We start from the raw sequence: 72,089 nt of genomic DNA, 5'->3' as shown, positions 1-72,089 counted from the left end.
TATTTTGAAACCACGAATGACACTGAGTCTTCTGTGATACTGTAATAGGAAGTGTCTGAAATGACAAATTAGGAGAAGGAATGTTTGTGACAGTGATAAAGGGAAAGTTTAAGGCTTGTATTTAGATAAATTGGCTGGAAAATTTGATCCACACAGTCTTTCAAATACGATTATACAAACATAATTTGCATAAATATTATAATTAAAATTCTGCCTATGGCATAATAAAAAAAGGAAAATAGTATTAAATGATCAAGGCATTTGAATGTTTGAAATATCACTGTGTGATGTTTCATGCTATCCATTAAATAAGTAATTTATTGCAAAATCTATCAAAGCAAAAGGAAATTAAGTCAGATAAGGCTGGCTTTTTATTTTGCATGGGTTTTTTTCTAAGGATATCCTTCCTTTCAGAGCACATTTGATTTTTCCAAGGTACTAACTCAGAGTAATTATAACTCAGGATCTGCTGTAGAGCTGCGGCTTTCCGGGTGCTGTAACTGCAGCACACACCGATGAGCAGCTCATGGTAACAGGGGCCAGGACTTGCCATTTTTGGGTGGGAGCTCCATCCTGTATCCTGCTCTGTGCCACTGTGTACCTGGAAATGTTGCACAGTGCCTGGCGCAGCCTTGGGTGTCACGTGTGGGCAGCATGGGCACGGGCTTGCTGCTGAAGGGGTGTCCTGTCCCCAAGGGCTGGCCCAGCCAGGCTGCATGTGCAGACCTGGGGAACCCTTGCCAGGTGCCAGAACCCCTTCTCTCCAGGTGTGTCTCCACACTGAGCACTGTTATTTTCATGTGCCTTTTCCAGACAGACTCTCCTGCCTTGCCATACACTGTCACGTTTCATACAAACAACAGATTGCTGCACTGCTGAGCCTTGCTGGGTTTGGAACGCAGAGTCATGGGCTGCTGCAACTCTTCAGTCGGTGTTTTCTTCTGCCTACGCTGACTCCCACGGCCCCTGGCAACCTTCTTCTCTGTGGCCTCCTCACCTCCCTGGGCACAGCCCTCCCTTTGCCCTTGGTAATGTGCCACTACAGCACCACCTTTACTCTGCCATGCCTCTCATGGGGTTTGCAGCTTAACAAGGAATGGCAGGCAGTGTGACAGTGTGACAGACACGAGCAGGATGTGGGATCAGCAGCTACCGATCACACATGATAAGCATTAAACATGGTTCTCAGCACCCAGCCAAGTTGATGGACAGCAGCAGCTGATGGACACTGTCACTGGCTGGACAAATGACTACCCATCTACTCCTAGAACATGACAGACACTGGTGCCCTCTCTCTGTGGTGCAGGCACAGTGAGCAGGGTCCAGATCCCTCCTGCCTGGCTCAGTACACTGTGCCCACAGCCACCTTGTGGCTCCTGCCAGGAGGAAGGGGAACCTGCACTCATGGCATGAACTCCCTACTCGGAGAGTAGATCGGGTTATTTATTCTGTCTGCTGCCTCAGCCTGGTACAGACCAAAGGATGAAAGAGTAAGTAGGAAATGAGCTTCAAAATGCACAGGGAAACAGCCTTCCTTATCAGCCACTGCTTTTTCCCTGCCACTGCAAAGATCTCTTTAAATAAACCAGAAAGAAAAATAAGACAATAAAGGAAAGAAAACTTAAGAACAGTTTACTGAAGCGTTTAGACTGCTGCAAGGTACATCAACCCATTGATATAAATCCTTCGCTTTCTCCACCTCCAGGCCTGCAAACAAGGCAGTCTCGCTCCTAATGTCGCTTCCACTGCTGAAAATTTGTGACATCAATAAAATCCTGGTTTGTCAGTACAAATGGAATTTTAAATTGAATTCTTATCAAATTAGCCTTTCATCAAGGTCATGCAATATTGTGTGAATAACCTTTTCCGGGGCTGTGTACATGGCTGCTGCCAGAGGTGAGAACGACACAAATTCTAATGAGATTACTCAGCTGGAGCACTCAATAACAGGCGGTGGAAGAGATGGGGTGACATTAGGTTTAGCAATAATTTAAGTAAATGGCTACACCGATGCTTGAAGCACAATGCTTCAGCCCCCATCTCAACTGTGAACCCACGCATGCAGCTACTCTCTCATGGGTCTAAGCAGCCCCAGAGCAGTCATGGCTCCAGCATACCAGAGCCAAATAGCATTTCCTGGAGGAACCAGGATGAATTGTAAATGCATCCCCTCTGCTGGCTCCCTGGTGCAATAAAAATTCCCTTCATTTCAGGTGAATGGTGTTTTGCAACAGCAGCTGCAGGGATTTTTCCATCACCTTGCACCTCATCACCAAATTTGTGGGAAAAACCTGTTTTTCAGCATGAGGAGTTCAGGGGGTCTCAGATGTGTGCACGCACTGTGAGGCAAGGGTGCAGCCTCGCTGCCTCACTGGCTCCAAGCAGAGTCCATATTCATGTCAGATACTGCCCATGGCATCACCCAGTCAGGGACATCAAGCAGGGTGCCAGGAGGGGATAACACTGCCCCAGCCCTCAGCACCCACTGTGCCAGCCCCAGAAGCTGCAGGACCCATCTGAGAAATCTGTTCCTGTCATGATGGAATAATCCTAATAAACAAATAGGAGCTGCTGCTACCCTTTTGGATAACATCTTCTTGCAATCAAACATGTAGATCAAATTACACAATCAAGAAATAAACTATCCAGCTGCTAAAGCCTCCTTCCCAAATAACAAAATAGCTGTGTATTTGACAACTCCAAAAAATATTTCAGCAAACATAATAGAGAAGATAATGGTAATTAGGCTGGTATTTTATGCCATAACACTCTTGAATGCCTACAAAAATACAATATTTTCAGCAAAAGATAATTGAAAAGATTATTTGGCTTATCTAAAATAAGTTTTTCCAAGCCTCAGCACATCTGTTACAAGAATTCCTGCAGACACACAGTGCAACACTGTTGGCTCAATCCACTGTTCATCACTTTGAGAAAGAGGTGGATAAAGATGTGGAGGGTTTTGTTCCTGATGGCTCTCTTTGGCAGGAAATGGACATAGTGACTTTTTATTGGACCCGTGGAAAGTGGAAGTGACTGAACAAGTCCAGGAAAACAGCAGCCAGCAAAGCTGGATAATCAAATGCTCGAGTGCTGCTGGACAGCCCAGAGCAGCCTCTTATGTAGGGTGGGCAGGGGGGCACCACAGCAGATTGGGCGATCTGCTCACACAGGTACAAGTGGATGTAAACCCAGTGCTCTGACATTTCCCTGAAAACCTGCCCAATTTGCTCTTCGTTGCTAAGTTACGTGTTTATCCGGCTCCGCGCAGATCCCTCCAGCACCGCGCACAGGGCGGCTTTCGCAGATGCAGCTTCGGTATTCGCTTTCAATGACAACTCCAGCTGAGCATTTGTTTTTAGCACATGTTCTTGCTGTTAGGATCTGCAGGCTGAACCTTTGCAGCACAGACAGGTGTAATTGAAAGCCTCTTTCTGTCTGGAGGGGTTTTGGCAGAGGGGGAAATCCAGGCTCAGCTGCAACATCACTACTGATGCCGAGGGAGCCTGTGGTACCCAAGGGCTGTGGATGCAGTCAAGGGAAACACAACAGTTCTGAGACTATTTTGATATTTTAAAATTGAGTATATCAAATCTGACGGTCCACAAATTCCTTGTCTTTATTTTTCCCTGCTTGTCCCCCTCCCCAAATGCTCCAGCTCCAGACAGACTGAGCAACACCTTTTGCTTTCAACCGGCTCTGTGCAGTTCTATGGTGTTTGCACTGGGGGTCTCTCCAGCTGACAAGGGGGGAGGGAAATGTCTTCATGTCTTGTTTTGGGGCGTCTCAATGCTCTCTCTCATGTGGACGTGTCCTACCACCCCCCAGCTACCTCAGCTGCACTCACCTCACATGCTTCTGTGGCCACAAGCAAGTCTTCCTGGTGAGCAGCCTGGGGTGATTCCATGATGCAGGATTTTTATCAGTCTCAGAATTTCTATATATATTTACTCCTGTTCAAACAGTAATTGTGGCTGACTGAGCAGATTCTGGAAAACAAAATGGTTTTACATTGGCCCTGGTAGATTTAATCTTCAGTGCTGCTGTGAGACAGCCCCATAACACCAAAAGAACAGTTGGTCTCAGCTTTACAAGGCAGCTAAGCACAGGCCAAGAGAGAGGCAAAGGGGCCAGTGCTCAACTCTGTTCCTCATGCAAGTGAAGCAGCATCTCATTATTCCGGGGCAGAAGCCCAGAGCTGCTCCTCAGCAGCCTCTTAACCAGAAGTTGCTCTGCTGGTTCTAACTGGACTCCTGGCATGAATCAGGTTTACCCATGTGCTGAAGGGCCCATCGTCCGCATTCAATATTCAAAATACACTAAGCACAATGTTTGTGAAAAGTGTCACATGCAATAATAAATTCTTGTGTTTAACTTCAGGCTACCCCTTTAACAACCACACTGAAAAGTGTTAGAATTGGACAAGATTTCCCAGGAGTAAAAGAAATCCATGTTCATATGCTTATAAAGGCTGACAGGTGAACAAACTCTTCTACAGGGCAATTGCAGATGCTCTAAGTGACATTTTAAATTCTTAAGAATTTTCCATTTGCAAATAGAAGTTGCCTTGCACAATGATAAGCAAACCAAGCAGACTTCCCAGAAACTGGTCCTTTCTGTTGCCTTTTAATGGTTTTATTTTCCATAAGAGAAAAGAATGATCAGTGGTTGGGGGAGGAAAAAAGAGCGCTCAGAAATGGACTTTTGCATCTCTTCCTTTTAATCATTTATGGAAGAGTAATAGTCCAGATACAGCACTAATTTTTAATGTAAACAACTCTGGGAACATATTTTACTTGCAGCCCTTAGCACAGAAAACAGATTATCTGGAAAAGCTAATGGTATAGTGCAGTATAAATATTTACACAAGCATTTGACTAAATCCTTTATTAACAGGTCAAATTTCTTCTGAATTTTTCACCTTTTGTTATGAGATTTTTAATGGGTTTATACCTTTCCAGGGTTTAAAAACTCCTCAAGGGAAGGGGAGACAGCCCCCTAGAATCCCAGCTGTTACTGCCATTGGCCCTCATGAAATAGGATTATGCCTAAATTCCTGTGCCCCTACATGGGACATGATGTCCCAGAGAGTGAAGAGAAGCCAAAGGGACTTTCACAGCTGAAGCCCCATGGCTGCAATGCTGCCTTTGCAGGCCCTGGCCCCACAGTAGGTCCAGCTCCTACAGCCCCTACAGCCAGTGAAGCACTGGATGGGACAGCAGGTACCAGGAGCCTCTTCCCAGAACAATCAGACTTCTCATCCAGCAGTGTAAACATTCCCCATCTCTCCCTCCTCTTTTCTGTTACTCATTTTACCATACATAATTCCAAAGTTAATAATGATCACTAAACACACTGAAGATCAATACCTTCCAAGGATCTCTGAAAACATGTTTTAGTTCAAGGAACAGGAACTTGCTCTGGGGTCCTATATAGTTTTACAGCCTTGAATTTATTGGAGATGATTTCAAGTCAAATCAAATACTCAGACAGCAAAGAATGAAGGTCTGGGCAAACTCAATACATCAACTCTATGATCAAGTGGATTCAGCAGTCTGCTCAGGGTAAAAAAGTGTGGTTTGTACTCATCAACTTTCCATTTTGTCCATACAGTTAAAAAAAAAAAAGATAAGATTCTGGGAAATTGCCACATCAGGTCACCTAGGAATTTCCCATTTAACACAGCTGTGATGAACATCTCAGACTGTCCTGGTGTCACAACTCATCCAGCTCAACCTGCCAGTCCTGCCTGAGTCTGAATGAATCCTGTGAACACAAGGCACTGCTGGAGGCAGGGGAGAGCTAAGCCATCCTCCAGGCTACCTATCCCCTGCCACCAGCAGCTCTGCAGCAACCATCCACCCACCAGAGAGGGTCTGTTTGTTTTTGTAAGGATTTCTCCCTACAAAAAATTTGTCTTGAATGGGAGCAAGTGGAAGGCTGCACCTTGGACAGGAAGAGGTCTGTTGAGAACACATCCTTATCAGCATCACTAGTGATGTCTACCTGGCAGCTCACAGCCAAGGAAGAGATGAGATTGTTTCCCCCTGTCCTGCTGTTACAATCTGTCCCTGGTCAGTAGAAGGTGCTAGTTTTCCAAAGACCTAGAGCAGTGATGATTTACCCCAGTGACAGCTCCCACCCTGCAAACGCTCAAATAGCCTGTCTCATATCTCATGGTTCTCCAGTCAAGCAGATAATTCTGTTCTTAATTAAACAAATGCCACAATGACAGCTGGGAATTAGCAGCTGTAGTTTGACCAAGGAAGTATGATACCTCCTTTAATTAAAAGAAAAACCCTCCAAATTTCCCTAATGAAATCTCTGCTCTGATAAGATGGAGCAGCTATGAACTCAGAAAGCAAGACATAACAGAGAAGCACAGTGAATCACTCGATGCAATTTTCTTGCAGGAGAATACTTCAACTATCAGGAAAAGAAAAGAAGCTGTGGAAGTTGCAAGAAGTCAGCTTTCTGATTGATTTTCAGCTTGACTTTGTAGAGTGTCATCCCCAAGTAATGACTAGGAAAAAGTACAGCATTCCAATTACATCCAGCAGTACTACCCACTGGAGGTATTGAACTTAACTGTGACAGCTCAGAGTGTGTTACACAATATCTTTTATTTCCTAAAGGAGGCAGGGATCTGTAGCAGAGAATATGAGGCAGCCAGAGATTCAAATCTGGTTTGTTTTGGGGTGGGTTTTTTTGATATTGGCTTTTTTGCCCACCTCAAAGCTTCCCAACGTATTTACATATTCTGACACACCAGCTTGCTCCCTTGATGGATAAAATATGCAACTCTATTTAAAGATAGTGAATATCTCTCTGGATTTTTCTCTTAATAACATCAGATACATTAAGAGACTCCCACTGGTGTAAAATCTCCTCTTACTCATTCAACTTTTAACTCTGCCCCTCTGGACCCTGTCCTTAAAACACTTCTCACATTGGGCAAGACAGCACTGTGGGCTCTGTGCCACCCCTTCTAGACCAGGATCCCCTCTGTGGCCATGGGACTGGGACAAAGCTGGAGCATCACATACCTGCCACACATCACCACCATCACACCTGCCTTGCCCAATGTGAGAAGTGTTTTAAGGGCTGGGCTGGGCTTCTCCAGCACCTCCCTTGCATCCCAATACTAAAGCAAGTGGACATGCTGTGATTATTAGCCATGGGTTCAGAAAAACCACAGGAACAGAGACCACTGGGAGCTTATGCAGAGTGGCCAAAGACAGAGATTACTGCAGAGCTGAGGCTGCTGCCATCTGAAATGGGGCTTTTCTCAATCTTTCGCAGTCTTAGAAAATTATCGTTTGCCTCCAGACAGTCAAGTCATTTCACAACAAATTTGGAAGAAGATACATACTGTCTTTGATGTCTTGTGAACTCTGGGGTTTGCCATAGGGAGTAAATACACAACAAGTTGGAAACTGGGTCAGGTTACTAAGGACAAGTGTAACGATAAGACAAACATATAAGGACAAACCCAGGAGACCGGGGGGACAAAATAAACAGTAGAAATCCAGGATAACCAAATCTTTCCATTGTCCATGACCAAGAGAAAGCCTGGGTGGTGTGGTAAGGGGGCAAGTGCTCTGTTGGAAAAAGGGGCAGCAGAGACAGGATCCCGTGTGCCTGCAGGCAGCCCGGGCTTGCTGAGCCCCACTAAGCTGCTCGCCTGAGGCCACCCCTGAGCCACGCTGGCAGAGGTAGTGGGATGCCAGGGACAGAGGCATCAGCCAGGCCACGGTCGCATCTGAGACTACACCCAGGTGGGAGGAAATTATGGATTTTATTGAAATGGTTGTTTTGCAAAAATCAGTCTCTGCTAAAAATCATCTGTAGAAGATGATACTTAGCTAGTACAAACTGATTTAGACCCAGGAACTTTCCCTGCAAAAGCAACTCCCAGCCCCTTGGGGTAGCAGACAACCTTATGTGACCACCAGGCAGTGACACTCAATAATATATTGACTTCATAGGTGCTTCCAAGATCAGGGACTACTCAAGTTTCCAAAAACAGGGATATACGGTTCTCTCTGTTTACTGTATATAACTACATACTAACAGTACCCAGGTTGTGCCTGGAAGAACCACTCTGTTTTGTAAAGCACATTCCTGGCCATGCAAAAGGCATTTTCATGCATTTGCAGCACAGATACCCTCAGTGCCCATCCTGCCTCAGGTGACTTCCCACGCCAACCAACTCCCTGAGCCTCTGCTGTAAGCACAGCGCATGTTCCTGTCCTCTTTAAAAAGCACTTGGAGACCTGGTGTAGCAAAGAGCTGTTTGATAACTGAATTGCCTCTTGATCATCAAAGCACACGCTTAAAACCAGATCAGTAGGATTAGGGCATGGGCCAAACCAGAACTCCCCAGCACTCAGCACCCTGGCTCTGGCACAGAACTTTCCATCCTTGTGTGTTCTCACCAAAGGAAAGGGGAGGGAAAATGAACCTGCCAGCAAGGCTGCTGTATTGCAGCAAGGTCAGCCTTCCTCCTGCCGTGGGGGGGAGGTTCCAGCTGTACAACCAGCCCCATCATGGTACTCAAAGGAGGGCAGTCCGATTTATCAGGGATGTTTTTTTCCTAAAACAAACCATTCTGGCATCAGCCTTTTCCAACAAATGCCAAGGTTTGCACAGCAACAGAAACAACCAGGGTAGAGGATTGGGCTGCACTTGACTGACTGGGGTTTGTTGGCAAGTAATCACTCAGCTGAGTGCTCCCAGGGCTGCACAAGATCCAGCCATTAGCATTCCCTAGCTGGGCACACACAGTTGCTCGCTGGCGAGAGGGGGGCCAGTCCCTGTCCCAGCACAGGGTGTGGAGCCAACACACCACAGAGTACCCCCAGAACCAGTATCACTGTTCAGCTGGAACTTGATAAATCAGTCTTTATCCTAATCCTATCTTTTCTCTTTCTTTTGTTTATTCTTTTTATGTTTCTGCTGTTTGTTGCTTCAAAATGACCTACTTTGCCCAGCAGAGGAGTTGCAGATGCTCTCACCTCTAATGTTATTTCCCTTCTTCCCTCCTACTGGAGCTGACTGAACCAGGGCCCAGGGGCTCTCCCAGGGCTCAGCTTTTATCTTGCTTAGTCATGCCACGGTTGGTACAATGGGGCTGTGAGACCTGAGGAGCCTGTTTCCATTTTACCGAGGCAAAAAATTACTGACATTAATAACTCAAGTTGTTCAGAGAAGCAATAGTTGGCACTGTGCTTCCAGCCCTGGCACCTGGCACTCCCCATCCCCATGTGCCAGCAGGGCATGGCGCTGGTGAGACGCTGGGATGGCAGCACCCAGCTTGTGCCTGTGCAAGTGACAGCACTCCATCCCTGGCATCCCTGCAGCCTGGCACCAGGCACCTGCAGCCAACAGAGCAAGCCACTGCCATGCTCCCTCTTGGCTGTGTCTAGCTGGGGCAAAGGACAGAGTTTTTCCCCCTAAAGCAGGCAGCAGCAGTGCCCAAAAACCAGCAGGTTCCACTCAGATAGGTCCAAACCCAAAACTTGACAGGCAGAAACTCCAATCTGAGAGCAGGAGCAGACGTGCCCTGCCCCAAGCAGCTCCACAGGGATGGAGCAGCTTTACACCACACTCGTTACCCTTTGTGTATTCCTGCATTGTTTGCAATGGCACACACGGAATCACAGTGATGTATTATTTATGAGAAATAAATATTAATCAATATGAATAAATATTTATGCATGCATAAAGAGAGAATGGCAATGGATGATGGCCACTGAGTTGTGGTGAATGTCCTTGCACTGGGGACTTGGCAAATAGAACAAATACATCAGCCAGACATACAAACATACTCCCTCCCTCTCTGGGGCTCAAATACCAGGTGTAAACACTCAGCATTAATGCCAACTACACAACAATGTTTTTTTTTAAAACCACAGTACAATAAAGCCTTGTGATTCGGGGGGGCTGCAGAGGTAAGTGAGACTTGAAACTGCCCCAACACCCAACAGGGATGGGGCTCAGGGGATGCTGCTGAAGGGACACCAGTGAACCATCCCTGCTGCAGGACTGTCCATCAGTCCAGGCATGCTCACCCACGGCACAGGGCAGGACTTCCCTGCCACAGGAGATTTACCAAAGGAAGGCAAAAAACCAACCAAACCTGAGAATCCTTAGAAAAACTGAAAGCCAAAGAGAAATGAGGGCTCACAACCACAGTGGGAGTTGTTGGTAATCAGTATGTGCCACCATATGTTTTAATAATTTCAGATTTCTCACATGTCTCTAGGGAACCTCAGAGGGGTTTTCATGCTCTTCACTCAGTTTTCAAACTTATGGCTGTTCTCATCAATAAAAGATTCGGTTTACTCACTCTTGCAGCCACATAATGAAAACCAGGTGCAGCTATGTAATATTTCTCTTTAATTACTATTTGTGGCATGAAAAAGAAGAATTAATTATTCTGTGTTGTTAGAACAGGATGAACCACCTACTAATTACAAACTTGATTTTCATTCAGGTGATGCTGCACAACATTCTATTAGTCCAAGTAAATATCAACACCAGTTTTAATTATTTTTTGTCTTTCTCCCTGCATGAAACACCTACCTGATGGGAACAGACAGATAAGTTACAGAGTTACAGTTCCTCCCTTTCACACACCTGGTCCAGAGACATAAAACACTTTCCCTCCACACCCTTAAATGAGAGAATTTTCATTGTTTCCCCATTCCAGCTATTTTCTCTAGTCAAGTTTGTTTTTATGACTTATGGGTGAAAAACGTGAATTCAAGGAAAACATAGTCTTCCATTTTTTATTCATACCATTCTTCAAAGTTACCCCACTCAAGAATCCACAACCATTTCTTTAACTGTGTGCATGCATGAATGGATGTGTCTCTTAAGCGGTCTTCCTGATGGTCAATTTTTAATTCCTGGCAGGGGTCTGATGTCCAAATCTCACAGAAAAAGAAGAAATTCACAGAAAGCCCTATCCACAAAGGAGTTGTGTTAGCACTTACTGAATGCCAGTTTGTGATGAGATGTGCAGAAGGCTCCAGTGTTCCTAAATTATGCATGGCTGTGCATCCAGCAGATCCTTTGCTTTATTTGCTAGAGTCTCACTTGCCAGAGCACTCCAGGGAAGGAGGAGAGGCTCCTGTCAAAAAGAATACAGTCAACCAGAGAAAGAGGATTTCACCTATTAGCTGATCAAGTTTCTTTATATTCTGGTATTTTTCCTCTCTCCCTCTTCCCCAGCTCCATTTCTGCAGCCCTCTGGGACAGCAGGGACACAGAGCTCAGGCTACACTTGCAGCCTGTGATGGGAGTGATGACACTGGGACATGTGGGGCTGTGCCTGTGCTCCTCCCCTAACCTGGCAGCCGGCACCGACAATGTGTGAATCGATCACACCTACACGTGTGCATCCCCTGAGCACATCCTGGTGCCACCTCTGCCACACGCCTGCCATGGCATGGAGCCCACACAAGGGCCATGAGCCACCCAGCACCCCTCCTGCCTGTGCTGATTGAGACAAACCTGTTTAGGGAGGAAAAAATAACCTCAAAATACAGTACTTGGAACCTTTCAAATTGTTCTGTTTGTACTTTACTGGGGAGGACACTTGGAAGGGGCTGGCTTTGAAGCATTTCCTATTTTGGAGTTAACTTTGTTGTTAGTTACTGTTCAACCCATCAGAGAACATAAGATGGTACAAGCCAGACCTCCGTGCTGGGCAGATATCAATATTCATGTAAAACACAATTGACTGAAGCACTGATTTAGCTGAACAGAAATTATTTTACTGCAGCAATTATTTCACTACCACACTGGAACAAAACCTAGAGGCTGCTAAAAGTCACACAAAACCAACTCAGGGTAAGACGTTCGGTTCAACATTTTTTGAGACAATTGAATTCCCAGTCATATCCTGAAATTACTATCGATCAATCAATCAATCCAGTCACCCCAGTATAGTCATCAGCTATATGGTATACTAATCCAGGCTGTTTAGGGGAATAACTAGCTGTTGGAAATGTCTCCAGTCCTGCACCAATCTTCCTAATTATTAAAAACAGAGCTATAACCTGGCTGCGTCTTTCTGACATTGTTTGACTCAAAAGAGCAAACAAAGTCCATTTGATAAACTCACAAGTGCTGCAGAGGGCAGTTGGAAAACCAAGCTTGGTCTTCCTTTCCTTTCCAACACAGGGACACCCCTGGCCATGTCCACAGCCCAGGTCCTGGCAGTGCTGCCCACACTGGGTCCTGCAGCCTTGGTGCTGGGAACCAGCCTGGGCCGGGAACCGGCACAGGATTTTCTTATGTTCCTTTGAGGTTTCACTTCCCCATCTATTATCATTCCTGTTTCCCAGCTGCTCTGCCTCTCTCCTAGCTACAACCTCTCCAAAGCAGGGGCTGTCCATACAAACTGTGTGCTCCCCGGGATCAGCCAGGGACAAACCTGTTCCAGGTTTACATCTTGCAGCAGGATTTGGAGGTTCTCCCTCCCAGTCCCACATTCCAATTCCATCTCTTAGACGATCCTGCACAACTTGCTCTGCTCAGTCTTCTATCACTGCACAGGTATCAGGACTTCAGTTCCTCAGCAGCTGCCAACAGTTCCTAAAGCCCTGCTTCCTTGATTTGAACTTAATAAAGTTCAAATGGACATTTGTGGGGTCCCCTGCCCCCCACAAGGCTACTGGGGCTCCAAGTTCATTTCACACTGAGCACAGAAACCCACTCACCAGCCCTGAAGGTCCTTCCCCAAAGTCATACTCCTGCCCGTTAGCTGAATCTCCAACTCAGACCCTTCAGACCTCTCTGTCCCAGCCCACAGGGCAGGCAGTCAGAGCCAGCTGGATCTATTGTAGCTGCCTTCTCCTGCCTGGCAGACGTGGTTCATTATGGCTGACTAAGATGAATGCCCATATCCATGGCAGTCTCCTCACCACAGTGCCCACGGCAGCACTGACCAGGTAAGACGCTTGTACATGACGTGTTTCAGCATGTCTTGGTGGCTCTGCCAGCCCTGCACTGGCAATCAGGAGTCTGAGCTGAAAACAATTAAAAATGGAATGGCATGGCTCTCTTACCTGGGAACTGACCCAGAAAGGAGATTATAATAAGGTTGCTGGAAAAAGCATGAGGTAGTTTACAAGTCTAGTGTTCTCCGTCTGAGTCGTGTACAATGAATGATGATAAACCTCAGCTCAATGTTGCTCCTACTATCATAAACACTGTATTTTTCCTGTGGATTTGAGGGCGTTTGTTTTGTTTTTTCTTGTTTTTCTTTTAAAAACATACACACACATGCTCTGCATGCATGGAAGCAGCAAGTTCACAGAGTCCACCCTACCAGCCCTCCACACTCCACCATGGCTAAGCTTGAAACGAGTGACCCAACTTTGGACTCAAAGTAACTCCTCCTGTGCAACACAGCTGGGTGGAGATAGATGGAAGAAGGGAAAGCCATTGGTTATATCTTTGCCATTGCTTCTTTTCTTTGCCTCAATTCCTAATGAAGATTTTATGTACAAGGAACTCTAAGAAATGTCAGTAGAGCAGGAGAAACCTAAGCACTCATGCTGATAGTCTGAAGCACAGTATAGATTAATTGCAGCTCTCCAGTACTGGGAACTGTAACCCATGAATCCATAATCATCACAGACAACTGCTGAACACAACAGCTGTTCAGGCTCCCCATTAAACATATTTATAGTGGTGGCAATTCAGAAAACAGACACTGCTTTACAGAGAGAGTTAAAAAGTGATACCATTTGCAACACACACACACACACACGCATTAAACAACCATAAAGCTCCCCCCTGCACGGCACAGCATTGTAATAGATGTTGGCATTATGTCAGGAAAAGCAGTTTCCTGGATTCAGCCACATTAATGTTCACCCTAATGAACTCTCTGGAGGAACTGTCATAAATGACAGAATATCATAAAAGAGCTTTGCCGCCAATAGAGGCCGGCGAGAGCACAGACTCTGATTACATCCACGAGACGAGCTCAGAGCTGTGATGTTCTGAGGCAAGGCAGTGATATTTCTGGTTTATCAGTTATTCATTGGGTTAAGCTCACTGCTTTTATCTCTGCAGTAGCATTTGAAGTAGGATTCATGGAAAAGAACTTTAAAGATGTCCTCCAAAGTTATTAGAGATAATAATTGAAATAAGTTCTTTTGCCTTACAATAAAGCCAATGGCTAAAATTATTCAAGCTTTTAAAAATCAGATAATAAACTAAGTTTCTTCCCACCAGTAATCAGCTCATTTTGATGCAAAGATCTTCTTAATAAATTTATCTTGATTAACCCCAGTCTTAGTAAGAAGGTTATTCAGTGGTGTGTAGTTTATTTTTTAGGGGGGTTTTGTTTGTTTTATTTTCGAGGGTTTTTTAATTGGTTTAAGTTTTCAAAAATTGTATAGATGTTAGGGAATAGGGAGACAGATGGGACCACATGGGAATATTTCTTTTCGTTCAGTTGCTACTTTTAACCCACTCAGGATAGTTCACTCACATGAAAGCATTTACCCTAAAATGCACACATGTCTCAGGAGCTGGGACCATTCCTGAGCCAACGGTCTGCACAGCCAGTCCCTACCTGGTGATGAGAAGCTCCTCTCTTCCAGCACACCTTTCCTACGTAGAGAATGGCAATCATGCTTGGACATTCCAAATCCAATTACAGCTCTGTCTACCACCCTTTCTGTGGTGACATCCATCCAACAGAGAACTTAATACACTAAGGAACTAACAAATGTAACAAATCACAGCCTATTTTCCACTTCATTTTGGGAATGTAGGAACATGCCTTCCCACCCATAGGAATTGTTATCCAAGGACAGCTGCATTTCTGCATTGGTTGCACCTCAGATAGACGTTTTCCCTTCTCCTGTCTTGCTTCATTCCTTTTGCAGTCCCTTCCTGTATAATTTCAGCTTGTTTTGCTGTTTTCTGCATCCTTCCTTCTCCAACCCACAGCTGATCACAAACAGAGCACATGGAATTTCAAGTCACACTGTCAAATTAAGGGTAGTGGAAAAACTCTGTAATTAGTCCAAACCAGCTCCATCATTTCTTCTGGCAATGACTGATTTAATATAAATTGCAACTGCAGCCTTGTTTCCAGAGGAACAGATACTCAAGTTTTGTATCCAGACTCCAGCCCCCCTGCTGCAGACCTCTCCTCCCTTGGAGTAGGATGGAGCCCACACAGCAGAGTGCAGGGAAGAGCAGCCTGACACAGAATAATTTCCCCATCATTTCCAGGGCCAGCGAGGGACAAGACATCAGATGTGCTGTGCTTCACCCTCCCCAAAGCCAATAACAGCTCTCTGCACCCAGGATCTGCTGGGACCAATTAAATCAATCCTCTGTCTCCTCTGCCCAGCACGGTGCCAGCAGTGCAGTCAAAGCCTCGTGCAATTCCGACCCTCCTCACCAGGCTCTGCCACAGCTCTTCAGAAAAGCAAACACTACTGCAGTTTTGCAGTCCCAGTTCTTGCTTCCTCCTCTAACCCTTACAAAGGGAGACCAAGAGGAGCTAATAGAGCCTCCTGAGAGATTAAAGCAATTTCCTGAGTCAAAGGTGTCCTTATTTAATAGTCTCCACACTTCCATCACCCTGATAGTATGTCTTCAGTAAGCCATTACAGTCTGAAAAGCAGTGGGGACAGGAGATAGGGAGGCCTGTCACAGTCACTGGTGAGCCAGCTCCACAGTTTACCTGTCGGCTGCAATCAGGCGTCCAGAGATTCCTCTGCTGCAGATCTGAAATAAAAAAAAAGCAAGCAAGAAAGAAAAATCAATCACCATCATCCTGATGTAAGAAAATCCCCAGTGCTCCAAACATGCCAGGTAATTCATCACTTCCTCATAACATATATCAGTCCCTTGCTCCTCATCAAAAAGAAACCCACCAAGAATTGAAATACAGAAGGCAGCCCAGCCTCTGTAAAGGTTTTCCAACCCTTTCTCCCCTAAACTCCCTAACAATAACTATTACAAAGTGTCCACCCCAAGAAGTCAAGCTTGCTTCAGTCATGAAAAGAACATAAATGAGAGTGATGACATAGTCAAGATTCATCCCAGGGTTAGGAGCAGGAAAGCTCTGGAGATAGCTCAGAGCTGAGTCTTCTAGGAGTCTTCTGAAGAGCTTTAGATGTTGATATCAACCCATCTCTTTCTCCCCAACCAGAAGCCAGATTCCCAAATCTCTTGCCTAGGCTCAGCCAGCTACAGAACCCAAGAACAAGCTGGAAAAAGGTGGGGGGCAGTAGGGGACAGAAGGGTAGTAGACCTCAGCTCCATAGCAGGATACAGATTACATCTCATACCCATCAGTTCAGGTGTGATGCACTGCGTGTTAATTAAAGCACTGTTTTGGCGCCTGCAATTGAAGAGTAGAGCTGGGTGTGGGTCTCCAGTTCTGCAAAAGAACTTTCATTTCTTTAGGCTCTCTGAACAGCAGACATAAAAATGCAGGAAAAAACCCCCAAACACTGCCTTGCGTTCCTTGTGGCTTGTTCCTGAAAAACAAACCAATTCCTTTAGACATGGTCCAGAGTCCCTGTATTCCAGCTTTTCCTCACTGCTTGAACAAATACCATGCTCCCAGAATACCCTCCCATCTGCTAAGTGCTTGCAGGAATTTTGGGTTTCTTTTCATTTAACATCCTAATTAATTGCCCTGAAGCTTACCTTTCCCTTCTTACCTTTTGCTTATCAGCTCTTTCTTGCCATGTTTGCTAATTACTGAAGACATTTTTGTTTAAGGAGGATTTGCTCCTTTCCTGCCAATCTTCTCTTTCTACTTGACCCTGCAGTAACTTTGAGTATCAAAGTAAACACAAGCTGCCTGGTTTGCATATGGAAGAACAAGGACAATAAGTGGAAACAAATGGGCAACATTACGTGATGTTCATGGCTACAAGTTCCCCACCTCTATCCTAGATGAAGGGAGAGGTATTTACTTAGAGGAGAACAAGCAGTACAGTCCCTCCTCCATCCCCTGCCCCATCCAGCATGGTTGGGGACAGGGTTACATAAAGCAGCAGAGGTGGAAGCTGAGCACTGTTTATGTAAAGCAGCAGATGGTGGCATTACATAATCTGAAATGTTAGATATGTATATATATTTATATATCAATTTCACTGAGGCCATAGGACATTACATCTCAGGGACCATGCCTGTTGCTAGTTGTGGGGTGGTTCTACTAACGATGTGACAAGTTGAACTTATTTTTGGCTGCTACATCTCAAGAAAAATAATTCAGGTGCAGATTTTCATCTCAAGACTTCTCACAGAAGATAGAAAAAGGAAATAATTTGTGCTGAAAATCATCAGAGAAAAAGTAAAGAAATTATCATCACTTTGTTTCATCGTGTGTTTGCAGGATCAGTATCCTACAGCCAGAGCTGTGTTCAAACTTTGTGGCTGCATGTCCTGGGCTGTCTTGTGCTGGTATCCACAGGCTGAGCACTGGAGACCTGAGGCCATGTAGAGGGCTCTGCTGTGGACACTGCTCCAGGATCCTTTGTCACACACTGCCAGACTGAAGGACTGACAAAAGACTGTGTGGATGGATCCCAGGTGTGCTGAAATTACCATGGAGCACAGAGCACTCGGCTGGAGGTCACTGACCACACTTGTACAGAAGAAAAGAAATGTCTTCAGAAAAAATGACCCACTTAAATGCTGCTGTGTGATCTGTCCCCCAGAACAGAGCAAGCTAAGTGTTGCCACCAAATTCCCACCCATCACAACACTTGTAACAGCTGAAGACATTCTGAGAAGCTGGACTGCATCACTCATGGCCACAGTCCCAGGAGCTCCCTGGCCCTCAGGCTTATGGCTTTTGACCTTGTGATAAGATACATTTACTCAAGAACACCAGCGCTGCCAGGGGCTCCTCCCTTCTGCTCCAGCCCTGCTGGGACAGTGCCTGACTCCTCACTCTGTGCACCCACAGGGACACCGCAGTCACACACTGTTATCTGACTGATGAGCTCTTTGTGTCACCGGTGACTGGGCAGCTCCACAATGGGCTGTGTGTGTGTGTCCCCTCCATGGGTGCAGGTGTGTGGTACCAGCCTGCTCACTGCATGATGCAGAGAGCAGACCCCTGACAGCAGGAGCACAGATCAGCATCTTCCCTCACACCATCAGTGCCACCAAAAACCTCCCTCTCATCCTGTTTCAGCACACCAATAGTTACTGCCACACAGCCTGTGGTGGTGACTGGCCATTTTGACAGAGGAGAACATGGGCATCAACCCTGGAAGCTGTTGCTCAGCTTGAAATGGCTGTTGGCCTTTAAATGCAGAAAGAGCAGCAGGCTTTGAGTGCACATTAATTTAAAATGTAATTTTTATCCTCTGCCTGGGACTCACGTGGGATTTATGCTATTAAATATTAAATACCAATACCCTTATGCAATGAGGCAGCTTTACTGAATAAAATTACATTAAACAATGAAATCAAAAGCTTTGCAGATATTAACTATGTAACAGGTTTTTCAGGAAACAGTGAGAGGAACCAGAGAGGATGTGTCCTTAGGTCAGTGACCTGCAGTGAGCTCCTGGCCCAGGGGCGTGTGGACCTCAGCATGTGCCCAAATGGGGGATTCTTTCTTCCATCTGCACTTCTCTGGTGCCCATCATCCGTACAAAGAGAAGGTTTCCACATCAAAACAGGGGTTTGAAGGGCAGCTCATCTTCCAATTCATGTGAAGTCCAACAGGAAATTACAATTCTTTTTTTTTTCTTTTTGCTTTTTTCCTTACATTGCACTCCAGGGAATTATTTGAATATTCTACATGTGATGAGCTGTTGGAGTGACATGGAGCTGACTTCATTCCATATCTGGATAGGAATACAAGCACTTCTGGAGCAATTACTAAAACTGACTTCTAAATAACATTGGTACCACTGTGCCTCAATTCTCCAGGGCTTGCATATAAACAATCCCAACAGAGCCCCAATCCTGGGCAAGGTAAATGTCCTATACTGAATAAACATTCACTTATTTAATTGTGTTTCTTATCTTTGTGGGGAAGAGAAAATGCTTTTCAAGGTCAGTGGCTTGACTTCAAAGAATTCAGTTTTCCCTCTTCCTGGTCTTAGTCTTTTGCCCTCAGCTTTCCAAATCCTAAGTGCTTCCAAATTCAAATTGAATATGACTCTACAGCAGAACATCACCACAATTAAAAAACAGGGGCTGGGGAGAAGATGACCTTCTCTATCCATTTATGATACCTTTCTACATTTAAGTAAAACATATAAATTATTATTTTATAAATTTAAACTTACATGCTTTTCAAAGGAAACCATCTTATGTAATTCCTGCTTCAGTAAAAATTTCCAGTTTTGATAAATGTCAAAAACTGCTCTTGAAAGCACCCTGTTAAGTGAAATCCCTCTGCACTTCCATCCCAGAGAAGGAAGATGTTGCCTTGATGAAAGCGCTTGACAGTCATGAGCATTTTAGCTGCTTTGCCATAAAATTAATAGTATTGACATTTTGTTCCCTGCAAAGCAGCTCTCAATTCCTCTGCCAGCTGTGCCAGCCTGCCTGGATGGGATATTCAGCTCTGCTCCAGGAAACTCATCCAGCTCCACTTCTACACTTGATCCAGAGAAGGATTCAGTACTTCCCAGACAGACTCCCAATTTCCTCCTGGTGCTGTGGGAGCATCAGCAGCACCCAGGGATGCTCTGCTGTCCTGTTGCAACTCAGCATAAGTACAGATTATTAAGGACCTGCTCCACATGAGGCACTTCTCTGAAGTCCCTGTATTTAAATATTTTTGAGTCTCTCTCCCATGAGGCTGTTTGTCTGCAACTGTCCAGAGCACAAACTGGGAGGGGCAAAAGCACCTTGTTATTAGAGCAAAGAGGCTGGTCCTATTTTCAGTCAATTCACTGAGGTTTTTTAAGTGGAGAGAGAAGAGAGGTTTGGGAAAGGTCTTTGTTGAAACACTCATCTTACAAAAATAGAACTGAAAGAAAAAAAAAGTCTTTCCCAAGTTCTTGAAATGGACTCTATGTTCAGATTGAGATTTTTAGAACAGAAGACTAATGTGATGAAAAGTAATTGGAAACCTGTTTGAACTGCTTTAAAAAGATTGTCTTTGGGGAAAACATCCATTTAAGAGGAAATAAAGAAGAGTAAGAGCTTGGAGGCAAAGCAACCTTCAATAAAGCTCACGGCTTGCTTCTGCAGCCCAAGGAGCAAGTGTACCAGCCCAAGCAGCCCCAGCTCAGCTGTGTGTTCCCATGGCCAAAACACTCCATCCATGCCCACTACTGCAAAAAAGAATCCCACACAGAAGCCTTGGCAACAGGTACACAGATGGAACAATATAAACGTGGCCATTCCTATGATTTCTGTCAGAACAAGTGACTGAAGGAATTTCTGTTCTACCATTTGCAGTTCCAAGTTTAACCTATGCCATAAGAAGGAGATTTCCAAACATTAAACATGTTTCCCGTGTGCTGTAGAAGGACACTATGTACCTTTGAAATTAGCTGTCTCCATTCTGTTGCATCTGCTTACAGCCCAGCAACCTGCCAAGGACACAGCCAGCCAAAATAGCAACAAAAATAATTTCCAAGGTCATGGGAGTGCATCACACTTGGGACATTAAGAGTCTCAGCTTTGCTCTAAGCTGCGTTGATAATCAGCACCAGAGACAGCAGAAAGGACTTTCCACCAGGGCGTTACGCTGCTCGGTGTCCATATGGCTCACTGATATTCTGCTCAATTTTATTTCATGGTTGGAGAGATCAGAGTTTTCCTTGAAGAGCTGGCAGGCAGAGCAGACAAAATTCCCATGGTATTTTCCTGTCCTAGCAGCAAACTGCAAGGAGAGGAGTCCCTGCAGGGCTCTTGTGGATGAGAGGGCTCTGGAGCAGCAATGACATGCCAGGACACAGCATCGTGCAGGGGTTGAGGACAACTCCACAAAGAAGTGCTGGTGTGGCAGGAAGGGAATCTCAATGGAGAGCGAGTCACAAGAGAAGGCAGCAAAGTCAGTGTGGCCTGCAAAGCTTTAGGAAAAGAGATAAAGGTAAATATTGCCACATCAATAAAACCAGCCTCTGCTACAGCAACTATACTTCCACCAATATTTTGATGTTTTCACTTACAGTTATTACAATTGACTCATTCCTGTCCCCAGACACCAACCAGAGCCACCATTAGTAATATTCTGACCACAGGCAGGTGCAATAAAATTGATCAAGGTGTTGACACTTAAAGATACAAGCAAAGGAACATGATAAACTGCCAAGGACTGCAAGCAAGAAACACAATGTTCTTTCTTTGTGAAATAGCACCTGGCAGGGATGGGTATTTTGACTTTGTTTTGTGTAGACAACAGCTTTCAAATTACCCAGGTAATCCATTTGGCCTCCCACAGCAGAACGGGTCGGAAAAATGGCCCTTGTATACTTGAACACAGGGTGTCCCTGCTCAGGGCACTGGGAGATGTGGGGGGCACAAGGGGAATCCATCATCACTTGTCCCACCCTCTCACAAACTGGAAACAAATACACACGTGTGCAAATCCTAGCAAACACCTCTGCACATTTCCCTTCTGTCCCACTTATATTCCAGTTTTAACTGAACTTTGTGTTCTACGCCAACAAGATCATTGCATGTAGTGCCTAGTTTGTATGAAAAGATCCACCTCAGCCAAATAAAATATTTGTTGTTTTAACCTTCTGCTACTTAAAAATAGGTAGGTAGGTAGATTAGATAGATAGATAGATAGATAGATAGATAGATAGATAGATAGATAGATAGATAGATGGATAGATAGATAGATAGATTAACAGTAGGCTGAGAATATCACTGTGCAGGAACAAAGGTGGGAAGCACAACAGGTCCTGATGACAGGGAAGGGTGATTAGCAAACATGTTTTGGGAGGACAAGAGTTGCACTGCATTAAAATGACAGCCCAAGTGCATCAGCCACAGCAGGGACATGGCCTCAGGTGTCAGGATCACTGCTGGGCCTACCAGTGGCCACAGGGACAAAGGGTCACCTCCCCTCCCACCTCATCCCGCCTGCTTTGCCTATGGAGCCACCAGAGTGTGGGGAAGCAGCTTAGCTTACCCTGAATGTGAAGATCATGCCCCAGACTGCAGAGGCAATGCTGTCCTGGTCCTTTCACTGTTTTACAGAAAGCTGCCACTTCTCCCAGCAGCCTGAGGTCTGTGATATGTGCACGAAGGAAAATCAGGGGGATGCTGTTTCTGAGTAACATTTTTTCCTGATAAACCTCTGTGGCAAATTTCCTGGAAAAGTGAAGAATTCTAAAGGGCAGTGCAAAATAATGGATTGCTCCAAGAGAGTTGGTTTGACAGCAGCTGCTCAATTTGAATTCAGAGAGAACAAAAAACTGCTGGGCCTAAACAAGAGTGTTGACCATGAAGTAGACTTTGCTGGAACTGAAGTGAAAAGGCTAATTCATCAAGCTGTAATGAGAACCTCATTGTCATTCATCTTTTATGTGAACATTTGCAGGCAAGAGCCTGAATGTCAGGGGAAAGCCCTTTAATTAATTTATCTCTGTTGTGTAAAAGGTAACACATCTGAACAACTGATTCTGTCCCAGCACAGCTGCCTCAGATAAAAATCAAGCAGATTATTTAGGTCTGATTTCTACTTCCATCAAAGGGAAAATAAGTAGCAGCAAAAAAAGATGGAACCATGAAAAATACAGTGTTTGGCAGAAGGAAAGGTGTAGAAGACCACCTCCAGAATCATACTGACAAGAATGACCCAAACACTCAGAAGGGAGGGAGGGAAAAAGTCTAATTTGCTTGTAATGGGAGAATTTTGTCGTCTAGCCAAAGGTAGCAAGTTAGGATTAAGGCCAAATAATGGAGGCAGCAATCAAAATAATTTCCCATGGACAATTTGCCCTCAGTGTTCAAAAGACAATGCCAAGGCTCCCTACAATTACAAACCCCTAGCTTACTCTTGTGATTGCTTTAATCAAAGCCCTTTATTTTTTGGAAACCACAAGAGGCACTGGAGGACCTGACACCCATTGAAAGTCAGTAAATTTGTGTGCTTCATGGAGATTTCTGCCTTTGCCCTTGCTGCCTCCTACACCTTCAGCAGCTCAGGTCTGCAGGATGCTGGATCAGTTCTAAGTTCAGGTTGCACACTGAGGGCTGAAATACTGATACAGTGCCCAGGCAACAGAGGCAGACCCAGTTCTCTGCAGGACTCAGAGATCCACAGCACAGAGGACATGGGGGGGCTTGTGCTGCAGCTGCTTCCTCTTGAGGGGACCCTGGGATCCCCAAGGGCTTACAGGGGAGCAGTGTGAGGTTCTCTCTTCAGGTGGTGCAACAGGACCAAAGGAAACTCACTGTGGCTCACCTGGGGCTGGCCACTGGTAGAGCCTTGCACTCCCTCCATCATCATCCATCACCACACGACACCGCAGTGAGCAGAGGATTAACAACAGCCACGTTAAATCAGAGCAGAGCAGGGAAACCTCTGGAGAGCACAGAGGTAAGAATGGAGCCTAGGAGGGTTGCTCAAAAGGAGAACATCCCCAGGAACTGTCTGGGGGAATGGTCCCTGGACTCTCATTTGATGGCAGGTTTGCACATGCTGTGGGACCTGCTGTCTGACTCAAGGGAGGACATGGAGCAGATCTGCCAACAGCCATGCTGTGACTGCACAGTGTGAATAGGGCAAGAGCATGCAGATAAAAACCCTATAAGATCTCATGATGAATAGCACAAAAACATCCACATTGAATTGACAACCACTCATAATGCTCATCAACTGCATGGCAGCATGACAGAGAGGAAGAATTCCACAGCGTTTTGTCTGTTTGTAGTGGCAATAAATCTGGGTGAACATTGACCTCACATCCTGTCGAGGTCAAGGTTTCCAAGCAATGACTAACTGACGGTCGTTTAATGCAGTTCTGCAGGACTACCAGGAGACTCAAAAGAGCGATAAAGACTTGCCTGAACTGCCCTTTTTTACAAATAGGTGACAGAGACAGTTCTTGCCCTTTGGCAACTTTTGACCCAGAAATGGACTTGTACAGGTTGAGGTCCAGCTCAGTGTGTGTTTTGTGCTGAGTACAAGCTGACAGCCCTGCTGCCTCTGTCCGGCAGTTCCAAACCTCAGGGAGTGAGTGGAAAGACAAGGGAGCGGGACAGCTGGGGCTACATAAATCAGCAGTCACAGCAGATGATGTATTGATATGTAAAAAGAAGAAAGAGCAGCCTGGGTTGCTGTTTGCAGCCAATGTGTTAGGTGAGCTAATTAAAGAGACAAGAGGGAAATTACAGTCAGTGGAAAATAAGGTAGCTAATGTCTGGGAGTGGAAAAAAACACTCTGCTGACCATGCCAGACCTGCTAGGCATCCCTCTGTGGCCATGGCCAGGCTCAGTGCAGGGACTAAGCACAGCAAAGAAGCAGAAGTGTTTTTTAGAAGGAGGAAAGCACAGCAAGGCAGAGAGAAAAGGTTAAAAAGCACTGCTGAGCCCAAACCCACAAAATCAACAGCAATTTGGGTTTGTTCTTAGAGATGAGATCTTATTTTTTTTTCTATTTTACATCACCTTGCACTTCTTCAGATTAAAAGTCACCTGGCAGTATGCTGGTGACTCCACAAACATGTAGGCCTCCAGGGATTTTTAATTTCTTTTTTTTCTGTTTGCCGGTGTGGTTGGAAGTCAGCCTGTAAGGATGTTCTTGCCAGCTGGGATATCCCAGAGGACATGTTTCTTCTTCTGTTTTGCTGGCAACCATGAGGAAAAAATCATAATGAGTGACCTCTTTTCTCTTTTTCTTCTGCACCAGCTGGCTCTGATACCTTTTTCCAACCTCCACTTGCATCATCTACCAAAACAGAATCTCATTTCCAAGATAAACAGACTTCTTCAAGATAAAGCCTAAGGAAGAAAACAGCATAATGGAAATACCTTGCATGGGCTTCCCTTTTTTAAATGAACTTACTTCTTTATTTAAAGAGCTGTTGGAATAAGTCATTTCCCTCTATTCTGTTAATCCCAGCTCACTGCACATCAAGACACATCCTAAACTAGCCATACTGAAAGCCATTAGATAACCTTCACAGGGCAGAAACAGAGAGCTCTGGAACTGCTCTGCCTAAATACTTTGCCAGAAGGAAAACACTGAATGGGTCTTCAGAAGTGTGTGGGAAGGAAAAGGCAAGAGAATCAGTTTTTTTCTTTAACCATTTCATCTTAATTCTTTGTTTCCACAGAATCTGAACAGGGAGGATGTGGCCTGTCCCAAGCAGCACCCAGTTTTGAGTGGCTCTGGCACTGCCAGTCATGGGATGAGGGATCAGCTCAGAGCTCAGGGGTTGACGGGAGACCAGACAGAAAGGGAACATCCCAAAAAGGCAGATCTCAGCCTCCAGCTGAGCCCAGAGGATGGTTCTGCAAAATCAGGTACTTGACATCCCCCCCCGCAATGCCTTAATAATTTCTTATTCTCATTAAATTTTCCCCCTTTCCAGTTGTTCTGGTTCGAGTCCAGTTTGCTCTCTGGGCATGACAGGTTGCTTAGCAACTGACATTAAAGTTCGATTATTGTATTAATATTGATGCTATCATTGCATGAATCATGATTCCAGTAGGAGGAATAATTTCAGTTTCTTTAAAATATTGATTTTGGAAAGATACCAAAGTGCAGGCACAAGGGTCTGAATCCTGCTGGCACAGGAGCTCAAGGATGAGCATCACTGGCTGTGCTGGGTGGGATGGAGACCAGGAAAAGTAGAGGAAAATTCTGGGACAGTGTTTTAATGGAGCTGCCCTCCACTCAGGGAAGAAAGTCAGGACAGCATAGAAATGTTTCTGCATTTGAAGGAGCTGATCTTCTCATGTGTATGGGAATATCTTTTTCTTGGAGACAGGAAGATTTCCAAGGCCATAAACATGAGTGCTAGAAACCTTATCTGGAATCTTGAATATGGTCTGAAGTCACAAGAAGTCAGGAACACAGAGTTCTGTCAAGACTCTCAATATTTGCCACATAAAACACAAAAAATGGGTTATATAAATAACATTGTATGAAAATGTCCTTAACAGTTGTGCTTTGACACATCTTTAAGATCATAAACCTCGCTCTTTTTTATGTTTTTGGTAAGACTTGTAATGAAAAAAGACAATTCTGAAGTCCTGACACTAATAAGTCTATTGTAAAAAGGTCACCTTCCCCTAAGAATGTTTTATTATCAGTGGAGCAGAATAGCTGTGAATATGTAATGACTTTTATCTGATGATTGCCCTGTATTCTTTCTAAGGAAAGGAGGCTTCAGATGTTGATAATTTACATATGAGTGTTGAAGTGCTTGGCAGCAGAAAAACAAACTGGTTCAGAGAAATTAATTATGAAGCAGCTATAGAAGAGACATGAAAATTAGCGTCTGATCTTCATGTGTCTCTAAGAGGTTTTAAAAATCACCACAGGACTTCCCATCCCCTGAGACGCCTCTGTACGACTGGAGTCAAACGCACACCCTGGAGATTCACTTTCTGCATAAATCACTGTAAAGGCTGTTCATCGTTTGCATTTGGTTTCTCCACTGTGGTGTAGAAACTCCATTCTTTGCATGTAGCAGAACATAACAGATTGGGAGTTACACAGAGAGGATGTATGGATAGATATATATGAGTGTTAGTGACAGCAGGAGGCCAGATTAACAACTAAGACCAACAGCCACAGGCAAAACCAGAACTATATGAAGGTCACTGTCCCCAGGAGCTATGAAAAGGAAAGGCAAAAGGGAATCCATGCAGTTGGGATTAAACTGAACACCTCCAGAAGCTGCCAGCCTGGCATGGGTTTGCTCTGGGATACAGAACCTGTTCTGCAGTGACTGACACAACTCTACAGCTCAGAAATGCCCCCCTTGCCTTCTGTGACCCTGAACACATCACGTGCTCTGCACTCATGTCGGATTAGGTTTCCCCAAGGGAACTGGGTGTTCACAAACAACCATGCTAAAGCTTACTTGTTGTTTTGAGTCATTACATTTCACTTAATTACTCCCAATCTACTGCCAATGAAGGTTTTCCAACAAAAGCTGCCTCTGTTAAGAAACCATTTTTACATACTAATGATCTTATCTCAGGAATGCATTTCATAGAGCAGTTAAATAACATAACATTCCATTTTCTAGGGGGACACATAGTGGAAAGTAGGGATATTTTTACAATCATTGTTTCAAGAAAAAATTGTTTTCTAAGAGTGCTATCTGGGACAAAGGCTTTGTCTTACTGGGAAGGCCAATTATCTGGGGACCAATTAAGCTGCAGAACTTCATCAGTAAGACAATGCTGTGCCAACTCATCAGTATTTCAAAGGAAATACAACGGATATTCAAAGAGGACAGTTCTTTGCTGCAATTTGATGGCTCCTGACTCCTGGAAGCCATTCCATGGTTCTGCAGGGGGCCAGCACGCCACCTCTTATAACAGCATGAAATTCCCTTCATGTGCCAGAGCATCAGAGAAAACAGGAACAGTTCTGAAGGGTAAGTGAGAGATTGGGAAAGGGGACAGAGAAGAACCAGAGGAGTAAAGGCAGAGCAGGCAGCAATGGAGTTCATCCCTTTTGTCAAGGAGCTGGAGAGATCTGAATTGGAAATGGGACTTGACTGAACAGGAGAAGCGAGGACAAAGGCAATCCAGAATGCAGTGAGACCATGAGGATGTGCAACTGCAGCTCTCCAGGAGTCAGATGAGCTGAAGTTGAACTCTTGAGTCGCTTCCAAGCATGTCCTGAACCATTTGAACCAATTACAGGGCTGCTGTCCAGCCTGCCCACCAGTCTGGAGCCTAATATGAAACAGGAGGAGTCTTAATATCTCTGTATGAGGAAATGGGGATTTAACCTAATTTTTTCAAACCCTAATTGCATCCTTATTCTTCCTAATACTAAGCTAATAAGTGAGGAATTCCAGATTCCACCCTGGCATTTCATCACTACATAAAAAATACACAACAGATTAAGCAACCATTAGCTGTGTCATTCATTCTCAGCCAGTGCAGCTCCAATGCCACATTTCACAGATGGGTTTAGCAACTGATGTTCTGCACAGGCAGGAGCAGCAGGGTGGGCTGATTAAACCAGAGTAACAACATAATTTGGTGCTACTTCTCCTGTTTTATTGTAATAAGTTTGAGTTGGTTTATGCTTTCTACTTTCTGCCACCAGTACATCTTTTTCAATGGAAGAAGTCCAGTTGCAGTGTCAGCATCCCTGGAGCAGAGCTCACCACAAGAGAAGAAATGAGCACCATCATGTTTGTGTGTGACTATGTTCCCTCATGTCTCCATTATAGAATGAACCACTGACAGACAAAAATATTTATGGTTGCCAAAAAACTTGCTTCATTTTCCTCTTGTCATGGATGAAACACCTTCTTAATGTCTTTTACATCAAAGAAATAATTTCTTTATGTGGTAGCATCCATTTTCCATTCCCAATCTCCATTCCCTTGGAAAGCTGAACACTCATTGATATTCAATGAGTAAATTATCATTACTTTTATTAATTATATCCCATTGTTGAACACCCAAGATAAGGGAACTACTGTTCTCAATACCAAACAGTGATGGCATTCTTGACAGGAGAGAGGGGTGAGAGGAACAGGTGAAAACCCTGGAATTAACATTTCACTCATGAAACATGACTTTTATCAGTACTTCTGAGCCCCAGACTCTACTTGGAACTCTGGCAATAGAACAACACCCTTCTCCCAGGTGGAGCAGCCAGCTTCCCTGGCACCCCTCCTGTCCAACCCCTCCCTGCTGTGTGAGCACACACTTGTCACCGCACCATCAGCACTCTGCAGTGTGTGCAGTACTGCAATCTGGGCTCTGAAGTCAATACTGAGCTTTAAAAATCCACAGGCTGGAGTTCACAAAGCTCAGGTTAATCTATATCTTGGTGTCTGATTCAGGGAAGCAAGAATAGGCTGCTCCAGCTCCTACACAGACAGAATTTATTCAACACCATCTCAGAAGAGATAAAGGTCTTGTTCAGATCCTGCTAAAAAGATATGGGAAGGAATATATCTGAAAAAAGATTCAGTGTCCCACAGCAGGAAGGACCCACAGCACATCTGGAGGAGCCTTGAATTCCAGAGATTTTCATGTGACTGACACTTCCTTTTTTTTCTTTCAACCCAAACCAGTCTGTAATTCTGTGATTCAATTATTTCTTGCTCTAACGCATACAAAACTCAGTCTGTCTTGTCATACCTGTTGACCTCCAGAGCAGAACCATCTTACCAGTGGTTCTGCACTGCAGCAGTACAGCAAGGCTCCCACACAGCCCACCCTGCTGCAATCACCACATCATGTCAGCACAGCAAAGGCACCAAGACAGGGTGGCACTTGGCGGTGTAAGAACTGCAGCCCCAGAGCTGCTCCCTGCAAAGCTGCACCTCCAGCATTGAGCCCAGCGCCATCAGAGCAACACAACAACCATCAAATCATCCCTGTCCTCCTCCCCTCACAACTCGCCACATTTCCAAAGAACCAGTGAAAAACAGTTTGGTTCTCAGCTGGTCTGGCACCTTTTCCGCAGCTACAGGAAAGAAGTAGGACAGAGACACATGTCCCCTCACCTGGGGCTGGAGGTCGGCACGTGGCAGGCAGTGGATTTGCAAAGAATGGCTGGCAGCAACAGAGCAGAAGATCTGAGAACACTGAAGGGAAATGGGGAGGAGAACTTGTAGTGTTCCTTTTGTCTTTTTTTTTTTTTTAAGAGGAAAAGACTTGGAGAAGGACATATCTGCACAGCCCAATTCCCAATTGCACATTTCAGTTTTGAGTCCAGAGATGAACAGGCTGCAGTGGTGTGAATTGTTACAATAACATTAAAAATTCAGCAGAACTCATTATCCTAAATTTAATCTCTGCCTCTGAATTTCTGTCAGACTCATTATGTTGGTTCCCTTTTTGACATGGTTTAAGCTCCTCCAGAGAGCAGCTGTACAATAGCAATAATAATGATTAAATTGCTGTCTAAAGCTCCACTGGACATCAAAAATAAGTAGATTAAACTCACACTTACAGCTACTTCGTAAAGAAAATTATCAGTGTACCAAAATGGTGGAGCTTATGATATGTCGTTATGGAGTAACTAAACACCAGCTCACAGAGCAAATGTCATATAAGCCTTATGGACACAGGGCTCTGAGGGGTTGGGTCACAGCCCTCATGGGAGGCTGGGCTTTCAGGGAAGCAAGAAGTTGACATTTCATCCAAACATATCACAAACTCCACTTTGGAAACCTGCTGCTTCCTGCTATGGCAGGGCCACTCCCTGCACTCTGCCTACAATCCTCCATGGCCACCCAGCCCCAGGTCCCTTTCTGCAGCATGGGACACACACAGGGCTGATGAGGAGAGACCTGACACTGCCATCAGGCTGGGGCACACACAGGAGGCTTCCCAAGTCATTGCAGGTATTGGACTAGGGGTAGTGGGAAACATCCAGTTTTTGCAAGTGATATTTGACACAGACTCCAGACTCCTCAGAGGACTGTGCTGCCAGGGACACACAGGGGTTCTTCTGCATTTAAACAGCCTGCTCTGCAATACCCACCCAGGCAAGTGCCTGGAGTACCCCAAAACTGTCTGCTTTTTCCAGCTATATCAGTAGGCCTAAAAGAAAATTGTTTAACCCTTCAAAATCTCTTCAACTTCTGATCTTACACAGTTACATTGAAAGTATCACTATACAGGGACACTCACATTTAAGAACTCACAGCGTGTTTAAAGACACCACCACCTCTTCTCAATAAAGGTCCCCACTGAGATCACCGAGATTTAATCAGTACTCTAAATTAAAACTCACGTCAGAGTTTTCTTGAGGACAAGTAATGCAAGCACATGCTTACTTTTTGGAAGAGAGAGGTTTAAATAGAGCTATATATAGAAGAATATCATCAACCAAATATTGTAATTAATTCCAGCAACTCATTAACTGTAGGAGTGAAGTCACTGGAACTTCTCTAGTTTATGAGGCCGATGGATGGGTGTCCATTTACTTACTAAAGTATGTAAATCATGCCAGGGTTTTATTAGGTGGTGTAATGACTAATGTAGAGACTCTGTCTATCAGAGCTACAAAAATCAGAACAGCTTTTTAACTGAAATTTCACTTTAGTGTCCAGGAGTTAAGTGCCCAGGGACACAAACAACATATAAACTTTGTGCTAGTGTTTCCTTAAATTATCAATATTCCCACTGAGAATCAGTAAAACTGACCTTTAGCTGCCCTGGTAAGTCATGGTTAAAGGAATGGAGATCTTGAGCTGTGCTGGGTCTGTGCGCTCAGCCCTTTGAAGAGTGCTGGTTGTGTCCCAGTGTGCATCCCTAAATAAACAAAATCTGAACTGAAAAGCCACTGTGAATTATTATTAACAAGCACTGCACTGTTTTAATTGGCCCCCTGGTGAATACTGGCCTAAGCGCAGGGACAATAAATTGCCTTACTGTCTGAAGTTTCTGTTTTAAATCCAACAGTAAAAAAAGTCCCCAAAACCCAGAAAAAACACTGAAGTGCACAATATTGTCCCTGAGCACATGGTGAGAGCTGAGAGCACCAGGTCTGGCAAGGGCTCTCTGTGTGTCCAGCCAGCACTGGGAACTGCCACACAGTGATGGGCAGGCAGACTCCCCTGGCCACAGCCTCAAACCAGCAGTGGTGATTGAGGATTTGAGCTCAATACTCAAACAGCCCAGTTTCTGTTTAACAGGAGTGTTTGGAAACTATTACTTTAGCTTCTACAAAGGCTGTTTCTTTTCTGGAATCTGAGGAAATGCATCTTGCATAGCCCCACTGATGCTGGACCTTGGTTTTCCAGCATCACTCGGAAGTCAAAGCAGCACAAAAAAAGGAGACATCCTCCTACAGAAAGCCAGAACTGAGCCAAATCAACCTCCAAGTAAGCTTCATCAGTGCTGTTGCCACCCCCTATTCATCAGGAACAATGAGTGCAGGCATTGAAATTCCACACTGGTTTGATAAACAGAGTGTTGTTTTTTTAGTATGTCACATTTAGGCAAGAGAACAGATTCTGGCTGTAAAAAAAGTACCCTTGGAACCTGCTTTTATAGTTCTTACTTGAAATATTTCTCAACAGTGCTCTCATCACATGCATTTAAACAACTGCAGCCTCAGGAGTGTAATAACCAGTAGCAAATCTGCTGACTTTTCCAGGGCATAAATGCAAGTCCTACATGCAGGTCACAATTTGATGAGTTCACAGACAACAAAGCCCCCAAATGAGAGGGGAATCAATGCTAATTACGACAGGGAATTCCAGTGTCTCCATTGCATCTGTAGTGTCACTCACCTGCAACCACCAACTTTTCACATATTGATTTTAAGGTTAGCATCAGGCACAGCACCTTGATGTGGAGTGAGTCCCTCTGCCCTCAGATTTGCACTAACAGGGATCAGACAGACAGTAATTGGTAGGGGGAAAACATTCCATACTCCCCAGGCATAACTGGAACAAAAGAAAACCCAGATTCATGAATATTTAGCAGGTTTCCACACTCTTATGCATGACAGATGTATTTTGGTTTTAAAAGAATGTCAAAACCATTCAATGCAGTTCCCTTGTGTGACTGGAGTCCCCCTTTTCTAGGAGCAGTTCTTTTTGTGGCTTCATCCTGCATCTACTTCCTGGGATTGGTTTGGGGTTGGAGCTGTTCAGGAGGCAAATGGAATCCATATTGACACATTTTATTTGGAGGCTTTTCAATTACATTTATCTTTGGGCTTTCAGGTTATTTACATCTGCTATATATCTGCCAAGAGTTCAAGTATTTCCTAGTCACTGCTCCCATTAGTTCTTTGAGAAGATTGCCAAGCCAAGGAATCACACACAACCGCAAGAGTCACCTTAGGAGGAGTATGTGAGCTGCAGGTTACACCAGAGAACAAGTCCTGCTGGCATCCTGACCAGCCTGGCTGTCAGGGGCTGGCACAAAGCACTGCCCTGTGCCACTGCCGGAGCCACAGGCTGGGGGCACATAAGGTTCACTGTGCCAAGCTGGCTAAGAAGGGATCAGCAGCCACGGCCACCCTCCGTGGGCCAGAGCAGAGTTGGGAACCTCCTCACCTGCAGACAGGTGAGGTGAAGCAGGGGCAGGAGCAGGAGGGCTCCTGGGCTCCAACCTGTGCCACTGGCACCTCCAGTCCCCAGGCCTCCCCTGTGCCTGCCCACCCTGCTGCAGGGAGGAGGCTTGGCCAGCTGCACCCCCAACACCTCTTCCACTGGGGAGCCCGTCTTTACCCATCTCTTTGGAATGGGAATGCAGGGCTGGTGCTGCTGGAAGAGCTGTGCAAGGGGCAGAGGGGTACATAAAATGCTCTGTCGGTGACTTTAATGCCTGGTGATAAAACGCTTTATCCATTCTGAAGGACAATATTTAAACAGATGCTGTTAGTGGTAGTATTTCAAAAGTCAACGGGGCTAAATAAATCTAAAATTTACTTCTACTAAAAATGTTACAAGGCCAAGCTCTTTTTATTCTTTAGGTGTTCAATTAAGTAAAAATCCAGAGATCTGCTGGAGAATTTAAGACTGCCATGAACAGGAAAGCTTTTCAGTTAAGCTTTCATCTCTTTATGTAAAGAACTAAATTGATGATTTTTAAATAATTTACATCGCAGAAGTAGTGTTAAAAAATGTCCCAAATGGAGCTAAAAGCATCGTAAATATAATTTCCTGTCAGATTATATGAAATACCCTGATGAATGAACAGCTCTTAAAAGCACACTATCAGCAGACTTAGAAGGTCTGACTCCAGGTTTCTGAGAACACCAGCTCCAAGCAGCTGCTGTTTCACTTCAGTTCTGAATGCCTATAGCGAGCCCTGAGATATAAAAGTATGAGTGTGTACCTTTTTCCCCCCTTTCTCTGATTTATTACATAGATACTTGTGTTTTGAAGAGCTTTTTCCATCTGAGAAGCAAAGGGAAACTAGTCATCAAACCAGAATTTGTGGAAGGGGAGGGACTCACAACTGTTTACCAGCTCCATAAAGATCCTTTTGAATACATCACCAACTGTCAATGAACGTAAATGTCTTTTAATTTCCTTTCAGTGTTTGCACGTGGGAGGGGATGAAAGAGAGGAGGGGAGTCTGTGTTAACTCTGCTGTTACACTGCTGAATTAAGACAGCCACTTACCCATCATCTACTTCTAAATCCCTTTTGATTTTCAGAGAGAACTGACATTTCACAGCCTCTTGTTGTCCATCCCGCTAAAATATTAATACATCCAAAGGTTCAGATGGCTGCAGCCATCCAGAACAGAGAGTCAGAAATTAAAAGCAATCAGGGAGAACAAAGCCCAGTAACGAGTGCTTGGTTCTGAACTTGCTGGGAAAGATGAGATGAGCATACAGTCAGCTCGAGTTGTGAGTCATCCTTTCCTGTTATTAATGCAGTATTTATTAGCACTGACTCCTTTCCTCGTGATTTCTGTCAGCTCTGTTTTCACACCACGTTCACCATCACAGCTTTTCCATTTCTGTGCCCAGCCAGCACAGTGCCCAGCGTGCCCAGCTGGCCCAGCTCACGTTCTCACACGTTGTTTGTGTCCTGAACTCCCATTGTGTCAGCAGCCTGTTCCTCTGGATGCTGACTTCTTTTGCAACTCTGTGTGTTTCTAGGTGATGGGGCGGCAATGGTGAAATAAAAAGTGACAGCCTACATCAAGAGTTGTTATGATGCTGTCATTTCAATTTTCAGACAGACAGAGCCAGCACAAACTGAGTGTAGCTCTTTGGACACACTGTGAGGTTTCAGCATGATGGTAGAACTGACCTCTGAGCCCACGACATGGCACTGTTCAGAGCACACGGGATGATCTCACTTGTTCCACCATCTCCTCCAGCCGTCGTTCAGCGATCTGGGTACCACTGGAAAGGGGCTATGCATTCCTGCTCAGGAGTCCTCTCAGCACAGCATTGACACCAGAACCACTGCTCCCTGTACATCCTGGCAAGTTTCATGGTCCTGTACACAAGGAACAACCTCGGGCTATTCCACCAGCCTGCAGATCACCAGCCACCCAACACTGAGTCTCCATTAAGAACCTGGCCCATCCCCACATGAGCTCACCTGCTGATGTCTGAGAGCCTACAGCAACAGGAACCAAGAAAAAATTGTCCTGGTGTCCAGTACCTCATGATTGCATGGCTGACCCCTTCATCACAGAGTACTGCAGCAACCTGCAGGTCAGGGGGATGGGATGGCTACAACCCGCTCTGTCACTGTTTCAACTGGGCAAAGACTATTTGATGATATTCTGCCAGTGGCACAGAAAGACACCTCACCGCTTTCTTTTGCTGGTGATGTGACTGGCCTCCTCATCTGCTGCCTCCTCTCACGGCTGGACTGAAATTCAAAACAACAGCTACAGCCTTTGATGTTTTTAGAAGCAGGAGGAGTGCCATTTGGGCAGCGAAGAAACATTACAGATTGTGGCACTACCACTAAAATCTGAAAAACCTGCCTTGGTATCAAAGCAGCAAACACACCTTCTCACTGCTATGATGATAAAGGTTTATATTTCATTACACCAGTGAACTCTGATTATTTTGCAGAGCCACTTTCCAACCCCAATAATTTAAAGGCTGTGAGAATTTGTGAACTTTTGTGTACAATTTGGAATGTTTTAGTTTGCTCATCAAAGGATCAGGACAGAGTGATTATCTTCCTGGGATCTATTACAGGCATCGCAAGAGCCGTTACGTGGAAGATGTTCCAGTATTGATGCCACACAAAAACTTAAGATTGGATAGAAATCAGTTACTAAGGCCAGTTCCATACAGTGTCTTTGGGAATAGTTGCAATGTAAATGACAGTCAATGTCTGTTCAACTTTCCACTGGATCAGAGCCCTTGCACCACCCATGGCTGAGATACTCCAAGGGCAGGAACATGGAGATTAAAGCCAGGGCCCCTGCTCATACCTGCCTGCTTCCCTCAGTGGATGCTGCTGTGACTCCAAGCTGCATCCCACAGGGATGAGCTGTCTGTCCAGCAAGGTTAAAAGGAACAGATGGCTGCCATTAACTGAACAGCGGCAGTTGGGTCTCAGGGCAGTTAAGCTCTTTGGTTACCTGTGGTCTACCACAGATGGAACAATTCCAGGTGCAGTCTCAGCCAGACCTGACAGCCTCACCCCACATTGGTGATGGAAACACCATGGCTGAGTTGCCTGAGGCCTGGCTGTCTGTAGGACACAGGGCCCTGCATCAGGTCACCAGGCTGCTCTGTGGAAGGACAGCAAGGCCTGAGGAGCAAGTGGTGTGCCCAAGAGGGACATCCTGCAAACCACCATGAGATCTGAGAACAGACACCAAATATTTCTGTAATATCTCTCCCACCTTCCACATCAACCTATCCTTTGGGAGGCAGAGGGTTGAAAGGCAAAACTCTTAGAAGAGGAAAACCATGCTCAGCAGAGTAGACACCAAATGCAGATGTTATGAGAAATGCTCAGTGCTTCCCTTCGTTCAGCCTGAAATTCAGAAATGATAATGGCTGAACCCTAAGGAGAGGAGGATGAAAGGGGTTTGCTCCCAGGCATGTGACACTGCTCCCCTTTGTGAGACCAGATGCAAGGAAAGAGAGCAGAGAAGAAAAGCAAAGCTGGAGCTGAAAGGCTCTTTTTTTTTAGTTTTCACTTTTTTTTTTTTTTTTTAAGAAAGAGCAAAATGAAAACGATCCTGAAAGAACAACTCTTCTTTTCAAAGCCATTAGTTTGGGAAGCTGGCTGTAAACGGGTACATTTTTGAAATGTGGCTGCAGTTACCAAGCAACAGCTGAGCCCCTGCTCCGCTGCCAGCAGCGCCTCCGAATTCAGGGAAGGCAAACCCACAGCTCTGCCCCCAGGACAGCGAGTGCAGCCAGGCAGGCCAGAGATCTGGCACATGGGTGTGGAGCCAGGACCCTCCATGCAGAGTGGCCACAGCCCAGCCCTGCTCCAGAGCAAGCTGAGCCACTGGAAGTAGTGAGGATGGCAAACTGAGGGAGGCATTGCACTGACAGAGGGTGGAGGAATGGGGAGAAGAAGAAATCTGAAATCAGCCCAGGAACCGCAGCAGAAGAGCTCTGGATTTATATGGGCGTGACTATGAGCATAATTTGATATATATTACTAAAACTAAGGTCAACAGCAAACAAAATTCTAAGTTAAAGTTCACAATTCTCATATACTTTGGCCACTCTGTAGTACTTTGCATCATTTTCTACAGCTCAAGGATGAACTGTGGAAGGAAGAAAACAAATTTCTTGTTATCCAGCCTTTCCAGGCTGAAAACCCCACACCTCTGGCTGGGTCCAGAGACCCATCATGTTTCATCCCAGAAACTCCACACAAAGATGTCATTACATTTTTCTAATCACAAGCTGTTTTGCTACCTCTGTTACTATTCTAAATGAGAATTAGGCACAACATGTGCTTAATTTAGGCTATGAGTTGAGCTGGCAAAAATCTAAGCTTATATCCAAACTGTACAAAATGCTGAGGGGTTTTATTTCTACCCATTTAGTGAAGACAACTGGGCACAAAACTTCACAGCTTTACATTGCCCCAAATGTCTCCTGGCAGGCTCCAACCCCAAATGCCCTGAGCTGCCTGGGGCTGAGGTCTGGGTTGAAACCTCTTGGCTCAAAGCAGTAGCAGAAAGACCAGGATTAAATGTCGTTTGAGACTGCTGAGGATGCCAATAACAAAGATGCTCATCTACATCTGCTCTGTTCATCCAGTAAAAAGTTAGAATTGAGGACATAAACCAGTTGTCCACACACTTCAGCTTCCTGTCAGTGATGCCGATGGCTTGCATGGACTTGGTGAGTGCACAGGAAAACTGTGCTGGGGATAACTGAGAAAGGAAAGATTTTGTGGCACTCCTCTACTTCATTCTGTTAACTATCACTAATGGGAGTGGTATCATCTCCTCACATAGATACATTGCACTCTTTGCATGCCACCAGGCAACTCTGCAAAGAGTTTTTTACGTCTTGAAACTCATTTTCTGCATTGCTGAACATCTGCTTGTTCCAATGGTGCAAGAAAAGCAAACTGAGTACCTCAAGTTTGCCATTTCTCATTCCTCTCCCTACATTCCTCTGTGGTTTTGCCTTGTCCTTCCTGCATGATCCCTGACCCTTTGGATTCAACTCTAGTGGTTTGCCAGGTTTGTTATTAGAGATGAACTTAAACTGCAGGGAGGGGGCAGCTTCTGCCATAAAAAAACTAATTGGCCAACTCAGTGGTGCTGCCAGACAATAAGTGCAGCCATGGACAACAGAGCCAGCAGACTAATTGCCACAGCTCAACTTCTTCTCCTTTCAAAGCTGGAAAAAGGTGGTGAATGAGGCCAGTTTGCAAAGAGCACTGCACAGCATCTGAACTCTCATTTAGTCTCTGAATCAGTGTGATCTTTGTTGTGCCGGGTGTTCAGGGCTCTCTAATTGCTGCTGTTGGTTCCTGGTAATGAACAACTGAGCCCACACTGGACAAATCCCCAGTTTAACGCTCTAGCAACCTCACTTTTCTCTACAGAACCTCAAGTGGAGTTTGTGAAGGTTTCTGAGAAGTGCTGGTGCTGCTGTTTTATGAAAAGAGTGGACACTGGAGACATTCAAATGCTTATAGCTCAGGTCACTTACTATCTACTAAAGTTTACTATGGTCCACTAAAAATAAAGAGCAAGACATTACTTACACTGGTCAAAAGACAAAACCTTCAAGGACTAAAAAAAGCAGATTTGTTTGACTGAAGATGTTAGCTGGTGTTGCTTTGTGATTACTGCAGGGTAGGGGCTTATCATCCACACTGTTCCTTCACATGGTCTGGCTGAGCAGTGACAATAAAGCTTCTCTTGAGGGAGTTCTGGGTCTGAACTGGGAGGGGGAGCATCAGTACCTCCAAAGCCTGATGTGGTGCAGGACCCACTAGAGACCCGACTAGCAGTGACCCAAGGTGCTGGTCAAACTGCCAGTACACTGGTCTTTCTTCTTTTCAAAGAGCTGCACTTAGAAGATAATACCAGTCACAAACATCAAAAGGCCCAGGACTTTGGGCTAAATATGTTTTCTGAGGCTGAATACCACTCAAATAGGAAGGACAAAGATGATTTGGCCAAGGGTTGTCTGTCTCCCCTGAACTCAGCACAAAGGGATTGCACAGTTACACACAACTCCAGGAAGGAACACACGTTCAAGTAACATCTGAAGCGATTGAATTGCAGGAAGTGCAGCACCTCCCACAGCGTGGCTGCAAATGGCCTTGCTGATCACAGACTGTCTTTATGACTAAGAATGTTACTCCTCAAATCACCTCTGGGATTACAGGACATAAACCTATTACTGCACACATACTGCAATATGCTCAGTACATTCTCAACCAGGAACACTACTGTGTTCTACAACATTTGAGAGGTGCTTTTAGCAAATTCACCTTTAGCAGCCACTTCGAAACTATTCCTTTGCATCACCATCACCTCTTCATGGTCAGGTCAAATGACACCCTCAACTTAGTTGCTTTTGTATGAAGTGGTAAGCACAAAGACCACTAGAGATCAGCAAAACGCTGATTTTTATGACAAAACTAACCATTCATTCTACCCCAAAACTCATGCACACGAGCCTGTTGACTCTGCTTGGTGCCTGCAGCTGATTCCTTAAAATCCCATCCTGCCTACTGACAACACCCAGCTGCCTTGGCCCTTGTCAACAGGACAGGAAAGATGTGTTGTCATCTGAGTTTTGTCCCACCCATTACACTCCTTTTCCCAGGGATGTTAACCCCACCACCACCACCTCCTTATGCAGCAGTATGTGCAACTGCCATCTGTTTTGCTGGCACTTCTTCAAAAGATATTTAAATATCCGTGGAACTTACAAAAGTGCAAATGAAACATGACAAAAACTGTAGCACAACATGATATCTGCCTGGAGTGTAAGGGAATATCAGCAAGTTCACAATATTTGAAATGGGAAAAGCCCTGTCAAATGCTCACAGTCCCATCTCACACCAGTTTGCCAGAACTCCCTCCGCACCCACTTGTGTCAGAGCACACATGTTCCCAAAATGTGCACACAGGAGCTGCTTTCCACAAACCTTTTCCATTTTCAGCTGGATCAAGCCACTTCTGTGCTGGTGCCAGGAGATAATGATGGAAGCAGCAAGGAGCCTCACAGCTTAAATACACACAGCACAAGGAACCACCAGCAACATCCTGACCAAAACTCATCCTATTTACCTGTTCCTTTTTCACTTTTCTTTAGTAAGCTGGAAGCTGAGCAGCAGGAACAGCCCTAGTTACAGCAATCCTCATTTATTTATGCTGAAAGTTTACCTTCACCTTTCAAATCCCTCCTGAATGTGGAAATTAATTTGGCTTTTCTGTATTACATCGCTTATATTTCAAATGTTCTTTCACCTTCACTAGGACTGTGTTCAAGATCCTCACCTATGTGATCCTGTTTGTTCATTTATCTTTTAAGGGGTTGTTTCTTCAAGCCCTAATTATTGGGAACAGCTTCTGTGCTTTCAGACCCCAAGAGTGCAAAGTACAATCAGCTGCTTCCAAAGCTCTGCCCTACCTGAGCAGCAATGACAGGAAGAAGGAGGAAACTCTGGAGCTGGAGGGTCCAGACCCAGATGGGCTGATTTGGGCTGCACCTTTCAGCACATCCTCCCACCACTTTTGAACCATCCTCAACCATCACCTGAAGCAGATGCAGGAGCGTGAGCCCCAGTGCTGCAGCGTCACTCAAGCAGAGCATACAGCACTGCCTGGCAGAACAACATCACTGTAGCTTTATTCCCACAGCTAAAAGAAACTCTGAAAGATATCTCAGGAATGTAAGATCCTTCACTGATCTGCACAATCTTCAACAAATGCTCTGTGCGTGGCACTTGACATATTTATTGGGTGCTCTGAGATCATGGGGAGTTTTGACAATGATTGTATTAGACCCAATCGTTTTCCACACATTACACCTGATACATTTATGTTATAAATGCAGTCATTGTGAAACAAGAGTGATGTTGTCAGCCTCTACACTAAACAGCTGTTTTGCTCAGTTGTTTCATGAAATAACTGAAAATTGTAGGTAGGCATTACATGGAATGCCTAATATCCGAGTATTTAGAATTATGAGATGAAAAGGACAAGAAAACTATTTGCTACATTACATTCCTTTATGAAACCTCACAGTCTTTTAGAGATTTCTTCTTGAAACCACACTGGCAAAACTTGTCACTTTCCTGAACTCATCCTCACGGTTACAATTGAGCCTATTTTCTGAAGTGACTGAAAGTTTGTCATTTAGCACAAAAACTGCTCCCACAACAGGATTCTAAAAGTAATGCCACTCATTCCACAGTTTCTGTGCTGTATTTTGTTCAACAACCATGCAGAACCACCAAGCAGAGAAAGAAAGTGCCCAGGATTTTACTGAGTCACAGACTGCCTCCAGCTGCCACTCCTCTCATCAGTGACTGATTTCACAGCATGACCATAACACACACAGGCTTTATTTTCAATGTTTTGCCCCTTTTCTCTTAGTGTTACTAGATATAATTTTTTGATGTCTGTATCCTGCTCAGATAATCCTTTGAATTTACAGTCTGGTCCATTTCCCTTTTAATTTAGTAGGAGCCGCAGCAGTGACACACACAGGCCCTGTCAAGGTACAACTTTTCTGCAGAGAATGGGGTAACACAGGTGAGAAAACAGTGCCTGTAAATCACAAGAATAATTTTGTGTAGGTCTGAGCCTGAAAACATTTGAAAAAATCTCACATATACCTCTGCATCATCACCACCACTCATGCCTTTTCCCGTACAGTGCATCATATTCACAACTTCTCCATCCCAACAGCAGGTGTTCCCAGGAGTCTCCCTCTTCACGAGGGCAAGGGCGGTGCCACAGGGGGTTGGTAGTGGTGGGTGCTGAATATCCATTATTCATCTTTACCACACAGCTTCAGCTGAGATTCTCTGCTCTTCCCTCAGAGCATTGGCTTTGCTCTGCCATGCTCCTGGTTGTGTTGGTGCCTCAGAAAAGAACAGATATTTCTCTTCAGGGCATTTAAACTGCAACTGTGAACAAAGTGAAAAACCAAAAACAACACTGCCCTCCTCATCCCCCTTTTCCCAGTCAGGTTGGATTAAACAGAGCTGAGCATCTCACAGCTTTGATGTGGAGTGCACATTGCAAGGCCAACCCTCTGCTCCTCATGAGGGACAGAAAAATTCCCCAAGGAGTGGGAGAAAAACAGTATTACTAACCAGAGAGGAAATCGGGGAGTGGAGACACTGTGGCCAGGACAGGGAGCTGCCAGTGCTCCCTCTGAAGAGCCAGGCTGGCCGTGCCCCCAGTGGCACTGCCTCGATGGTGACCTGCCATGAGAAACACCATTACTAGAGGAGACAGAGCACCTCCTACCCCCAACCCGAAATACTCCACTACAATAATTTCAGGAGAGGGAAGTACTGCTGTCTGCCCTGGATACAACACTACCCTTCCTTTATTTACCTTGCTAATCTCCACAAAATAAGTCTGGTTTGTCTTGAGCCTGACACTGCTGTTTGCAGACTGTAACCCTTCAGCCAGATCACCTTGCAGCAGCAGGGCTCTTACCCAGGGATGAACCTTGTAACTCCACATGTGATATTTTTTACACAAAGTCCTGGAAACAAGCTGGCATTAAAAAGGTCTCAATGGAGCTTGGGTATTGTTTTACAAACCCTGGCAGTATGTCTGGGCTTCACCTGTGTTCAGAAATCGAGGCAGAGCAGCTGCGAGACCCCCAAACGATAGTGGTTGTTTTCATGTCAAATCTGTGCAAACAGCTCATCTGTCAAAGTGACAGCGAGTCCCTGGGACGCTCCTCACACACAGCCGGTCTCGCTGGCACCGGGCGGCTGCAGTGCCAGCCGGCACTCGCTCCCACAGCGCGGGTGCCGAGTGGCTGTACCTGCCTGCACACACATCATACCCATGCACACACTGTGGGGCACATCCAGAGTTTGGGACATTTTCAGCACAGTTTTTCTCGCTGAGAATGCTGAACAGCATTTCCTGCCACCGCTCCACCTGGGCACAGTCCTGCAATTCTACTGATTTAGGCCCCAACCCAGTGCAACATTTAAAAATGTTGTTACATTTAACAATTGATTAATTTAATTTCAGTAGAACTAAATTAACTTCACTTTTATGGCCTTAAAGCTGTAGACACTCATTAAGGTTGCAATCTAAAAGGTGCACAACTCCTTGGGGTGGTGACACACCTCCTCCCATCAGTATTTTATAATTTGAATGTCACACTGCGAAGTCTCAGGGTTCTCCATTAATCAAAATTCACCAAATCACCATAGAATTGCATCCCTCTCAGTACATCAGGTCCCAGAGAACATTTGTTAAGAGCAAAAGCACTTTAGCTGTTCCCATTGAGCTGAACAACCAGGTCCCTCTTCTCCTAAGTCATGTGGAGATGGGAAAACCAAGTGTCGTTTAAGTAGTGTCAGCATCACATATATTGTGGGGTCTGACCCCCACTCACGGGATGCACAGCATGGAGAGATCCACACACCTGATCTCCAGAGCCCACAGGGCTGGTCAGAGCATAAAGCTCTGTGCCACATACAGAGAGGAAACAGGATCAGCCCCACGTGGCATTCCACTTCCCTCTTTCCTCTTAGATCCAAGAAAGTCCTGAATGTTGTTTTCTCACAGCCAGGCAGGTGTTTCTGACTCACACTCCCTGGCACAGGGAGGAACCAGGGGTCCCATAACTGCGTTAGACTTTGCCTGCAGGAGAGAAATCTCCAGAGGTTTCCTTAAATATGCTTAGACTGTGGGGTGCTTCAAACCCCCACGTGTGTGTGCAGCCTGCCCCCATTTAAATGCAGATGTTTGGAGAATAATTATAAATTGCTCAATCTCCATGTGAAGCAGCAGCAGAACGAAGCCGAAACGTGCAGGGAAGGCGGCAGCATAGGCAGTCCTGAGGACACCAGCAACTGCCTTTCTGCTCTCACGTTTATAAATAATTTACTTCCAGCCACCTGTGCCCAGAATAACAATTTTCTGCCTGAAATCTCCAAGCTGGTGCCTGGGGACTGCCAGAGACTCGCTTTCCCGGGACCCTCTCGACCTGTTGGGAAGAGGTCCGAGTCTCCAGAGGAGCGGCTCCGGAGGGATCTGCCCCTAGTGGGAAGAGGCACCGAGCAACAAACACAGAGCATCCGTTCAGCTGATCGCATTAGGGCTTCACGCTGCTGCTGCCGCCACTCAGCTCTCTGCCGATGCAGCCATCCGTGCGCTTGGACAAACATCCAGGCAGAGGGAATGGGTAGGTCTGGAAACGTCTGCAGCTGCAGAAGGCTGCAGAGCTCTGCCGTGGAGCAGCCGTAGAGGAGAGGCTGTTTCCCCGAGCAGGGGAGCGTTATGAAACACGAGTGCACGGGCTGTGCTTGAGGATTTTGGCAGCGCAGCGCGGACGGAGGTGCTTCCATTCAGCCTGTTGGCGCAGGAGGCCATGGAGCGGTTCCCTCCCGCCAGCCCCCGCAGGGCTCAGGACCCCGGCGCCACAGCCCGGTGAGACACAGGGACCTCGGCGAGCCGCAGGGACCCCGCGAGGGACGGCAGCGGTGAACGGGGCGCGGAGCGGGGCCGGGTGAGTGGCGGACAGGGGCGGCCGGGGGGGACCCGAGCGCCGCAGACACGGCACAGAGCGGTGCGCGGGATTACGGCTCTGCGCGCTGGAACCGGGACGCAGGAGAAGGATTAGTAGGGAAGGGCAGAGGGAGCAGGATTTACCAGCTTTTCAGATATGCATTACGGCTTTTTATAATATTCCACTGGATTGTCTAGGACTTTGCCTGGCTACAACAGGGGGTCCCCGGCCATAAAAGGAAGGTGAGGCTTTTCCTCTTTTTCTCACACAGTTGCAGTATCTGCCTCTTCGAGCCGTGTGCCAGCTGGCTTGGGCATGGGCAATAACCAGACAACTTTTTGCAGAGGCTGAGGTATCAGCATTCATTGCAGTCTCAATGGCTGTTTGATTTATTCAGTTTATCCACAGCATCTAAGTAGACGGGGCTTAGTGGCATTATTTATAAAGACTGCAGTTTGCTCTCGAGATGCCCTTCCCCAGGCATCCACAGAACATTATACTTGAAAAGTCGGCATGGATACTGCGAATATGTTTGTGTTAGCCTGGCGAGGCAGCCTGGAATGCTGAGCTTCTCCAAACAGTTTCTGGAGCATCACCATGCTGAACAAATACACTCTTAACAATGTTTAGTAGGTGAATGTTGCAGGATACTGAGGGGTTTATCAAAGACACTTTTAAAACACTTATGATTTATTTACAAAGCTGTGTGTTATTTTAATTACAGTAGATTTCCTTGGACACAGGAAAGATCTCATCTCTAGCTCTGGTGGGCTAAAGCAAACATCAATATATGGTAAATTTCTTAGAAAATTCTTGTGCAAAACTTCAGCCACAGACCATATAAGGGGCTTTTAGGAACTGCAGATAGAGCATCCTTTGCTGGGTGCTTGAACTCTTAATATCAAAGGATGTACATCATACATGAGTGCTTTATTGTTGATAAAATACTTTTGAGGTTCAGGAATAGTTTGGTGAAAGCTCTCAGTTTATCAGAGAATGGTGACAGCAGCCTGTATGTTCCCTCTGGAGCACACATCCCTCTGTGTACAGAATGCACACGTGTGCATGTGTGTGTGCATATGTACCTCTAAAATGTGGATTTGCATGTGTCCACATCTTTCCTGTACTGGTGTGGAACCACTCCTGATTCCTGCATTATCACTGAGCTAGGTAAAATACATGGGATTAATATAGGAGAAATACCACATCACCAGTGTGCTCTCTGCTTAAGCTGTCCCTGAGCACTTTCCAAGCCAGCACTCAGGCTCTGTACTCACCAGCAATGTTATTGTCTGGATTTATGCATATCTATAGTAAAAATTTGGTCTCGAAAAACAGACTGTCTGATGAAAGAGCTGCTGGGACCAAATTTGCACAAGTTAGAGCTGGCTTTCCAGGCTCGGGCTGCAGCTCTGCTCTGTGATATTTTCTTTCCCTTCCAAAGCTGAATTACCTGTCACTATAGAACATCTCCCATATTGAATAGAGGGGGTATAATGTATGTTTTAATTTGTGTTATTTTCAACTTGATTTGACTAATTTATGGGCTGTAGAGTTTTTTGTCTTCTTGCTAACTCCTCATAGAGATTTTTTTCTGCTTTATTAATCACAGTTCAGTATTATTTAAAGGCTTTAACACAATCTCAGAATCAAAGATAATGTTGCAATCTGATTACATCTTGTAGGAAGCACACGTGTAGCAAGCAATGGTAAACTTGCTGGAAAACCGTCTCAGACTGCAACACTTGCCACCACAGCATGTGGAGAAAGTGGGGTGCTTTTACCTCATTTCTGGCTTGCTGGCAGACCTTACAGGGAGACATATGCATGGGGTCAGCACAAGCCCATCCTCTAGCAAGGAAAACTCCCTAAGTTGGAAGAAATGTTTTAAAAGTTCCTACTACTTCTGGCAGCTCCAATGATGAGACCAGATCAGGGCAAGGCACATCAGGGCAGCCTGAGGGTCCCTTCATTTCTGTCTCATTGGTCACTCCATTGCTTTACTGCAAATCCCTAGACTACAAGCTTCGTTTTGATGAAAAAGGGGTGGAAGAGTTAGTTTCTAGAAATATTTAGTGGCCAAATTATTTTCTAAATCACATAGTTGGAGGTGACTTGAAAGGAAATGAAGAAAACACCTTTTATCATATGCTTTTATCAAACCCCTCAGCAAGTTCTGCAGCAGCAGAATTGATGGAAGTGTTACACATGGAGGGTGGCTCAGGCTGTGCCCGAGTAAAGCATGGGCACTAACTCATCCTCAGCCTTGTGTGCCGAAGCTGAATGTTCCTGCCTTGGAGCAAAGAACACAAGCAACTCGAGTTTTCCACTTACCTTGCAGGGATGAGAAAAAGAGAGAGGAGCAGAATGGATGCAGGGGCAGCAGCTGTGGGAGCCGTGGGGCACAGCATGGAGCAGAGTGTGAGGCACTCCAGGGCTGTGCCCCTTCCCTGCCCATGCTGGACAGCTTGTCCGCTGCGACAAAACACACATGTGCAGGGCCATTGGAAGGGATGCCTGCCCCCAGGACCAGAGCTGGAGGGTGCTTCTGCCTCCACCCAAAGCCAAACCCTCTGGGAAGGCCACATTGTGACTTCTGGATAGGTCTCGTTTGAGCATTGCACTGTAACTGCCAAAAGGTCGGCACTCAGGCTGTAGTTCATAGAACTCATCTCATAGAAAAGGACATGTTTAAGCTACTGAAGGACATGAATATTAAAGTATCTCTTCACTGAAAATTTCCCCTCTTTTTTGCTGAGAGAATATCTGAGGAAAGGTGGTGGAATTACAAAATCAGTTTTCTTTGCTTTGCATGAATTTCTAAATTACCTTGTCACTGAGACAATTCCACATGACAGTTTTTTAAGGAGCTAGAAAAAGTAACAACGGACCTGAGCCAAAATCCATCAGCATCAACCTGCATCTTGATTTGGGTGGATTTTGGCTTAAGACAGTAGAGTATCAGCATGTTTCTTTTAAGCTTCACTTTCAGCATCTGCCACTTCCCATACAAACATGATCCACAGTTTCATTTTTCTCTTTTCCCCCATGATTTGGAAACTGGAATTATATAGAATTTTCACTGTGAATTCCACTTAAGGTATGAAGGGAGAGCTCAGCTCGACTTTATTGTCTTTTCTAGCCCCTTTGTCAAACCTGGAGAGATGCTCTGGGCACATATGAAAGCACGGCTGCAAGGAGCACTCACTGTCAGCTATCTCAGAGTTTCTCAGGATGATTTTAGCTATCAGGATAAAGACAACTGCAAATACTTGACAGGGTCTCAGCATCAAATTTGTGGCTTATTAAGAGTTTCACCTCCTATGAGCATTCATGCAGTGTGATGTTTGCCTTGACTTTCCAAACTGCCTTGAGAAAATGGCAGTGTGTATCCAAAGAAAAGGCTGTGAGCCAGGATCCTTCAGCTGGCATCTAACTGACCGCATTTGTCCTCAAAGGAAGCTGACAAAAGGAAGGAGAAATGTGGAAGAGGCATGGATTTTTCTAAAAATAGTGTTCATGAGTCCAATTCCCTTCAGTTTACAATAGAAAACATCCTCTTGCTTCTGTGCCAAGAACACTGAATTTGCAAAATCCTGCTGGTCTTCAGACAAGACCAACTCTTGATGAGCTGCAGTCGTCAATGCGGCACTGACCTGAGTTTCTGCACTGAGCACATGTTAAGGGACAGTCCTCAGTTAAACAACTCTTCACCTGTGAGTTGGGCTAGTTTTTTGGTGTCTTCAGCCTTTACCAGCATTCGTGGCATCACTGAAAGTATTCAGTCTTTCCTTAAGAATTCTGTAGCTGTTCCTTGAGCTAGGAGAGCAGAATTGCCAAGAGCTTTACTGTGTTTCTTTTAGGTCTCTTTACGAATACATTAATGTAGCTCCCTAGTGTGACATCCTCTGTGACACTTTCCAAGATCATTTTGGAAGCAAGGTACTGACCTCCTTTTCCATACAGCAACTTTTTGGTGGCAAGGGATTCTTTCCTTCCTGAAGGCCCAGCACCCAGTAGATCTCCTGTTCTTCCACTCACCATCCCCAAAGCTGATACTTGCCAGTGCTAATTATTGCCCTTCCCCACTATCCAGTCCCCTCCCTCCACATCCCCATGCAGCATTAACCCTTTCATCTCCCCCTTCACATAGAGGTCTACTCTGCCACTTAACAGTTCTCATTGCCCATCTCACACTCCTTTCAATTATCATATTATGATTTTACAAACAACTCCCAGTTAATATTGTCCTAAACACCTTTGGCTGTGAGAACTGATAAACAGGAGCAGAAGACTGCTTTTCTTCTGTTTCATTTCATTCATTTTAAGTGAAACATGCATGAAAAAGATAAATGATGCATTTTCTATTACCAGATACTAGTTCTTTCCTTCTTACTCTTTCCTTTTTAATATCATCATCAAAAGTGATGCACTTCAATTCTTTTAGGCATACTTTGATGGTATTGCAATGTGCAGTTTATGGAAAAATCAAATGACAGTTTTTATGTTAGCAGTACTCTCTGCTATTTCCCCACTAAAAAGCAACATTTAATTTTTGAGTTGCACATTTGCAGCAGTTGCTGTGGGCGGAGAGTCTGCTTATTTATTTGGTTGGATTTTACTACAATGTACTGTCATGGCAACTGCTCTAAGGGCGAGTGCATCTGGAGGTAATTCATACACATCACGTTGAATGCAGCAAAATTGCCTTGTACCATTTAAACTTTTTCAACCACTGGGCAAGGGCAAAGTTACCCCTCTGAGACACAGAAGCAGTTTTTCCTTCGTAAATAAATAAATAAACAAACAAACTTGGCAGAGCAACAGGAGCAATGCCAAACATTTCTTGGTGTTTGGGCACAGAGCCTGCTGCACAGTTAGATTAGGTCTGATACCTTGGGTGTTTTCTCCAGTTGTGCTGATGCACAGCAGGTTTTCCATCCTGCTCACGTGGAGGCAGAAGATCGTGCCATGCCCGATCACTCTTTGGGTAGGTGGTGGCCTGACTGGCCTCCCATGGCTTCAGGAAACATTGCCATGTGCTTCCCAGGCCAGTGGCAGATCCTCTTATACTGGAGATAAGAAACTCTACCAAAATCCACTGACCAAGAACACAGTTGTGTTAAAAGGGACAAAACTGGGCCAGTTATGCAGTTTCAAGCATAACATGCCTGACCTCTGTGACGTGGCCTCGATGGCCCTTCTCTCAGCGTGTCTTGATGAGCCCAAAGGCTCTGGGTGCTGCAGCACAGCCTCTCCAACACCAGCAACTGGGTGCATCTGAGAACTTGGGCTTGAAGCATCTCTTACTTTGTGAATAAAACAAAAGAGCTGTGAAACTCTGAATTACAGCTGGGCGGAGATGACTTCAAATCTCATCAATTTATCTGGTTTCATCTTGCTGCTAGGGGGTGAAAAAATCTTAAACCTTTTGACGCCCTGTGTGACTGTAGCTGTTGCCATCTCCCCATTGAGGCTTCACAGCAGCATTTTACCAAGAAAAGCCACCACTTTCTAGTGCAGATGACACCTCAGAGAGCACTGTGTGCCCAGCCCCTGGCCACTGAGACAAGCAGCCCCCTGCCCACTAACTCAGCCTTCCCTCAAAGTACTGCCAGCTGCACAGGAATTCCCAGTTGAATCCTAGGTGGCTCATACATGCATACAGCTTCCTTTCAAAGCAGACAGCCTCCGTTGGGAACAGCTCAAGTTTCCAGTAGTCCCATGGCAGGAACAACTAGTGAATCAAATCCCACCTATGCTCATAGACAGTATTTCTTCAGATGAATTAGCGCAGTAACAACCTGCAGGATCTAATTATGGCTAATTTTCCATTCATCTGTCTTGGTACTTCTGACCCTTTTACTGCAATGCTCGAGCACTCACAACATTGATCAGAGATTTTCAATAATTTAACTTTGAGGGTCAGCTCTTTAGCTGGTGTAAATCAATGCATTTTCTTTGGCTTTGGAGCTGATCCGGAGGGAGGTGTGTAACTTCTGCTGTAGAGAAAGCAGTAAGAATTCACTGCAGATGCTACAGCCTGGCAGCATTTTGCACCTGCTCACGCTCCTGAGCCCTTGGAGAAAGTGTAGCAAATAAGCACATAGAATATTTCTGAGTGTTGCTCTGCCCTATACAATTAAAATCAGCATACACAGACTTTAACAAAAAAACCGAAAACAAACAAACAAAGAAAAACCTTAAAAAGAGTACCTAAATCAGGTTTTCAAGACCACCCAAATTGTAAGATTAGAGAGAAGGAGTCCTTCCTTGTGACAGCCACATTTAGGAATCAAGGCTGAAAGGTGACACAAAAGAAATTCAGGTTCAATTGACAAAAGATTCAGCTGAGTCTTAAGTTATTTTTCTCCTAGAAGTTTTGGACCTCTGGTTTTGGTTGCTGTTTAAAACAGAACAAATTTACACAAATAAATGAAAAAGGGAATGGAGGGACACTTAATGGGTAACATTTACTTAATAAAGAGGCATAAGTGAATATCCACAAAACTTTTCAATCAGATACTGAGACAAGAAACACAGTAAGCAGATGTTCATTGCCAGGACTGTGGATTTCAGGAGTGTGCCCCAATTGCAAGCTAAGCAAAAGCCATAATATTTTCTTTTCTGGAAAACACTGCATTTCTCAGCACTTGCCTAACTTCACAAAGAAGGGATGGACTGGGAAAGCAGGAACTTATAGGGAGATGCCAGCTTTTATTTGCCATGGGAGGTTAAAGGTTCCCTAGAGCACAAAGGAGCTTTTCTTGCCCAGACAATCTCATCGTGGTACACATCAGCACAACTAAAGCTGCAGAGCTCAGCAGCAGTCAAGAGAGATCTGCTGAACTTGAGATGAATTTTTTTTCCAACATTCACTAGTTTTTCTCCATGAACATCCCCACATCAATAGTTGGCAACATCAATCTACTTTAAAAAAACAGCAGGATCTCTGGTTTCTGATGAAGCGACATGCACAGCAACTGCCCCAGCCCTGTAAATACAGAACCCCCAAATGTCTTTCCAGCATAAAGCCCAACTTCATTGTGCTGCACAGAGATTAATAATTTTTATCTTATCTATTGTGAGTTGATGCAATTTCTTTTTTCCTCCCACACACCCATACTGCAGTTTCCATCTGATCTGCATTTGTAGCTCAGCTACGGTTTAGCTGAAAGGAAGGAATTTGGTAATACCTCCCTAAAAAGATGCCTGTATTGTGGCTGCCTGTTCAGCCAGTGACAAAGGATGGAGATGTTGGCTACTGATAGAATAAAGAACTTCTTTTCCAAACATCCCTACATAAATAACCTCACCATAGAAGTATTTCTTGCATATTCCAAGGTAAAAGAAAGGAAAGAAAAAAGTCCGAAGATCTGAAACTCTCCTGGACTCAATCAATTGTTCTCATTGGATTATAGTTCTTAACAGGCATAATTACAAACAACAGATGGAGAAATGTTCAGCTACAGCCAAAAGGGGTGAGTGGGGAAAAGTGACCCCCATGGTGGGTATTTTCAATTTGGATGTTAACCAATCTTCCCCCTTCTTGGTATTTCAGGTTTCATCATTGGCTGTTCGGCAGGACATGATGAAGGCATCACCCTGGGATTGTGCAGAGCCTGTGGGCCAGCCTGGTGCCTGAGACCGGTGGCTGTGCTGCACCAAGCTGGTCTCTGCTGCAGCTGGCTGGGAAGAAGCTTTTTATCGGGAGAAGACACCAAAGTGATGGGTTGAACTTATGGGAAGAACAAGTGTCTGGCCAGGAGGAGATTCGGGGGCCCATCGGGAGGCGTGAAGGGTCCAGTTTCAGTAAGGGCATGGCCAAAGCTTTCTTCAGGCTACAGAAGTTTCTCCGCCGGACCCAGTTTCTGCTCTTCTTCCTCACAGCAGCTTACCTGATGGCTGGCAGCCTCCTGCTGCTGCAGCGGACCCGCTTGGTTATCCAGCAAGGTTCGCGTGGGACCTCTGCTACCCAGGCACTGGTGGTGCCGGATGAGATGACTGGAGTTGGGATTGCAGACCCACGAGCTCTGCAGAACCCCCGCCCTGGTCCCAGGCTGCTGGTGGGCATGGATGCGCTGCAGGAGCCGGCGCTGGACCAGCGGCACAGCCCACGCTGGCTTGTGTCCCGCAACTCAGAGCTCAGACAGCTGAGAAGAAGGTGGTTTCACAGGTTCATCAGCGACCAGGAGCCCATGCAGACAGCGGGATTTAAAGCCATGAAACACACTGTTGAACACAAAGGTAAGGGACATACCCTGCCCATTTTCTGGCACACACATAAACTGCACCTTGCGTGTCCCAGGCAGACACAGGTTAGCAGCACAATGTGTCCCTGCAGTTCTCCCTTCTCGCTCATTGCTACTTGCAAAACACTTCTTAGGAATATGCACAGGCCAAAGTACAAACCTAACCTCCCTGGTCATGCTGAGCTGTAACTTCCTCCAAAAAAGTAATTTTATTGATTGAATGAAAGCCCAGACAGTGCAATATGCTTCCCTAATTTAAATTATTTTCTCTTCAAGCAGGCAGAGATGACCATTTTAATTGATTTTCTTTCTCAGAAGAGGGAACACTTTAAAAGTGGATTTTATCAAATTAACTATCAGGACCACACAGTATCATAAGTCTAGAAGTGCCTCCTTGCTGCTACAGCATTTTGGCAAATACTATATTCTGCTATTGAAAATGCCTTCACTGTTCCTGACCTGCCCTCTGTGAGCATCTATGGAAACACACTGTCCTTTAGGGGACACAAGGTGGGCCATCAAACCCCCCAAACCAAACTCCTGGGTTTTGGGAGTTTGCTGAGAACGTGCAACAGGGCAAGGGAACACAAGGAGAATTCACACCACTGCATGGGCACAGCACATCAGTGCCCAGAAAACATGGTACAAACCTGTACCATTTCCAATCCAAAGGGAAAGGCCTTCCATTTTGACAGAATGAGGAGTTCACTGTGAGTTTGACTCTGGTACCCTGGGTGCTGCTGGTAAATATCCTTTTTGGTTGGTTCAGTAGGAAGAATTTTAAGAAACTATTATCCAGAGCAAGCAGAGAAGCAGAACAGAACTCAGTAGTTGTTCACATTTCCTACATGGCTTTTTATCCTTATGACCCCCTAAGAGCTGCATTATCTAAGTACATTTGGGCCAGCACTCCTCGCCATGTGTCCCATGCAGCATAAAGCCAGCTGGCCATGGTGTTGGGCTGAGCTGGAGCTCTAACTCTGCTGTCACCTCCAGTGGCTGAGTACACCATAAGAAGCAGCAGGATCTGTGCTGGGTGACTGCCATGCCCTCACTGCAGCATCAAAGTGTGAGTTTGCAGTCTTTGACATGTCGCCTTTTAGAAGAACTAGTTCTTGGAAATGTTTCACTGATAATGAAACAGGAATGGGATCCAAATGACTAGACACCACATTACTGAACTGCTTTTTAGTTTGTTGAATAAATTTACCCAAACAAAAGGACACCTTATGCAAAAATCCCACAAAATGGGTGCCACATTGTGATACCTACTGAGGGAATTGTCAGGAATGGGAGGGAGAAGGCGATAGTGGTGGTGTATGGGAGATGAGTCACACAGTGTGAGTCAGGCAGACTGAACCGCTGGAGTTACCTGAAGCACCAAGCTGGAGCTGCTCCACAGACACTACAGAACACTGTTGGTAGCAGGTTTTGGTGGTAGAGGAGAGACTGAGAGCCACTCAGCGAGGGCCTTGCTCAGGTTCTGACTGCTGATAAGCGAGGCCAGAAGGACTATTTATTTGTACATACCACCGTATTGAATTTTAAATTCAGATATGCATAATTTGAATATCTGACAGAACATAAAGTGACATTATTAATAACAATACTGTTAAGAAGCATTGGAATGCCTTTGAAGATTATCAATTAAAATTTAACTACCAACGTAGAGCATGTTATCTTCCCCAACTTCCTTGTAGTGAACTTAGATGCTTATTATTTCATTATGGATCTCTTCCAAGATCTAATGAACTCCTCTGTGGTTATAAGACTTACTAAAGTTTCAGTGATGCCCTGTGGTTCCCACTCAGTGAAGCAGCATTGCCTGACTGTGGAGGGAGGCTGGGTTTGTGCACTCGTTGGAATCACACCATGGCTCTGAGGCAGCACAGCTGCCCTGCACCTGCACAAAAATGATGGCATCTGACCCAGCATGTTGGGAACCTCACAGCTCTCTTTGCCTTGCTGTGTCTCCACCGAGGAGCACACAGCCTTGGGTGAGAAAATCCAAGTCCTCTTTCTTTTCCAAGTGAGGTTCCCACCTGCTGACACTGCAAGTGGCTCGGGGTAGAGACCACATCTTTTCCTGCCAGGGATACTGGCAAATACTCTTAGTACAACAAATGAGAGTTTTCTGTTCTGAGTGCTAGTGGATGGAGTTTTACAGTTTCCCCTGGCCTGGTTCTGCTGCTGCACAGGATGCAGAGGTGACAGGGACTGGATTACAGACATGACATGACATGGCATGCTACTCTGAGACCAGACTCTGAGTCTCTCCATGACTCATTCATAGGAGGATTTGAATGAGAAACCGCTGCTGGGCTGGCGGTGGCATGGGAAGGACACAGGAGGAGGGCAGTTGGCAGCTGCCCTGCCCAGGACCCTCACTTGGGCTCCTCAGTTTTCTGATGCTACTGGTTTGACTGGAAATACCCAAATCAAAAGTCTCCAGTAAAATGTGGAGCACTCTTGTTGCAGGTGCATGACTGCATGACTCCCACCTCGTTAACAGCGTGCTGGAGTGTGTGTTCACAGCTTGTGAATTTTCTAATTGCATGTTGGCAAATTACCGAGTGCAGGTCTTTGAATCTGCTGTTGTGTTTGTGATATTTAAATGTTTGATTTATTATTTGTGGCTCCAAATCCCTGTTAGAGTGGTTCAAACTTCCTTTTTCTTGTGGATTATTTTATTGCTAATATTATGCTTTTTTGTTTCATTTTTCATCATATGTTCTTTTCCTGTCCACGGCCTACATTATTTAATTTTCCTGTGTTATCATCTCAATATTGCTACTTCTAAAATCAAATTTCCTTTTTTCTTTCATATTTTAGTGATAAAATGTACTTACAGACACACAATTGCAGTATAATAGTGGGACTCCACATCATCCTTCCAACTGTGTATTAAAAAATGGGCTAGATTTTCATAGTATTTTGTTCCTGACAACAAAAAAAATAGGCTGAACGTTGGATGCAGTCTAAGAGAAACATTTATCTTTCATATGCTAAGTAAAGCAAGACATATTTGAGGAGATTCCTTGCATCAGAGAGAGGGAGATAGCTCAATGCAACAGCTACGTGGTGCTGCCTAGTTAAGACTGAAGTTTTCTTTCCATTACAGTGTTAACATAACTCTCTATATCCAAAGAGAATTGATTTTCTTAGTATTTTTCTTGTGCTATATCATTATCAAGTAGAGATTTTAAAGAGCACTTGGGAGAAATCCAACAAGATTTCTGGAAGGTTTTACCATTTTGAAGACTACATTCTCCTTTACTTTAGAGAATTGCCATGTTTCGTCACCCAAGGGAGGGAGTCAGGCAGCAGCTGCCTGCAGGAGCCACAGTTCCAGTGGGGTCACAGACTCAGAGTGCTGAAAGGAATCTGGTGAAAGTCTCATTTCCCTTCTATCCATTTCCATGGAACAGTTGTACACCTGCCAAGGTTCAGTACCAATGGAGAGCTCTGCAGAGCAGGTGGGGCTTGACTGAGCACAGCCCTTCTTGCAGTGTATGGTGCTGGAGCAGCCCTGGATGGGCTTTTCCCTTTCCCCAACTCCATCCCTTATGTGTTGCCTAACCCTGGTCTTGTGTGCACACAGGCACCTACATGGGATGCTTCACTGACGATTCGAGGGAGAGGACCCTGAAGGGAGCTGTCTTCTATGACTTAAGAAAAATGACAGTAGCTCACTGTCAGGAAGCTTGTGCTGAGAGGTGAGTGGTACTTTTTCACTCCAAGTTTTCTCTTTTCTGACAATAAGTGGAACTGAATTTGAAATAGAAAAAGCATTCCTACATTAGACATACAGCATCTGTAAAAATGGTGATTATCTCACACCTTCAGGCATGGCATAGCTCTGCTGCCCTGCTTGAAGCAGACCATTGCACTGCTGCCTATTCCATATGGCAGCATGGCTACTTAAAATATGTTTTCTGTTGTCCTGAGCAAAAATTACTGTTTGATTAAATAGTCTTTGTTAGTATCTGTCTAGCCCAAATCTCATCAAGGTGGCTGCCCCTGTCGAGGAGTCCATGCTGCCCTGGGGGCAGACTGAGCTCTGGAGCAGGGCAGCAGAAATGTACATCGCCTGCAGAGACTCGGAGACAGGCTCCTGCCTCGCTTAGGTACAACCCAGGGATCAGATGGGTGCCTCTATGACAGTGCCTGGTTTTGCTCCTCACACAGGGCATACACCTACGCAGGGCTGGCGTACGGAGCAGAGTGCTACTGTGGGAACACGCTCCCGGCCACCGCCGCGAAGCCGGAGGAGTGCAACAGCGAGTGCAAGGGGGAGAAGGGCTCTGTGTGCGGAGGGGTGAACCGGCTCTCGGTCTACAGGGTGGAGGAGCTGCGGGCAGGAGCGAGGCGACGTAAGTGGGCATGCGACGGACAGGGGAAGCCACTTGCCCCACGAGGGAGAGACCTCAGGGCCAGGCTGAGCGTGTGGGTTGTCCCCGCTGCTTGTCTCGCTCTGTCACTAGAGTTTGAAATGGCAAAGGACAAAGGTACCTGCGTGGCACAGTGATCATTTGCTGCTGGTCTGGTCCCTGGCTGCCTCCCTGAAATAGCAGTGCTGCTCTCTGCCTGGGAGCAGGGAGACTGCCTGGCACAGCTGCCTTGGGACTGCCACAGGAGGTTGGTGTCACCAGGGAGGAAACACAACACAGTGCAGAGCGACTGCAACAGCAGCAGAATTGGAGCTGAAAACCCACTCCCTGTGGCATGTACTGCAGGGGGACAAACCCGTGTTTAAGAAACAGCCTTGGAAGTGGGTGCCCTATAACAGGAGGGTAGAAGAGCAATCAGATCAAGGCCACCCTAAGCTCAGATGATCCTAAACAAAATCACTGCTCTGTGACTGCAGGAGGCAGTAAGTAGAAGCCAGAGAAAGCCACATCAATCCCTTCCCTAAGTGAGAGAAATTATACCACAAAGTTTTGCTTTGCCAACAACTTCTGTTCCAGCAGCAGTTGGGATTTTTGTTTCATCTTTAGATGGCAACACACTCTACTCGTCATTCAATTAGCTGCCATGAGGGACACAATGGATAAACCTCTAGGCCAACACAAAGCACATAAAAGATCTAAACAGCTGATCAGTCTTTACAATTGGCAAGCTCACAAGACCTTACTGATGTTATTTGCTGAGAAGAAGCACCAAGGCCTTATGTTGTGCCAGTATTGATGGTACTTCATTTTTTCTTAAAGACAAGTCAAGGTTTGTGCAATAATCCACCCAGCTACATATAAATTATATATCAAAGGTACATAGACCTAAATTGCCACAGTCAGGCTGACAGGCACGTTGGCACGTTTCCCAGGACATGTATCACTGGTTAAACCTCCAGCATAAAAAATATATATACATACTTTGCAGGAAAAGGCAGCATTTAATTTTTTTAAAGTATTAATGAATTAATCATCAAATTAGTCTAGCCTGGAGCTAGATTTGTTGGGGGGATTTTTTTGCCTGTAGTAATACCTGATAGTTGTCTGAAGAATCCCCCTGACACAAGCCAGCTGAGGGGCCAACACAAGTATTAATCACAATGAACAAGTACATTGGAAAGTAACTCTCAGACTGTAACGGCCCCTGTGATTTATGCTGTGTAATATAGAGCACAGACTTCATATAAGACTTCTTACACTGACTGGATTCAGTAGCATCTCCATTTAAACCTTCCAAGAGATGGGGCTTGCTGTCTCCCCTCTCTGTCCCTCACCTGTCCCTTCCCACCACAGTTCCCCGGACACCCAGAGCTGTGCAGCACCTGTGCCATGGGTCTTGTGTCCCTACATCACATTAATGAAGCACAAAGCCCACATTGCAGCAGAGGTGGCTGTGGCACAAAGTGTCACTTGCCTCGGGGCAGGACTCAGCCATCCTCCCCAGAAAGTAGGGAGATCACACAAACCCACCCATTTCCAGTGGGATCTGTGGGTTTGCTGTGAACTCTGCTCCTTCCAAACCTGGTGTGGGCAGCTCAAGCTTTCATCCTGACCACTGAGAAAACTCTAAACATGTCTATAAACATTTTGTTTCAGGAGTTAATTATTACTGTGAGATTTAGTAGGAGGCCTTTCAAGAACATCCTGAGGAGCTCAAAGACATCAAGGTCCATATTTGGTGCTGTGACCTGGTCCCAGGGAGATTCCTGTTCCCCCCATCTTGGGTCAAGTTATTTTATTTTCACATCACTCAAGTGATCCTAGAGATCCACCACCACTTCTACTAACTGGTTTGAACAGTTATTAGAACAACATTTGAGCAGCTTCTTCTTAGATATCTTTCTCTTGACTCATCCTGGAGAATTTTGGCTTTTCTGCCACGAAATTCATGCAGAACCAATTTTTTTTCTTCATAACTGCACTGCATCTCTCCTGTCATCCAACTCACTTCCCACATCAGTTCTGGTGATACAGTTCAAGGGAGCAGTGCAATTCTGCCAAGCTTTGTGGGTTTCTACAGAAGCAGGTGAGATCAGAGGCTGGTGCTAAAGATGTGGTGGAAACTGTTCTCTGACCAGTTGACAAAAGCCCAATTCAGGGTCTGAAGGCTGCAGCAAACTCCCTTGGCCTGAAAAGCAGAGGAGGGAGGAGAGGAGCAGCTGAGCAGGAAGGTGGCTCCAGGGGGAGGGGGTCTTCAGGATTCATTTACAGTCCTTTCTTTTTCTGGTGCAGGTCTTGGGAAGCTTTGTAGATTTTTATGGGGCTTTTAACTTTCTGAGGGGAAAGCAGGTCTTCAGAGGAAAGCGTGACATGCAAACAATAGCAATGCCCTCCACTGGTGGAATTTAACCCAAACCCTGTGCTGCAGCCCTGCTTTCCATAGTTTGTACAAAGCATGTGCTTCTTTCAATACCACAGGATTTGCAACACATTTTTCTAATCATGGTTTCTCTTACTTCTACAGCCTTTGTAATATAAAATTTATTTTATTATTGTTGGCTTCTGAACTTAATACTGTTCTTTGTGAAAGGGGCAGGATACTATGGACATCGTTTTCTTAAGAGAAACCTATTTCATATCCCCACAGGGAGGAATGTTATATATCGAGGATGTTTTAGAGCTCCAGAAAATTTAACAGACACCTTTCCAGCCTCTTTGACACAGCCCAATTTGACGGTGGAGATGTGCTCTGAATTTTGCTCCAAGAAAGTAAGAACAGCTCTCATTTCACATCCTTTCTTCTTTTTTCGTTATTTTAAAGTCTAATCTACTAAGGGAAGGACAGAGATTAGTGCCTTAGAGCTCTGAATTTGTAAATGAGTTTCTAAAGGACAAAACTCATCAGAGTAAATACCCAGTGATGCATCTGGTCCAACACTCGAGTGGGGACGGCAGGAGGGAAAGTCATCAGAGTGGTGCCACTAGACATGATACATAGAAAAGCTGCTCTAAGTGATGAATATCGACCATGAGGAAATCAATACCGTTTCCATGTCACAACCCAACCAAGCCCTGAGCCAGATCTGACCCCGGAGGATGTCTCAGTGGCTGCACTCATAGGCAGGCTCACTGCCAGAGGGTGGATGTGGGCTGGCTGCATCTGAAATGTGACTCCAGTGCCCTCTGGGGAGCCGGCCCTGCTCAGCTCTAGGGGAGCCATGGGCAGGGCACTCTCTGCTTGAGTAGCTGTTGGTCCCCTTCCCTTCCTTCCCACTCCAGTGGGGCTGATATTTTGTACTGAGGGTTCATTGTGTGGTCAGACTTCGCCTGCAGCCACATTCAGCCTCATGCACTAAATTCAACATTCAATTACTTTTTGCAGCATCACGAAATTGATTAAAACTATTAAGGCATGGGAAACAAATCTTCTTAATTACTAGGTAGAGTGGGGAAGCTTTTTCCAGTCAACATATCCTCTAAACCAGTTTTAAGAATGCACCATGGAATTAACTCTGCAGTGAATTGCAGGGAGTCACCCACATACCCCGTGTACAGCACCTCACAAACACGCACCCCAACACGCTCTCACATCTGCAGGCATGGAAATGAGCAATTCTTTCCAAGTTCTACTATTAGCTGTTGTTTAATGGTGGGAAAAGATCTTAATCTGTGTTAGTTTACTCCATGTAACATAATTTTATTAATATTTACTCATAAAAGACAATTAATTATTGAGGTCAGTGTTTTTAAGCACAGTCTTGCCACTCTGGTTTTGGGAGATGGTTTTTCTAAATAGGTGGGTTTTCAGAAGTATTAGTTCCTTCAGGTTTTTCTGGCCATGCTGCCAAGAAGTAGAAGCATCTGAAATTACTGGTGACTGAGAAGAACAAAGAAGAGACTGCAAGGAAATGTACCACATGAACATGACATCCAAGCAGGTTTAGGACGGAGGAGACTGGCCATCTCTGTGGAAGAGCCATAACCTTTCAGAGTTAGAGCTAATGCATATTTGCTTGATGAAGCTTGAGTGAGAAAGCCATCAGTAACCCAGATAGTCTAAAGGATTATCTAAACAGACTCCTTCTGCACAGGAGGCACAGAGAGGGCTGCAAAATCGATAGCATGAAGAGGAAAAGCTAGAGCAGGAATGTGAAGCATGGGTTTAGTACCTCTCATTTTTTCCTTCCCTGAAATGGTGCAGGTAACAACTCACTGTTAGCTCTACTAGGCACTACGATACCCTTTGGAAAGGGACTATTGGGCAGTCTACAAAAAGACTGGCAGTTTCTCCCTCTGCTTCAGAAGCAGAATTGCATATCCACAGTTGTCACACACCAATTTGTGGTTTAACTTCAGGTACCTAAACAAGACCAGCTATGAAACCCCAAACATTTGTGGTGACATGAGTAAAACCTGGGAGAACTTCAGGTCATGAGGAGAGAACCCCAGGCATCCAAAAGCTATGCCACCAAGTCTGCACATTTGAATGTTTCCACCTCTAAGGTGCTTTTCTTTGTAGAGCAATACAGAAAATACAGCAATCTTCTCATTTCAAAACCAGACCTGCTATTTTGGATTCCAGATGTAGCTGCATGCAGTTATTTTCTCATAAACAAATGACTCCTGGGATTTAGATCCAAATCCCATTGTAGAATTCATACAGAGTGATTCCATAGCTTGATTTAGATATTTTTTCAAACACAATAAAGGAAAGATAAGTAGGCCAGAACCTTGACTGACACAGATAATCACAGCCTTGCTGACTTTACTGCAGCAGTGAGCAGGGAGCATTTCAAGTAGGGTCACACTGGGTCTAGCACTGCCCTACAGAATTGTCGCCTGGCTCAATAGATCACACGGAAAAAGAAACCAGAATTTTTATGCAAGAACAGTATTGACTTTATGGTATTTATACTTTGCTTTTAGCATATCCAGTTCAATGAAAACTTGAAGAATGACTTCTAAGTTTGTTGGAAAATGACCATGCCACTTTTTAAATTAACAAAACCCATCAGTTTTACTTGGGAGAGAAATTTCCTTCTGCGATCAGCCTCAATCTCTTATTCGTTCTGATAGACTGAAAGACTTTTACTGCATCATATAGAAGAGTTAGCATAGAAAGTTGGGAAAGGAATTAATTTAGCAATCAGAGTAAAACCAGATAAATGTATTTTTAATCTATTCATAATTCTTAATTTGGATACAACCTACTACAAAACGATGGTTGAATCATCACATCAGCTGTTTTGCTATTGGAGAATGTTTGCTTTCCTTACAGCACTCAAACTACCTGTTGAGGCTTCATCTCACCAATTCTTGTGCAAATAGTCAAAATCACCTCTCCCTGAGTTACAGCTTGCAGGATGCACACCTGAGCCTGTCAGTGCCTGCTTTACAGCTCAGTCCAGGAAAACACTTACCCACAGCCCCTCAGAGTTCTCTGGCTGTGCCCTGGTATCTCACCAACGTGCAGCATCCCAGATCTGTGTGGGCTGAGCTTGAGGACTAGTCCCTCACTTCAAAGTTAGATGGTTACTTCAAGCCATGACCCCCCAGTTTGGGGCACACATAAATACACAGGTGAGCAAAGGAGGTGGCTTGGAGTTTTGATTAAACTCTGACTGGAAGTCAAGATTGAACACATCACTTTGCAATCACTCTCTGTGCTGCATCAGGCACAGACCATCAGGCACAGAGTTGGAATAATCAGCTGCTGATTACATCATTTTGCACCAACACTGTGTATCCTGGTGAGTCTCTTCTCCCAAGGAACAAGTCACCGGACATGAGGAAATGCCCTCAAGTTGCACCAGAAAAAGTTTATATTGGGTATTAGGAAAATTTTGAGATTTCCCTTGTAAAGTCCACTCCCAATTTCTCCCCTTCCTCACCCATGTGCTGCCCAACCTGAGGGAAAGCTGCACAGGTGAGGGTCAGCCCTGCGTGCTGAGAGGCTGCAGAGCACCCACCAGCTTCTGCAGATGCAGGAGGTATGGAGAAGTTGTTGCTTACGTCTCCTCACAAGACCCCCGGCCTTCCAGAAGAGTCTTTGACTTGCAAGGGCCACTTGGCATGAGATACAAGGAACATTTTTGTTCTAGGCTGTGTTTGAGGGCAGGGACACATTAATTTCTCAAACAGTGAAACACTGTTTCATTGTAAAGGGAAAATTTCTGTTTGCAGGCAAATCAAGAACTGTTTTGCCCTTGGATCAAATCTGTAAATAATTTTTGACAATGTCATATCTCATTCGCTAAGCAAATGTTGGCTGTTGGGGCACACACAGCACACGTGTTGCATTTGACTCCTTATCAGGGGATGAACACGTGGGCAAGAGAGAGAGATAAGCTGCTCAGCAGTCCTGTCATGCTTTCCCAGATTCCAAAAGGCTTTTAAAAGGCAAAAAATGTTGATACGGAATAGGTGGACTTGAATGCTCTGCTCTCTGATACTCCCTGAATGTCCTTCTGCCCACTCACACAGCCCCACGTGAGCCCACAGGGAACTCTGGGACAACCCCAGGCATTATGTAAAGAGGGGAAATCCTGAATTTTAGGGCCAGTAAGCAATTGCTAATTTCTTCTGCAAATAATTACATTTCCTTCAAACTTGCTTTAATTCTCACCACCATTAGCCCAGCAACCCAGCCTCACTGCCCCACCACCACACATCAGTGCAGCTTTGCAGCCTGTTGTTCATCCTGGGTAAGACTGGTACACCAAAACCTGAATTATTCTGCATCAAAGACATTAAAAAAAACATTTCTTATAGACAAAAAATTTCCTTGGGAATTCATTTCTTTCAAGGAACACTAACTATAAGTTCCTTGTGGTTGCACACCTTAGGAGGTTGTCTATCTAGAAGCAGAGTAGCACAAAACACAGAATATGGTGAGTTGGAGGCATCTGTGCCTGAGGGCAGAGCCCCACGCTCACTGTCAGTGGAGCCCTTCTGAAAAATGTGCCAAAAATGACTTGATGGAAGATTTCTAAACAGTTCTTTCAAAACTACACCCAGTAGCTCTCAAATCCTCCACCAGGCCCTCTCTGCATGTTCATTTTTCTGCAAACCTGGGAGGTCACACTGAGATGCAAACTTTCTTCACTTTGTTCTGTCTATCTTTAAACATGATTGCAGCAGTCAGTGGGTCTAAAGTTCCTTCTTCCCTTTAATTCTTTCAAGGGCAAACTTCCTCTATACAAACTGAGGTAAAATCAACTTGAGTAAGGCAAACACATGGCAGCTGATTTGGTTTGGGGGAGTATAAATGGAATTTTAAAAGTTCTTTCAATTCAAAATGCTCATTTTTGGGGGCAAGTTCGAACTTCTCCTACACTGATGTTTTGCAGGTGAAATTACATACTAGGTGCTGCAGGAATATTATGATTTTCTTTTAATGAATTATGAAAAGAATTTGTGAATTGTATGTTTTTGAGGTTTGTGTCTGAAACCCACTTTTTAGGTAACTGCAATATGAAAACAGCAGCAATAAAGGAGCACTAGCTTTAGAATGACAAACACTGCTTTGATCTTGAGAGTGGCCTTGTGAAGATTTATTTTCTTTGCATGGCAGCAGCATTCCCCGCAGGCTGTTGATGCCCTGGCATTTATGCACTGATCCATTTTCTCTATTCTGTAGGAGTTTCCCTTGGCAGTGATCCGAGGGCAGGAGTGCTACTGCGGATACCCCACCGGGCGCTTCTCGCTGCGTGATGGCGCGGACGGGCTGCGCTGCAGCGGGACACGAAACACCAGCAACGCTGCCGAGGGAAAGTACTGCCTGGTCTATCAGACACCTGTGCAAGGTACAAGCTCCAGCCTTGCTGTGCCAGGGCCAGGGCCATCACTGCTGGAAACAGCCCCTGCGCCCCTTCTGCAGCGGGTAAAAGTGATCTCCTTTACAGCAGTCTGAGCCACAGTAGTGAGTATCACAACACAGGCAGGAATTTAGGGAACAGTCTTTATCTAAATTCCCCCCTTGGAATCATGAAGGTGCATCTTTCCATTCTCTCACTGCACAGCACAGCCTCCCCCCAACACAGAACAACTTCATTATTCTGCAGATGGAGAGATTGAGCCTGTGAAGGCATTTCCCCACCCTGCAGCTCCCAGATCAGGCAGCCACCAAGGCAACTCTGCAGACTAATTCTGCTATACTTGTCTTCCTCTAAAATATTCATCTCCATACATGTTTAAGGCTGGAAGATAAGGCAGAGAGTAAGCCTCCAACCCAGAAAACCATTTAGATGGTTCTGGCAACTTTATCCATGCAGTGATTTGCACTGAGTTCACTGAAACTTCTCACAAGCTTAAAATTGACAAATTAAGTGCTTTTCTGGGTTGGTGCTGGCCATTTTTTCCCCAACATCCTTTTTTTTCTCTCCATCTCCCAGTTCAGAGGTAGACTGCAAACACCAGCATGTGAAAAGATCATACAAGAAGAATGCTTATTTCCATGAAATTGCTAGTTCTTCGCAGGTCTGGAGAGATCAGCAGTAGTAGGAGACTTCCTTCTCTGGGCTGTGCAGGCACTTTCTAACCATGGCTTCATCTAGAGCTTGCTCTGAAGAATGAAGAGAGCTGGCTTCTTGATGAATCCTTACATAGGGTCAAGATTGGTTCTCATGCTATCCTTGGTTTCATTGGCATGTTAGGAAGCAAGGTAAGGATTTACAGAAGCATGTATGAAACCAGGTGTCTGACTCCAAATATGGAGGGCTTGTGGGTGCCTGGGCCCTTCAGAGAGGAGTGGCAGTAAAGAGATTTAACTGAAGGCAGCTCCTTTCAGTAGGAGGGTGTTCTCCTATGTTATAAAACTCCCAATTTCCAGGTGTAGTGGCATATTTTGAGTTCCGTTGAAGAGCCAACCTGACAGGCAAATAGCTGGTAACAACCAGGCATCAAGGGGCTTTTAACACAACTTGCTGGCAAATACAATGGTTTGCTGCAGCTTTATTAAAAAAGCATTGCCTAACACAAAACCAGCAGAAACCTCTCTGAGGATAATCTCTTTGGCCTCATATGGCTGAATTAATTTTGGGAAGTGGCTGACTCACAACTGGACTCAAATTGATATCCTATATTCGTAAGAGAGAGAAAGAGGAAGCAATAAACCCTGTAATCAAGAGCTGTCAGTGGAATTATTAAAAAGCCACAACGCTAACAATGAAATATCTTCTCTACTCACAGACACTCGCTGCACAGACAGGAAATTCTTAACCACCAAATCCAAAGTGTTTGTTGCTTTGTCAAGCTTTCCTGGGGCCGGGAATACGTGGGCTCGCCATCTGATAGAGCATGCCACGGGATACTACACAGGAAGTTACTACTTCGATGGAGCCCTCTACAACAAAGGTACTGTGTCCCAAGGGATGGGACACATGCAGCCCTTCTGAGGCACAGGGCTTTACTTACTGCTCTGGCATCCTTCTGCTTCAGCCAGCAACAGCTGCCGCTGTCAGCACGTTTGGGAGAATTTAAACACATGCCTGGACCGAGGCAGCCTCCCACAGTGCAGATGGCAGCAGGGATGGCTCCTCAGTGCGTGGTGCCTGACAGGCAGCTGCTCTCAGACAACAGCCAGGCTCTGCATTTGCAAATGTGTGCATTTCCCACATTGGTGCCCTGTGCACACACATGTGTGTGTCTCCCTTCTGACAAGCTGTTGGCTAAACTCTGTGGGTGAGACCCTTCAGTAGCACAGGAAACACGAAGGTTAAATTTTCAAACGTGAGTAATTATTCTGGGAGGGCAGTATCCCAAGGGGGCAGACATTTAGCAAGCACCAAGCATTGGCCCTGTGAAAAGCTGCCTTGCTGCAGTACAGGGCCAAGGACACCCTGCCCAATGAGGGAGAGCCTGGTTGCCAGTGGGTTTCACTGACCAGTACTGTCACACCAACTTTACACCACTGTAGGGAATGATTCAGTGCAAAAAGGCACAGACATATAATCAAGTGAAAAAGCCAACAATCCTGTCTTGTAAAACAGGTTTTAAAGGAGAAAAAGACCACTGGAGAAGTAGAAGGACCATCTGTGTGAAAACACATGAAAGTGGCAAGACAGAGATTGAAATGTTTGACTCGGCCATCCTGTTGATAAGGAACCCATACAAGTCACTGATGGCAGAGTTCAATAGAAAATATGCTGGGCACCTGGGCTATGCCACCGACCGCAACTGGAAGAGCAAAGGTAAGTGCCCCTCAGCAGGCTCTGGTTTGAAACCCATTTCCTCTGCATGCTGGGAAGGGGGGACACACCGGGACCTGAGTGAGCACTGCAAACAAATTCAGTGGGACCTGAGTCCCATCACAGCTGAGATCAGCCCCCAGAGCACTTAGACCTGCGCTCTGGGAGCACTTGTGGTCTTGACTTATGCCCATCCCCATGGGGAGGAGGGGAGTGCAGCACTAATGCCGTGGCCACAGGCACACAGGAGCATCACTGCCATTGCACTGTTGGGCAGAGAAAACATGTCCAGGTACAACACTCCTGTGCACAGCCCATTTGCCAGGCTATGTGAGGTGAAGGAAATTTGCCCCTGCAGCATGTAATAACCATGAGAAATCTAATTTAAGATTTGGGGGATCCAATGGAGCATGACATTTCCTGAAGGAAATTTTACAGCGCTGTACAGGTGCTACTGCACTGCAGATAAATAATGATAATAGCAATAAGGGGACTTGAGATTTGGTGTCCCCTTAACACATGAAAAGACTTGAGAACCTGCCCGCCACGCTTCATGCGTTTGACTGGCAAGTTGGCTGGTGACTGCAATTTCCCCACTGGATACACTGCTGCTCTCAGACTCTGTAGCAGAAAAGACATTTGGCTTCCATTTCTCCTTGTGCATGTTTCAGGCATTACAGCTGTGGCTTGACAGAGGGCTGAGGGGGGAGACTGTCCTGTGTCACAACACATTTCTTTCCCATGTTCATGTATCACCTTTCATCAGTCACAACTCAAGACCTATTCATCAAAAACCAGACAAAATAGCCCTCAGAAAAGGTCTAGAGGGAATGGCTTTCCCATACTGCAAACTGCAAATTGTTACATTTCAACCACAATGCTCTTTGTCCAGCCCAAAAGCTTTCGCCAGGGCTATCTTGACCTTCGGGAAATTAAATTATCACACACAGCAAATAGAGATCGAAGCATCATTAAAGCCCAAGGCAAAGGAAAATTGCTGAATTGCAGCATGGCTAACAGTGTCTTATTTTCCTGGTTCCCTGGTCATCTAGAGTGGCCAGATTTCGTGAACAGCTATGCCTCCTGGTGGGCCTCCCACGTCCTGGACTGGCTGAAGTATGGGAAGCGCCTGCTCATTGTCCACTATGAGGACCTGAAGCAGAGCCTCATCCCCAAGCTGAAGGAGATGGTGGAGTTTCTGAATGTGACCGTGACAGAGGACCGGCTGCTCTGTGTGGAGAACAACAGGGATGGGAATTTCAAGCGGTCTGGTGCTAAGCAAAAGGATTTTGAACCATTCACCCAGGAAATGAAAGATCTTATCAACAAATACATCCTGACAGTGGATGAAGCCCTGAGGGGAAGAAACTTCACAGGGCTGCCCAGGGAGTATGTGCCAAGATGATAGCCTGGTATCACACAGCTGTGGTTAAAAATAAAGTACTTTTTTCTTAAAAAAACCCCACACCAAAAAAACAAAAAAAGAAGCAACAAAAAACTCCCAGCGCTCTCTAGCAGTTGAGCAAAGATACTTGTGAAGACTGCTGAGCTCTGCAAATTCTCTCCACTCTTGGGGGTTCTTCAGGGCACTAAGTGCTCCAGAAGGGAAGTGATGAAGGATAGAAATTGGGTTATAAACCAAGGCAAAAAGCTATTAGTCTATCTGTGTGTGCTCCTCCCTGCACAGGTGGCTCAGAGCATCACAGCATGGCATCCCTACCCCTGTGGCACCTGTCTTCTCGCCCCACTGCCACCACAGACCTGCAAGAGAAGAGGCCACTTGGGATTCCACAGCAACTGTGCTGGAAATGAATGTGCTTAAAAGGGGGGGGGGGGGGGGGGGGGGAAGTCTGAACACCGATCAACAATTTTCATTTGAGCATTTAAGAAAATCAGTTTCTTTCTTCTTTGTATAACCCATTAATCAGGTCATCTGCCATGGCAGTGTCAGAGCTACACCGGTGGGCAAAGGTGCCACAGATGCTGGGCAGAAAGGTGCTTCTGGACCAACCCCAGACTGCCCTGCAGGAACAGCAGACAGAGTTTTAGGACCACCTGAACACAGGAAGGGGGGCAGCTGTGGCATCCCCCATGGTGAGGTGCACAGTGGAAAGCTGCAGGAGAACAAATTCAGCATGGCCAGTTGGTATCCCTGGGTATTATCAGCCCCAAACCTGGCCCCTGGGGCATGGATGAGACCCTAAAGAGTGTCAGAGAATAGGGTGCCACCTCTGCTAGGGGCTTGGCACAGGCTTCTGCAACTCCATCTCTGCACGTGGGGAGTCACAGTGGGTCTGGGGAGACACCAGGGCCAAATGTCACTACAGTCTGTGCTCTTGGTTATAGAAATGGCAGTACTGACATCAGCCTGGACCACCTGGGCACTGGGGGCAAAGGGTATGAGCCTTCGTCCTGCTGGCCTCAGCAGGGGCAGGATCCCACCTCCCTCCTCATCCCTGAACGAACTCCAAAGAAATCCAAACTGAAAAACCACAGCCCACTCAGTGCTGCCCTCTGGAGCCATCCCCAGCAACCATGTGGGTTTGATTTCTAGCTCCTGCTGTTCCCTGTGGCTTGTTTAACCCCACGCCAGGCTCTTGTGTGGTGGGGAGGGCACGGGGGCACACAGGGCTCACAGGGCAACTGCCCCATTGTCCTGGACCACCAGGCAGCTTGGGGATGGTGGAACGGCACAGCCAAAAATGCTGCCCTGCTGCAAGATGCTTCTGTTCATGTGAAATAAAGGATTTCTTAAGAATTTGACTGAAAATACTAGTTTTAATAAAACAAGAAGTTTATATAAAGGGAGTTGGACTTCCTCTGCCTGTGTATCATTGGTGCTTTAAAAAAATACAGGATATAGAGCATACTTCAGCCTGAGTCTCTCCCTGTTTACACGACTCACACACACACGGGCACCAAAAAAACCCCCAATACCACCAAAGCCAAATAATACGGCCCCAGTAACAAACACCACAAATAGTATAGAAACACTCAGGTATGGAAACACCCCCATAAAGTAGATAAATTAGGATGCTACAAAACAGGACTATCGCCATCTCTACTGTGACTTAGTAAAGATCTGATTCTTTCTGAAATTACACATTAAGTTGCTTTCAAGTTTCATTTGGGCAGCAGTTACTGTTGATGGGCATGGGTCACATCGTACAGAGTTTGAGCCCAGCCTATGGAAGGTGCACAAACACTTCACAGAGAGAAATTGCTCTTGGCCTAACTGGATTACATGCCTGAGACCATGGATCAGAATTTGGGCCCACTACCAAACATTAAGATTATGAGAACGACATTTTATTACATTGCCTTTCCAGCCTGCTATAGCTTTACAGGACCATTTAAAAATACTTTGATCATTTCAAACCCTGTAAATGGTGAGCAAGGACAGGCTGTGAACTCTCAAGTAGGCAATTTAATTATGTGCATGTCCTGTAATGAAGGCTCTAGGTAGCTAAAATTAGAACTGGCAAAAATTATGAATATGCATTAGCTCTGTGATGCCAAAAATCAGCTCATTTTAAAAAAAGAAGTAGCTAATAATTCTCTAAGAGCTGAGGTGCAGGGACTACCTCTTTATACGTTTTACACAAAATATGTATACACATTACATATATTATACATCTGTATGAACTGACACATGAACATATCTTGTGTATGTTCTGCCAGGGTTCCTTTAGGACTGTAGGAGTAGTGAAGGACACTCTGGGTCATGGCACACAATCCCTGCCACTGCCTGCAGCACCACATGCAAGTCACCCACATAAATGAGCTGACTTCTATCTTAAAAACAGCTATAGTATTTTTACCCTTTTCTCTCCTAGGGGAGAGGTTGCAGAATGTTATCCTCTACTGGTCAGGAACAATCTCCAGACCAACAGGCTGAACAGAATCAGAGTTCATGTTGTTCTTCCCACCATGGTTCTTTTTGCCAGCACTGTCTTTTAGCTGAAGTAGCCCTTCTTCTTTGCCTTGAGATGTGCCCACAGACATTGATTGCGTCCTCTTTTGAGCTCCATCTTGCAAGGGCAAATATTCCATAGTGCTTTACGCAATTTCCCTGCCAGGCAGGTTTTCCTATGGTTATCGCACTGAGCTTTAATTAACCAGAATGTTTTAGTAAAAAAAAGCCCTATCATGCCACTGAAAGCCATGTTGATGTTCACTCCACGTACATTTTCCTTCTTATTTTGTATTCCATAGCAGCATATTAGAAATGGAAGAAATATGCATGCAATTCCCTCAAGCTTTCAGTTTTCCCCAGGAAGTCATGAGTCATAAGCAGGCAACCGGAACAAAACAGAGATGCTATGTTTGAAGAAGAGTTTAACACTTCACATTTTTAAAATGAACAGTAGTCACAGTAAACAAGTTGGAATCCAGATTCTCCACTGAACTGCAGCTAGATTCTGTCCTGCTGCACACCAAGATTCAGGTTACCCTGACCACTCTTCTCTTTGATCCCAACTCCTCTGCTCTTGACTCAAGAGCTCA

General features: G+C 45.3%; 1 protein-coding gene across 1 annotated transcript; it reads left to right on the top strand.

Moving 5' to 3' along the window:
• Positions 1-43,954: 43,954 nt before the first annotated feature.
• Positions 43,955-69,416, top strand: WSCD1 (WSC domain containing 1). The gene is made up of 9 exons (XM_071575178.1): positions 43,955-44,753; positions 52,315-53,000; positions 56,607-56,721; positions 57,194-57,378; positions 60,044-60,165; positions 65,036-65,201; positions 66,586-66,750; positions 67,386-67,586; positions 68,636-69,416. Exons 2-9 carry the CDS (start codon positions 52,574-52,576, stop codon positions 68,986-68,988), a joined length of 1,734 nt encoding a protein of 577 aa, XP_071431279.1. The 5' UTR covers positions 43,955-44,753; positions 52,315-52,573; the 3' UTR covers positions 68,989-69,416.
• The last annotated feature ends 2,673 nt before the right edge of the window (positions 69,417-72,089 follow it).

The sequence above is a fragment of the Pithys albifrons genome, chromosome 21 (assembly GCF_047495875.1).
Source record: "Pithys albifrons albifrons isolate INPA30051 chromosome 21, PitAlb_v1, whole genome shotgun sequence".
In the NCBI taxonomy this organism is placed as follows: Eukaryota; Metazoa; Chordata; class Aves; order Passeriformes; family Thamnophilidae; genus Pithys; species Pithys albifrons.
The sequence above is the reverse complement of the archived record's forward strand: the minus strand, read 5'-3'. Positions and strand labels throughout refer to the sequence as shown.

What these genes read in the sequence shown, in the direction of transcription:
- WSCD1 (XM_071575178.1), top strand. Translation starts at nt 52,574, where the DNA reads ATGGCCAAAGCTTTCTTCAGGCTACAGAAGTTTCTCCGCCGGACCCAG. An exon ending in ACACACTGTTGAACACAAAG is followed by an intron (nt 53,001 to 56,606) that starts GTAAGGGACATA and finishes GTGTGCACACAG; the next exon opens with GCACCTACATGGGATGCTTC. An exon ending in TGGAGCCCTCTACAACAAAG is followed by an intron (nt 66,751 to 67,385) that starts GTACTGTGTCCC and finishes CTTGTAAAACAG; the next exon opens with GTTTTAAAGGAGAAAAAGAC.